At 43.8% G+C, this 72,089-nt stretch overlaps 1 protein-coding gene across 7 annotated transcripts; it reads right to left on the bottom strand.

Moving 5' to 3' along the window:
• Positions 1-29,824: 29,824 nt before the first annotated feature.
• Positions 29,825-56,578, bottom strand: LOC115480584 (mitotic-spindle organizing protein 2B-like). Of its 7 annotated transcripts, none has more exons than XM_030219371.1 (5): positions 56,564-56,578; positions 55,439-55,718; positions 50,687-50,832; positions 42,215-42,406; positions 29,825-30,390 (listed from the first exon to the last, which is right to left on the bottom strand). In XM_030219371.1, exons 2-5 carry the CDS (start codon positions 55,690-55,692, stop codon positions 30,230-30,232), a joined length of 753 nt encoding a protein of 250 aa, XP_030075231.1. In that variant the 5' UTR covers positions 55,693-55,718; positions 56,564-56,578; the 3' UTR covers positions 29,825-30,229. The 7 variants fall into 7 exon arrangements, with proteins under 7 accessions (XP_030075231.1, XP_030075230.1, XP_030075229.1 ...); XM_030219370.1 differs by having other exon boundaries at positions 56,516-56,574; XM_030219369.1 differs by lacking the exon at positions 56,564-56,578 and adding an exon at positions 56,469-56,535.
• Between the last annotated feature and the right edge of the window lie 15,511 nt (positions 56,579-72,089).

Genomic DNA, 72,089 nt, shown 5'->3' with positions numbered 1-72,089 from the left:
TACACATCCTGATTGATTTAATGGTGGATGTTTCTAAGTAGGAGAACCATCTCAAGCCAATAACACAATATAGATCAAAAGAAAAACAGAAAACATCAGGCGACCCTCAGGGGGAGGAATGCTGGCTTTGGCCTAACCCCTGGTAAGCCTTTCCTCAGCTGAGAGGTGCCCACCTCTACCACCGGCTGTCTTTCAGGTGCTGTGGAGGACTTGCAGCTCATCTGCATATCCTTACAGCCTTCTCCGGGGTGACACCCAGGTCCACCCCAATCCACTCAGGGCCTCCGCTCTAGGTGCCCAGCGCTCCCACCAGGTGCTGTGGAGGACTTGCAGCCCTTCTGCATTTCCTCACAGCTGTATCCGGGGTGACTCCAGTTCCACCCCGATCTTCCCAGGGCCTTCTCTCCAAGTGCACAGAGTTTCCAGGTGCTTTTTGGCTAGGATCAGACGACCCTCAGAGGGAGGAATGCTGGCTTCGGCCTAACCCCTGGTAAGCCTTTCCTCAGCTGAGAGGTGCCCACCTCTACCACCGGCTGCCTTTCAGGTGCTGTGGAGGACTTGCAGCTCATCTGCATATCTTTACAGCCTTCTCCGGGGTGACACCCAGGTCCACCCCGATCCACTCAGGGCCTCCGCTCTAGGTGCCCAGCGCTCCCACCAGGTGCTGTGGAGGACTTGCAGCCCTTCTGCATTTCCTCACAGCTGTATCCGGGGTGACTCCAGTTCCACCCCGATCTTCCCAGGGCCTTCTCTCCAAGTGCACAGAGTTTCCAGGTGCTTTTTGGCTAGGATCCACAGAAGCTTAGCTGAAATTGGGTGGCGGGGGGAAGAGGGGTTGGTGGTTGAGAGGCTAGGATGGGGGAGGGCAGACTTATACGGGGTCTGTGCCGGAGCCGGTGATGGGAGGCGGGACTGGTGGTTGGGAGGCGGGAAATACTGCTGCACAGACTTATATGGTCTGTGCCCTGAAAAAGACAGGTACAAATCAAGGTAAGGTATACACATGAGTTTATCGTGGGCAGACTAGATGGACCGTGCAGGTCTTTTTCTGCCGTCATCTACTATGTTACTATGTTACTATGTTAGGATCAGACGACCCTCAGGGGGAGGAATGCTGGCTTCGGCCTAACCCCTGGTAAGCCTTTCCTCAGCTGAGAGGTGCCCACCTCTACCACCGGCTGCCTTTCAGGTGCTGTGGAGGACTTGCAGCTCATCTGCATATCTTTACAGCCTTCTCCGGGGTGACACCCAGGTCCACCCCGATCCACTCAGGGCCTCCGCTCTAGGTGCCCAGCGCTCCCACCAGGTGCTGTGGAGGACTTGCAGCCCTTCTGCATTTCCTCACAGCTGTATCCGGGGTGACTCCAGTTCCACCCCGATCTTCCCAGGGCCTTCTCTCCAAGTGCACAGAGTTTCCAGGTGCTTTTTGGCTAGGATCAGGCGACCCTCAGGGGGAGGAATGCTGGCTTCGGCCTAACCCCTGGTAAGCCTTTCCTCAGCTGAGAGGTGCCCACCTCTACCACCGGCTGCCTTTCAGGTGCTGTGGAGGACTTGCAGCTCATCTGCATATCCTTACAGCCTTCTCCGGGGTGACACCCAGGTCCACCCCAATCCACTCAGGGCCTCCGCTCTAGGTGCCCAGCGCTCCCACCACTAATCTTTTTCCAGTTGCTAAAGTACCTTAATCGTTTATGGCCCCTATTCACATTCTCTTCCTAGCTCTGTCCCTTCCTAATCTTTTCCCTCACCCCCTACCTCTCTCCGCTACAGGAACTCACTTCCTATCCATTGACTTCATCACCTCACCTTCTCTCCTACCCTCTTCCTCCCTCTTGGCTTTTAATCTCCGTCTCTTTCTTCCCTCCATTTTGCCTTCCCCATTCCACCTAAATACCTCTCGCCTTCGACGCCTTCGTGGCCACACCTCTCCTACTCTCCTCCGCTCTCTTTTACTCCTTCTCTTACTCTCAGCTGGTGACATCAATCACAATCCTGGCCCTCCTCACCAACTATTATCCAAACTCTACAGATCTCACCGTGACCTCTCTAACCTCATCTCTATTCCTCTACTCCCCTCCTCTTCTCTGCCCTTCTCTTGCGCCCTATGGAATGCCCGCTCTATCTGTAACAAACTCCCCTATATCCAGGACCTCTTTATCTCGCGTCACCTCCATCTGCTCGCCATAACAGAAACCTGGCTCTGCCCTGATGACTCTGCTTCAGTCGCAGCCCTGTGCCATGGCGGTTATCTATTTTCACATACTCCTCGCCCTGCTGGCCGTGGGGGCGGTGTTGGACTACTTCTCTCTCCCTCCTCCAGATTTCAACCCCTTCTTCCACCTCAATCTCACTGTTTTTCCTCCTTTGAAGTCCACTCTATCCGCCTTTTCTCTCCTCTGCCTCTTCGAATAGCGGTCATTTATCGTCCCCCTGATAAGTCCCTTTCATCCTTTCTCAGTGACTTTGATGCCTGGCTTGCCTTCTTCCATGATCCTTCCTCCCCCTCTCTCATCCTTGGTGACTTTAATATTCCTGCTAATGATCCTTCCAACTCTTATATTTCCAAGTTACTCGCTTTAACGTCGTCCTTTAATTTCCAACTATGCTCCACCTCCCCCACTCATCAAAATGGTCACTGTCTTGATCTCGTCTTCTCCTCCAACTGTTCACCTTCTAGTTTCCTTGCCTCTGATCATCCCTCCTCTGATCACCATCTTATAACTTTCACACTTAAATCTCCTCCCTCCCAGTCCCGTCCTATCCTATTTAATTTATCTAGGAATCTTCACGATATTGACCCTTCATCTCTATCCTCCCATGTTTCAAACCTCCTCTCTACTGTGGCACCATCCACGTCTGTCAATGAGGCTGTTTCTTCTTACAACAATACTCTATCCTCTGCCTTAGACACTCTTGCACCTTTGATGACCCGCCCTGTAAGGCGTACAAAACCCCAACCTTGGCTGACTTCTAATATCCGCTACCTACGTTCCTGTACCCGCTCCGCCGAACGCCTCTGGCGGAAATCTCGGGCCCTTGCTGATTTCTTACACTTTAAGTTCATGCTGACCTCCTTCCAATCTGCTCTTTTACGTGCCAAACAGGATTATTATATCCAACTGACCAACTCTCTTGGCTCTAATCCTCGACTTCTCTTCACCACATTGAACTCTCTCCTCAAGGTGCCCCCTCCCCCAACTCCCCCTTCATTATCTCCTCAGACCCTTGCTGAATTCTTTCACAACAAGGTTCAAAAGATAAACCTTGCTTTCTCTACCTCACCAGCTCTCCCTCCACTTGTCCGTTCCCCTCTCTCTCCTTCCCCTCATTCCCTTTCCTCCTTTCCTGAAGTTACTATTGAGGAAACTACACTTCTCCTTTCTTCCTCAAAATGTACCACCTGTTCCTCTGATCCCATTCCCACCCACCTTCTTAATGCCATCTCTCCTACTCTTATTCCTTTTATCTGTCACATTCTCAACCTCTCACTTTCCACTGCGACTGTCCCTGCTGCCTTTAAATATGCTGTGGTCACACCTCTCCTTAAGAAGCCTTCACTTGACCCTACTTGTCCCTCTAATTACCGACCCATCTCCCTCCTTCCTTTTCTCTCCAAATTACTTGAGCGTGCTGTTCACCACCGCTGCCTTGATTTTCTCTCCTCACATGCTATTCTTGACCCATTACAATCTGGTTTTCGCCCTCTCCACTCAACCGAAACTGCGCTTACTAAAGTCTCCAATGACCTATTACTGGCTAAATCCAGAGGTCAATATTCCATCCTCATTCTTCTTGATCTTTCCGCTGCTTTTGACACTGTCGATCACAGCATACTTCTCGATACCCTGTCCTCACTTGGATTCCAGGGATCTGTCCTTTCCTGGTTCTCTTCCTACCTCTCCCTCTGCACCTTTAGTGTTCACTCTGGTGGATCCTCTTCTACTTCTATCCCTCTGCCTGTCGGCGTACCTCAGGGTTCTGTTCTTGGTCCCCTCCTCTTTTCTATCTACACTTCTTCCCTTGGTTCATTAATCTCATCCCATGGCTTTTCCTACCATCTCTATGCTGATGACTCCCAAATCTACCTTTCTACCCCTGATAGCTCACCTTGCATCCAAACCAAAGTTTCAGCGTGCTTGTCTGACATTGCTGCCTGGATGTCTCAACGCCACCTGAAATTAAATATGACCAAAACCGAGCTTCTCATTTTCCCCCCCAAACCCACCTCCCCGCTCCCCCCGTTTTCTATTTCTGTTGATGGCTCTCTCATTCTCCCTGTCTCCTCAGCTCGAAACCTTGGGGTCATCTTTGACTCTTCTCTCTCCTTCTCTGCTCATATCCAGCAGACCGCCAAGACCTGTCGTTTCTTTCTTTACAACATCCGTAAAATCCGTCCCTTTCTTTCCGAGCACTCTACCAAAACCCTCATCCACACCCTTGTCACCTCTCGTTTAGACTACTGCAATCTGCTTCTTGCTGGCCTCCCACTTAGTCACCTCTCCCCTCTCCAGTCGGTTCAAAACTCTGCTGCCCGTCTCATCTTCCGCCAGGGTCGCTTTACTCATACTACCCCTCTCCTCAAGACCCTTCACTGGCTCCCTATCCGTTTTCGCATCCTGTTCAAACTTCTTCTACTAACCTATAAATGTATTCACTCTGCTGCTCCCCAGTATCTCTCCACACTCGTCCTTCCCTACACCCCTTCCCGTGCACTCCGCTCCATGGATAAATCCTTCTTATCTGTTCCCTTCTCCACTACTGCCAACTCCAGACTTTGCGCCTTCTGTCTCGCTGCACCCTACGCCTGGAATAAACTTCCTGAGCCCCTACGTCTTGCCCCATCCTTGGCCACCTTTAAATCTAGACTGAAAGCCCACCTCTTTAACATTGCTTTTGACTCATAACCACTTGTAACCACTCGCCTCCACCTACCCTCCTCTCTTCCTTCCCGTTCACATTAATTGATTTGATTTGCTTACTTTATTTATTTTTTGTCTATTAGATTGTAAGCTCTTTGAGCAGGGACTGTCTTTCTTCTATGTTTGTGCAGCGCTGCGTATGCCTTGTAGCGCTATAGAAATGCTAAATAGTAGTAGTAGTAGTAGTAGTAATGATCAGATCTGAGCTGGAAGTGACAGATCCGTCAGTCAGTCATGATTTTGTAAACCTTTATCATGTCTCCTCTTACTCACCTTTTCTCCAAGCGAAAGAGTCCTAACCTCTTAAGACGTTTCTTCATGGGGAGCTGCTCCATCTGCTGAATCACTTCTCTCATCTTTCTCTGTACCTTCTCTAGTTCTGTCTGGGGGGGGGGGGGGAGCGGTTATTCACCCTCTACTGCCTTTGCTATAAGATGTGGTGACTGGAACGACCTGCTGATACTCAAGATGTGGTTGAGTCACGGATCAGTTCTGCTCTCTGTTCCTTTCAATTCCATTTACTTTCTTATCTGCTGCTGTCACACATTGACCTGAGGATTTCATATGATCACAATAATGCCAAGATCCATTCACTGAGTGGGAACTTCTGTATTGGAACTCATCAATATGTAGCTAGAATTTGGATTTTCCCCCTCTGCCTATCTCTTTCCATTGGGCTCCTGTAATTCCTCTCAGTCAGATTGGGTTTGATCCCTTTGAATAATCTGAACACTTGTATTAGCGAACATGTTAAACACCCCCAGTCCCAATGCAATTCCTTGGGGAATTCCATCTCCACTGGGAAAACTGACCATTTACACCTACTTCCTATTTCCTGTCTTTTTGCAGCTTTCAATAAGATATTGTCCCTGATCCCATGACTTTTTAATTTGTCTCAGGAGTTTCTCCTGAGGGCCTTTGTGAAATATTTTCTGAAAATATAGATAAGGGAGTCGATATTTAGCATTCCTGCCTGGTTAAGTCTCAGGAGCACTAAACAATAGAGTGCCACTGAATATTAGACTCTGTGGTGTTGGAATGTAATTGTATTTTACATGCATTGACTGTCACCTATTATTTCTCTGTGATTACTCTGTGACCTCTGATGTGAATTACTTAGTGAGGTCACACAGCTATGCAACTTCCTGTGGGGGTTAGACACAGCAGATGCAGCACATGCAGCACATGGAGCACATGGAGCTCATGATCTCTCCTAACCTGAGAGGATCTATGGTGGTGTGAGCATCCATTACCATCTAAGCACATGGAAGGAGCTGATAAGACAAATGTATAGTAATATGTATATATAAGCCTGTCTGATTATAATCAAACTACAAACTGTGAGTAAACAGATGTTTTGTTACTTCAACTTTAAAGTGACTCAGCAGTGAATTATTCAGGGGTGAATGAGAGAGAGATGAAGAAAGAAATTAACATTTCTAAAGCTGAAGCTGTGTGTACTAAAATCTGCTAATTATTTACTACAAATAATCCAACAAAAGGGTTATGGGCCCAGGGCCAGGAATTGAAAAAGAAGAGAAATATTACCAGGCAGAAAAAAAGGCCATATTTTTCTCTTAAGTTTTAAAGGAAAGATTCAGTCTGTCTCTCTCTCCCCCCACACAGCAGACAGAAGGCTAAGAAAATGGCTGAGGGAAGAAATTCACCATTTTTCTATTCTCTCAAGGTGCCTAAATTAACTGAGTTTAATTATCAGCAGTGGGAACTAAGATTCATATGTCTCCTTCGAGCAAAAGGATTAAATATATGCTTAGACCAAGACAGAACAGCTGAAAATATGGCTGAATGGGACAATGCAAACTATTATGTGAAGTGCATGCTTTTGGAAGCTCTCTCAGAGAAACAAGCCATATTAGTGGAGGGAAAAGATACACCAAAGGACATTTTATATAAACTGAGAACTATGTATGCAACTACATATGCAAAGCAGCAACCAATTTGGTTGGCAGAGTTGAATGAAACCAAATTAAGGGATAAAAGTAAATGTAATGATCACATTATGCATCTTATGTCTTCATTTCAAAAGTTAGAACTTTCTGGAATTCCCATGTGTGATGCATTGAAAAGAGCATTTCTTTTTACCTCACTATCAAAGAAGTTTGATGTTTTTAGGTCTGTAAATGAGGCCATTGAAGGGCAATCTTTTGAACAGGCAACATCAAAACTAAGGCAGGAATGCATAATAAATGATTCTGAGGAGATGTGTTCTCAAAGCAAGTCAGAGAGAAATGAAACAAATTTCTTGGCAAAGAACAGAGGAAGGCGGAGCTATGGGAAAACTCCACCCAAGGGCAAGCTGATTTGCTACTCATGTGGAAAGGAGGGACATGTATCTAAATGGTGTAAGGAAACACAAAACACTCCCTCTAGCTCACCTAAGCCAATGGAACTAAAGAATTTTCAAACCAGGAAATGTATGAAGGACAAAGATAAACACAAGGGCTTTCTAATGGCAGAAAAATCTTTGACTATGGTAAATAATAATTCAAATGAAAGTACTTGGATTTTGGATTCGGGGAGCACATGCCATTTAACCAATTGTAAGGATTTCTTTCAGGAAATGTGTCCAGAAGAAGGTATTCTTAAAACTGCAAACGCAGGGACTGCTAAGATCCAAGCAAAAGGTATTGGATTCTTAAAATGCAAAGTGTCTAATGAAGTTAAAGAAATTCCTGTAAGTGATGTCTTGTATATTCCCCAAGCAGTTTGCAATATGCTTAGTGTATCTACATTAGATAAGAAGGGATTTGTGATTCATTTTGAAAACAGTAAGTGCACAATCTCTAAAAATGATGAAGTGTATGCTGAAGCTTTTATGCATAATGATGTTTATAAACTGAGCATTTCAGGTGAAGCCTCACATATGGCGCAAGTAAGGAAGAATGATGGTAAATGTAGTCTGGAAATCTGGCACCGCCGCCTGGGACATCGTGATTCTAAGGTGATCCAGGATCTTTACAGTAAGCAACTGGCCACCGGCATTCAGATAAGTGCAGATGCTGGTAATATGGAGAAATGCATAGACTGTGTTACACAAAAAGGTGTGAGACCCTCATTTCCTGCATACACAGGAAATAGGAGTAATAAAGTACTGGACTTAATACACAGTGACTTATGTGGACCGTTTAATATCCCATCATTGGGAAATAACAGATTTGTGCTAATATTCTTGGATGATTTCTCTAGATATTGTGTGGCCTATTTGCTGAAAGAGAAAAGTCAAGTCACAGACATGCTGAAGAAATACGTAGCCATGGTGAGCAATAAATTTGAAAGAAAACCAAAGGTTCTTCAGACCGACAATGGTGGTGAGTTCACTTCACAAAGCATGCGCACATTTCTAGAACAAGAAGGCATTCAGCATATCACAACAGTAGCTTATACACCAGAGCAAAATTCTGTTGCAGAGAGAAAATTTAGGTCACTTGTGGAAATGACCAGATGTATGCTGTCAGATAGCAATCTCCCTAAAAGACTATGGGGGGAAGCCATTCTCACAGCAGTGTACCTACAAAACAGAATGCCAACTAAAGGCGCTGAGCGCACACCACATGAGACATGGCATGGTAGGAAGCCAAACCTGTCACACATAAGAACATTTGGAAGTACAGCATATGCTCATGAACCAAAGCAAAGAAGGCATAAGCTGGATTCCACAACAGAAAGGGGCATTTTAGTTGGCTATGCTCCAGGACACAAAGGATATAGAATTTTGAATCTGAAAACTGGAATTGTTGGCATAAGACATGTTACATATTTTGATGAAAACAAAAGGGTTGATAAAGGCTGGATTATCCCAGATGAGCCTTATCATCCAGAATATGAAACTAGAACCATAATAGACATGCCAGTGTATATAAATGCCATACCAAGGCAGATGTCTGAAAGCAACTCACCTGTATCTAACGAGGAACAGGCAGAGGAAGCAGACACAGAAAGAATCATTGAAGAAGACAGTACAGTTGGAGAAGGGGAATCAATTGGAGAAGGACTCTCAGATTTAGAGGATGCGGAAAGGTCAGACCAACCTGTTGTCAGACGCTCATCCAGGGAAAACAAAGGTGTTCCACCCCCAAGACTGTCTTACCTAACAAAGTCAGCAGAAGCTCAAGAGCCCTTAACATGGGATGAGATTGAGAAAATGCCAGCAGAAGAAGCTGCTGAATGGCGTAAAGCTGCACAAGAAGAAATTGATGCATTGGATAAAAATAATACTTGGATTCTTACAAAATTACCTCCTGGCAAGAAAGCTATAGGATGCAAATGGGTATTCAAGTTAAAAAGGAATGCACAAGGAAAAGTGGAAAGGTATAAAGCAAGATTAGTGGCAAAGGGATATCTTCAAAAATATGGAGAAGATTTTGATGAAGTGTTTGCACCTGTAGTGAAACACACGACAATCAGAACACTTCTGAGCATTGCAGTCTCAAAAGGCATGCAAGTCAACCACATTGATGTGAAAACAGCGTTTCTTCATGGAGATATAACTGAAGACTTGTACATGGAACAGCCAACAGGTTTCATAAATACAAAACAAAGACAGCTAGTGTGTAAATTAAACAAAGGTCTTTATGGATTAAAGCAAAGTGCAAAATGTTGGAATGATAAATTGCATGAAATATTGACAAATTTAGGATTAAGCAAGGTGAAGCAGATAAATGCTTGTACACTAGGTGCAGAAATGGACAATATGCATACATTTTAGCTTTTGTTGATGATCTGCTCATTGCAAGCAAAAGTGAGCAAGAGTACAAGGACATTGTAAAATATTTAAACCAGAATGTTGAGATAAAAGAACTTGGTAATGTGACATACTATCTTGGTATAGAAATTGAGAAACAAAATGATGGTTCTTATCTTCTAAGCCAGAAGCAGAAAATAAATGAGCTTATTGAAAGTTTAGGTATGCAAGATGCCCAAGTTGTAAGCACTCCCATGATCACTGATTTTCTGAAGGATGAAACAGTAAGAGAACCTTTACCAGATAACATCCAATATAGATCAGCCATAGGTAAGCTTTTATATCTAGCTACCACATACAGGGCTGATATAGCAAATGCAGTAGGAATTTTGAGCAGAAGGGTCAGCTCACCTACCAAATCAGATTGGACTGCAGTTAAAAGGATGGTAAGGTATTTAAAGGGTACCATTGATTGTAAATTAAAGATTTCAGCCAATAGTAATCCAAAACTAATATGTTACTGTGATTCAGATTGGGCAGGGGATCATTCTGATTATAAATCCACAAGTGGATATGTGTTTATGTATGGAAATGTACAAATTTCATGGGCCAGTCATAAACAAAGTATTGTGAGTCTGTCTTCTACAGAAGCTGAATATGTGGCCGTATCGGAAGCGTGCAGAGAACTGATGTGGATTGAAAAACTTTTGCTGGATTTTGGAATAGCTGAAAAGAGACCAATCCAGATAATGGAAGATAATCAGAGCTGCATCCGACTGTCACAGAATGACAAGGTTCAGTCACGCACCAAGCACATCGCAACGAAATACCACAACGTGCGAGAGTTGGCAAAAGAAGGGGTCATCAGTCTACACTATTGTCACACCAGTGAGATGACAGCTGACATCATGACCAAACCGTTACCCAGAGAACGTTTTGTGAATCTGCGTATAAAGCTTGGACTTTGTATGAATAAATAATTGCATGACAGTTATGCATGAGAAGGGGTTTGTTGGAATGTAATTGTATTTTACATGCATTGACTGTCACCTATTATTTCTCTGTGATTACTCTGTGACCTCTGATGTGAATTACTTAGTGAGGTCACACAGCTATGCAACTTCCTGTGGGGGTTAGACACAGCAGATGCAGCACATGCAGCACATGGAGCACATGATCTCTCCTAACCTGAGAGGTGTGAGCATCCATTACCATCTAAGCACATGGAAGGAGCTGATAAGACAAATGTATAGTAATATGTATATATAAGCCTGTCTGATTATAATCAAACTACAAACTGTGAGTAAACAGATGTTTTGTTACTTCAACTTTAAAGTGACTCAGCAGTGAATTATTCAGGGGTGAATGAGAGAGAGATGAAGAAAGAAATTAACATTTCTAAAGCTGAAGCTGTGTGTACTAAAATCTGCTAATTATTTACTACAAATAATCCAACATGTGGGTGCTCAGCGACCCCAGTATTCAGCGAGCTACTACTACTACTACTACTTAACATTTCTAGAGCGCTACTAGGGTTACGCAGCGCTGTACAATTTAACAAAGAGAGACAGTCCCTGCTCAAAGAGCTTACAATCTAATAGACAAGTGAACGGTCGGTCCGATAGGGGCAGTCAAATTGGGGCAGTCTGGATTCACTGAACGGTAAGGGTTAGGTGCCGAACGCAGCATTGAAGAGGTGGGCTTTAAGCAAAGACTTGAAGACGGGCAGGGAGGGGGCTTGGCATAAGGACTCAGGAAGGTTGTTCCAAGCATAGGGTGAGGCGAGGCAGAATGAGCGGAGCCTGGAGTTGGCGGTGGTGGAGAAGAGTACTGAGAGGAGGGATTTATCCTGTGAACGGAGGTTACGGGCGGGAACGTAAGGGGAGATGAGGGTAGAAAGATAGTGAGGGGCAGCAGACTGAGTGCATTTGTAGGTAAGAAGGAGAAGCTTGAATTGAATTTGGTATCTGATCGGAAGCCAGTGAAGTGACTTGAGGAGAACTCCGTCACTGTGTCCAGGGAAGGCTAATTTGTGTTGTTTTTGGAAGCTCAAATCATTTGGAAATGTTGGCGCTTATGCTTTAAGCGCTGGGGCACTCTCTGGTTGGAACTATCTTGGGAATGACTGGGCCAGACCTGGAAGTAATCTGGACACCAGAATAACCTCAGACTATGCCTGGAGTCACAGTGACTATTCTTGAACTAGGAGCCCTGAACAGATGCCCCTGCCCCAGTCTAACACTGCGCTAGGACTAGCCCTGTCTACCCCACACAGACACCCCCTAGAATCATCAGGGGGACACGTCTCTTTCATGGCTATTTCTTTTTCATATTTACACTTGTGAGGGTATTGGGAGTTTATTTTCTACAGTACCTGCTGTAAAAAGGCTTTAGAGCATACGGAAAAGTATTAGTTATAACTCTTCAAAGCCTGCGTGCTCTGAGCTCTCATATAATCAGTTCTGATGTATTGTAGCAGGCTAACAATGCTGGCACTAAAGGGTTAATTTTGCCCTCCTCCTCCTCCTCCTCCTCGGGGTGCAGGTGCCAGGCTCCTCCAGCAGAGGGAGCAGGCAGGCCTCCCAGTCTGTCTGAGTACATCAGGTGGACTCACAGCTGAGCCTGGGGTGAGTCAGGCTGCTTCACTGGTGCTGCCCCTCAAAAGAGCTCACAGGGCTGCAGCTGATGTGGCCATGAGAGGAAAAAGCTGCTTTGGGCACAGGCTGCTGGCAGGTAAGTGGTTTTTACACCCAGGGCAGACGCTCACTTACTGCCCTTTCAAAGTGCTGAAAAGACGTGGAGTGACTTCAGCACATTCTGCCAGTGTCTGGAGCTGTACCTAGAGGGGCAAAGACTGCTCCCAGCACATTGATGCTGGTGGGTGGGGCAGGGGGAGCCGGTGGGCAGAACTGTAGCTCTGTATGGTCCTGTTTCTGAACTCAGTGGGACCCAGAGAGACATGATCACTGGCAGCCACAGTCAACATTGCTTGGGTCCAGGTCACAGGAGCCAGATCTGTGGGTGCTCAGCACCAGAAGTGTAGCCCGGTTTTGATGTCGGGGGGGGGGGGGGGGGGAGAGGGAGAGCTCTTTTGGAAAATAGGCACCAGTGTGAGGCTGAAGGGTCGATCTACATAGGCGCTGTTTAATTCAAAATCTGTTTGGGGGGAAGCATCTACTTCCCTTTCGCTGCTGTCCCCCCCCCCCCCCCACCTATGCCTCTGCTACAGAGCAAGCTTCTTCACTGTGTCCAGGAAGGGGTAATTTCTACTGTCTTTGGCACCCCAATCATTTTGAAATGTTGACGCCTATGGTCGAGGTCGTGAGGCTCAGACTGATCCAGAATTTGCTCGGTTGCATTGATGGACATTTTCCTATTTCACTAACACAAGCAGGACCTTGTAAGAGGGACAAAACCAGAAGTGACCGACCTGGAGCTATGAACCGTGTAACTGTGTGACGGAGCTCCACGCCCCCCCCCCCCTCCCCCCCTCCCCCCCATGTCCCAGTCATTCCCTGGCTGATATGAAAGATAAATTATTACAGAAGCTAAGAAGAGTTTTCCCCCTCTGCATGACAGGAACAAGAAACCCCATCAGGAGGGTAATGCAGGGCTTCCCAAGAAATGGGTCTGGGGTTTTTAAAGCTATCCAGAATGAATATACATGAGAACATTTGCATATAGTGCATCGTCCATGAGTCCGGTAGATTTCATTGTGGCTATGCCCGGGACAGGTGTGTGAAGTGCTGGAATAAAGCTAAATCCCTTTGCACTGCCTCACCTGCCCCCTTCCCATGACCTTTGACCCTACCCATGCCGTTCCCTGCTCTTCTCCTTATCTCTCTTTCTTTCCTTTCTGCTCTCTTCACTTACTGTCATTTTCTGTTTGTAGACTTCCTAGCACTGGCTTTGTGTTACTTAGTGCTACATCAGACTCCTGCAGTAAAGAAAACTAAGCTGAAGAGGAAAGTCACACGGGACGAGCTGCTCCAGCCTCGCTTTTACCCTCTCCCTCCACTTTATAGCAAAGATGCCAAGTTTCCCACATTTTAGGCCAGTTCTCGATTTGTAAGAACCCCACCCTGATGTCAAGGGGCAGAATCAGAATAAGGTACCTACTTTATGAAATAGCGCCTCCCCATGGTGCCCTGTTATAAATGTGTCCTCAAAACGTGTTCAAGTTGTAATTTATGTGATGGGAAAGCTGTGCCTGGAGACTGAATTTTAAGCCCTTTTCCTTTGTGCTTGGTGATCATTGTTTGATATCATTCATATACACAAAAAACATCACATCAATAATGATGAAATCCCCAAGTAATATCTTATTTTAACATGTACTGCAAGTAGAGGGTATGTAGGGGTGAGGACAGGAGGTTGGAAGGACGCTGGGCCCAGGCTCCGGATGCCCATATCTGTCAACATCTCTGCTGGGGGCACGGCAGCAGGAGTGGCAGGTGACCGAATTTAGAACCTAGGACCTGCCAACGTCTTCCTGTTTGCTGGAGCTCTGAGCTGAGTCCTCCCTGACTGCCGCGGAAGCGAAGGTGAAAAAGCGCTGGACCCGTTTACCTTGCAGAATTTAATACATGAATTATAGCTCTGTACTTTTGGCACAATCACAACTGCAGGGCCTGACTAGAGGAAGACACCTGGTCACTTTCATTTCTCCATATCTAGGCTTTTCTCTAGGAGACTGGTCTTTACATATGGAAACAGCTGTAGCCTGTCCCTGTGCAGTAGCACAGCTGCCTCCTTTCACACCATCACAAGTAGGGTTACCACAGGGCTCCAGAAAAAGGAGGTCAAATTGAAAGCAATAGAAGTAAAACCCAGACTGGCTCAATCTGTCCTCCTTTTTCTCAAACCAAATATATATAAATAATAGCTTGAGGGTCCTCGACTAAATCAGGTTATTGTGTATAGGAGGAAAAAGCCTCAAGAAGCTTCTCCATCACCTCCAACTCCAGGCTCCGCTCATTCTGCCTCGCCTCACCCTATGCTTGGAATAAACTTCCTGAGCCCTTACGCCAAGCCCCCTCCCTACCCATTTTCAAATCCTTGCTCAAAGCCCACCTCTTCAATGTTGCTTTCGGCACCTAACCTTTATACCTTTCAGGAAATCTAGACTGCCCCTATTTGACTGACTGTACATTTGTCCTTTAGATTGTAAGCTCCTTTGAGCAGGGATTGTCCTTCTATGTTAAACTGTACAGCGCTGCGTAACCCTAGTAGCGCTTTAGAAATGTCAAGTAGTACTAGTAGTAGTAGTAGTAGAAGCTCAAAAGGTTGCTGAAAGCTAAAAGCAGCTTGAGCAGGACAGCTTCATCATCGGCTTTAAGACGGCATTAAAAAACCTCCTTTTACGTTCCTCCTGTTATTCAGTGTTATGGAAAGGTCCTGTGCTCTGCTCTAACAGTATCGTTATAGAACTCTATCCACAACAAAAATCTAACAGGCTACTTAGCTTCGAGTCATCCTTTCTTGCCCTCAGCTCTTCACTCCTCACTCTACGCGCTCCTCTCAATTCAACTGACAGACCGTAACCAACGGTGGGCAGCGTTTCGTCGCCTGCATCAGGGTTCTCTGGTCATATTTTGAGTGGAGAGAAAGCCTCACTGAATACTACTACTTATCATTTCTATAGCGCTACTAGACACACGCAGCGCTGTTTTAGGAAGCCATCCAAACCTTTCTTAAACCCCATAAATTATTTGCCCAAGCCATCTTTTATCTTTTTTTTGTTCCTGTAAAAGACTAACATTGACCCTCTAGAAAGTACACCTTACTTCCCCCTCCCCCCTCTGCCAATCAACCTTGCTTCACTGGGACCACGGCATGGACAGAGACATCCAATGCCCATCATGCTCGTTCACCTTGAATCAGGAGCATATCTAATTGCAAGTAAGAATGATTTTCCCCAGACGGACAAAAATCCTTTTGTGATACGTTTTTCCATCTCCACACCCCTCTTTTTCAAACTATTCCATTTCCTTAGAAGAGGATTTAAAAAACTATGCTATTCCGGTAAAAATAGGTCTTACCTCTCTTCTGTTTCACTGGCTCATTCATTAATGCTTCCAATCACAAAAATCCCCAGACACTCTTCAGGTATCCATCTCTCCCAAACCGAAATGCACAAATCACCTAAGTGATCAAAATAAAATCAAAACATAAAATATGTGAAAAGCAGGATCCTCAGAAAATTTGCTAAATCAAGTGACCACATTTTAATCGCTGGTACCCTCTTAATTATTATTATTATTATTATTGTTACATTTGTATCCCACATTATCCCACCTTTTTGCAGGCTCAATGTGGCTTACAATTCATCGTGGATACTGGAAATAGAAAAGAAAGTACATTTGGATTTACAGCAAGTTTTGGGTACATGATGGTGAAGTACATGACAATGTTAGAGTCAAAGGCATTAGGTACAAGATGGTGTGAGAGCAAAAGACATTAAAGAACATTCCTGGATATCTTGAAGAAAGTAGAGTTACGCGTGTTGTTCATTATGATATATTTTGTCGAAGAGATAAGTCTTCAGGAGTTTGCGGAAAGTGGTCACTTCGTAGACCGATTTCAGGTTACGAGGCAGTGAGTTCCAGAGCTGTGTACTTGTGTAGGAAAAGGTTGATGCATGCATAGATCTGTATTTCAAGCCTTTGCATTTGGGAGGATGAAGATTGAGGAATGTGCGGGAGGATTGTTTTGCATTTCTTAATACACTGTCCACTGATTAATGTGTACCTCAACTGTGTCCAAATTAACTGTGCTTCACAAAAATGATCTGTGCATTATAAACATCGTTATACACTTCTCTTTCTGATCACTCAGAAAAGCTGTACAATTAAGCCACTCCCAGTTTGGCATAAACGTTTCAGTGTCATTCACAGTCTAACGTCCAGAGCTACCCTCCTTCTGGGTCTTACGCTAATTACATCTCGATTCAATTTTAATTTGTCGTAACCTAGACCTCCTTTTGTATCTTTCCCTTATAATACTCCCCCCATAAAAGTATATCATTTTTTATTGTACGCTACTTAGGCCATCTTATTTTATAGCAGAATATCTAATAAGCTAAGCTATAGACCAAAACCTAAACATATACTGGCTTGCATTTTTGAGTATTCCCAAATCCCATGAAGACCCAACTTCACACCATTTCTTGGTTCTGCTGTGCTGAGGTAATTTTATCTTGTTCTTTCCCTCCCCATCCCACTAGCTTGCAGGCCTGACTTTGAGGCCTTTGTATAGCGCATTGCAGTAATCAACTATATTAACCGTTAGCTTAATGCTCTCTGGCTTTTATTTATCTATTTATGTATGTATTTTACTTATTTGGATTTATTAGCTGCCGTTATGAAGAGATTGACACAATGTAGTGAACAGACGGTTCAGTTTAACGTCTTACTTCCAAATCAGACAGTATCACCACCTTTATCTACCTCTTAGACCACGATAAATCACTTCTACTTCTCTTATGCGACTTATTGGCTGCATTTGACTTTGTTGACCATTTCCTCCTACTTCAGAGACTCCAACAGAAAGGAACATCAGAGACGGTTTATAATTGGTTTAATTTTTACATATCTAATAGTACTCTGGGAAGATATCTTTCAGCCCCCTTTATAATCAAGTCTGGTGTGCCACAAGGATCTATATTTGCTCTCTCATCTTCAATATATTTCAGGCCCCACCTCTTGACTCTTACACAATCTTTTGACCTGACAACATACAAATTCTTAGCCCTTTAGACATCCACTGTCTTAACAATGAACTCAAGGATTGCTAACTGGTTATGTAGCAATTACTTAAAGCTTAATCTAAATAAATTCAGAGTTCTTCTGACATCTGAACAAGGAAATTCATTCTTCTCAACTTCACTTTCAAGTTTCTGGCTCCCAAGTTCCCATTGTTCCTTCACTTGAGATCCTCGGAGTCACATTGTTAGGCTGTGCCCTTACTTCCAGGTTCAGATCTCCTCAGTTGTGCAATGATGTTTCTTTAAATTATGAATGACAGGCTTACTTAATCTTCGCTCAAAATTTTAGTCAATTTCCTAGTCCTCAATTACCTAGATTATTGCAATGCGCAATTCAAAGGTCTCAAAGTCAAGGGTATATGACGTCTGCAACTCATACAAAGCATGGCTATTAAACTTGTCACCGGGGTTGTAAGCTACAATCACATCACCCCTCTACTAAAAGCAGCCCACTGGCTTCCTCTCTCCCACAGGATTACTTACAAAATCATATTGCTAGTATTAAAGATCCATAACTATAGGTTGTCCACTCTTTTTCTCACACCTACTGGTACCTTAATGCCCAGCCCAAACCCTTAGGTTCTCACAACAAAATTCCCTGGTAATCCCCACTTTCAGACAAATAAGATGCAATACTACTCAATACTGCATTTATACCGTCACCGGACCCAGCTTCTGGAATGCATCACTACCCCACTTATGTCTGGAGACTTCCTTCTGGAATTTATTTATTTATTTATTGCATTTGTATCCCACATTTTTCCACCTTTTTGCAGGCTCAATGTGGCTTACATTATGCCGTAATGGCGATCGCCATTTCCGGAATGAGAAATACAAAGTGATATTGCATTAAAGTTCATATTTGCATTAAAGACTCATATTTGGAAAAACTAAATATGAAAGTGCAAAACCCTTAAGAGAGAAACTTCACTGGCTCCCACTTAAGGAATGCATTGCGTTCAAGATCTGCACGATTGTTCACAAAATCATTCACGCAGATGCCCCAATCTACATGCTAAACCTCGTGGACCTACCCCCTCAGAAACGCCACAAGATCATCCTGCAAATTTCTCAACCTGCACTTCCCCAGCTGTAAAGGACTAAAATACAAGCTGATGCATGCCACTACCTTCTCTTACATGAGCACGCAGTTATGGAATGCACTACCTACAGGACTGAAAACAATCGACAAAACAACTATTTTCCACAAATCTCTGAAGACATATTTCTTCAACAAAGCCTACAATGAGAACCGATAACCTCACTAATCCACCTCACCAACCCATTCAGTTATGAAAGCCCACCTTCTATAACTACCCTAATCACTCCCTTCCTTCTTCTCTCTTCCCTTACTTAATCTCTGCACAATACTAACCGTGGGAAAATGTGGGATACAAATGCAATAAATAAATACATGATAGAGTAAATTATAGAGTAAGGTAGATAGTTCATTTCCGGCGTGAGAAATAAAGTGGTAGTGCGTTAATGTTCATTAGTGACATAGTGACTGAAGCAGTCAAGTGGAGAGAGTTCGGTTTTATCTAGTTCTGGAAGAGTTTCGTTGTCTGGTATTTAGGATGGATCATTGTGTTATGCCTTTTTGAACAGGTTGTTTTTTAGCAATTTTCGGAAGATTGCTAGGTCGTGCATTGTTTTTATGGCATTTGGTAATGCATTCCATAGTTGCGTGCTAATGTAGGAGAAGCTGGATACATATGTTGATTTATATTTAAGTCCTTTGCAACTGGGGTAGTGGAGATTCAGGAATGTGTGTGCTGACCTTTTTGTGTTCCTGGTTGGTAAGTCTATGAGGTCTGACATATAGACTGGGGCCTCGCCGTGAATGATTTTATGGACCAGGGTACAGATGCATCACTACCCCACTTACATCTGGAGACTTCCTTCTGGAATGCATCACTACCCCACTTATATCTGGAGACGTCCTTCAAAAAATTCAAAGCTGGGCTAAAAATCTTCCTTTTTAGTGATGCCTTCACTGAATACTACTGACCAATTGCAGACAGAATTCTTTTCTCCTACTTTGTGCTTTGCTGTTACTTTCCCATAATATGACTATAGTCCTTTTTTCCACTTTTCTAACTGTTGCACCTACTAAGATTACTATTCAGCCCTCTGTCTGTCCAACCCTACCTCTCTCCCCTATCCTCTGGAATGAAACCTTGTAAATTGCTCAGATGACTCCTTGATGGGCAGAATTACAAATGCTCAATAAACCTGAAACCTAACATAAAACTTGCAATTATGTTAGTAGCATAACAATAGTAAAATGACCAACTATAAATACAATCAAAGAGGTAAATTCGGAAATGGCAAATTAAACCTAGAATTAGGACTAACAAAATACAGTTTCAGAAAGATACACATTCAACAGCACTGTAGAACAATCATATAACAGAAATATAATAAATGTAATTGAATTACAAACGATACCATAATAGACGTCAAGGAAAAACCTTCAAATAACATAGATATAATGCAATGCCAAAATAATGCAAATGAAACACCTAATAAGCACACATTAGAAACATTCAAATAACAGATATAATATGATGTCAGCATAATACCAATGAAACACTTAATAGACATTAGAACATTTTAAATAACAGAGATATAATATAATACATCGTGGTCAACATTCTTTAGTCACCTTACTTTCTAACTCCTCTTACTCTCTTACCTATCTATATGTTCCATCTTTGCTTATACCCTACACTATCAGTTAAAATGTTCTACTACGTATTGTGTTGACGTTGTAAGTAGTAACTATGCTATACTTTGTATTGTTACTTGAATATTTTTACTGCTGTAATTGTCTATTGCTCATGTTTGATTTATTCTTACTGTACACCGTGTTGAGTGAATTCCTTCAAAAAGGCAGTAAATAAATCCTAATAAATAAATACATACATACATCATACCAATGGAACACATAATAAGCAGATATTAGAACATTAGAATAACATAGATATAACACGATGTCAGCATAATACCAACGAAACACCTAATAGACAATAGAACATTCAGATTGAAGATATAATATAATACCATCATAATACCAATGGAACACCTAATAAGCAGACATTAGAACATTAGAATAACATAGATAACAGGCTAATTCTGTTCATACAATACAATGAGATATATTACTGTGTAGCTGATGGACCAAGTGCAGATATAGAGAGGTCAAGAAGGGTAGAGCAGAGTTAACTGGCTGAACTCAAGGCAAATTACGTGTACAGTTAAAGAAGATATGAGGAACTGGTCTAAGTTACCGGGTGTGTAGCCAGCTAGTGTAGGTGTGGAGGGAGTGGATAGTCAGTCATCATGTGTGTTAAAGGCTTGGGAGAAGAGCCAGGCTTTCACCTGCTTCCTGAAGTAGAGGTAGTCTCGAGTTAGACGTAGCCCCTCTGGGAGTGAGTTCCAGAGTGCGGGGGCTTTTCTTCTAGGCACCTCTGAAGACACAGGTTTTCATAACTGAAAAGGAGACATGACATGTTAGGGGTTTTTTTAATATCTAATTTTGCTTGTTTTATCTGATTTTTCAGCCTTGCTCAGTGAAATGGTAATTTTGGCCATGCCAAAACTCTCTGCTACAACAAGAATACATTCACTGTTACCTGAATCAGCAGCTATGTCTGTAGTCAATCCAAAAATACCATTACCCTCAACGGAACCTGCAACTGTGCCCACAGGAGATCTAAAAAGACTGTTACCCACAGCGGAACCTGCAACTGTGCCCATGGAAGATCTAAAAACCCTGCTACCCACAGCTAGCCCTTTGCATATGACATCCAGATCCTCCAGAGATAACGAGACTGACTGGCCCAGACCAGCAAGACCTTCTGAAGTGGAGATCTTAGCTATTGTCATGGAATCCTTGATTCTCACTTTTTTAATCAGTAAGTTAATTTGATTCATCGTTATATACTGCAATATTCATTACATGTGGCATAGCATTAGCGTGCTCCTTCTCTGCAGAGCTTACATCATACACATGTTCCTGCCTGGGTTTCCTCAGGAAGCCATCATATGTGGCTTTCCTCCCTATTCCTTCCCATCTGGTTCTCTGCAGGGAGCCATCAGGCACAGCTGCTCTCCTTACTGCCTCCTGTTACTGTGCTCCTTAACCCTCTCCTAGACCCACATCCTGCTGGTTGCGTTATCAAGATTAATACAATTAATATGAATGAGATAAATTTGCATATAGTAACATATGGGTTTCTAAAGCCTCCAGGGGAGGGCTGACATTGCCCACAGTTGGAAACTGGATACTGGTCTTTATGGACCTTCAGTCTGGCAAAACTTATGTTCTTATGATCACTGTCCTGTCAGGCTCCCTTCAGGATATTATCCTGCAGAGCTTCACTAGTCCCTCTGTTCTATCCATTCCTGACTTGTTTTCATCTGGCTGTAATTAAGAACTTGTGCAGGGCCTCCGGTATGCTCCCTGCTTTCTTCCCTGCTATGTGGAGGAGTAGCCTAACGGTTAGTGCGGTGAGTTGAGAACCAGGGAAACTAGGCTTAATTCCAACTGCAGCTCCTTGTGACCCTGGGCAAGTCACTTAACCCTTCATTGCCCCAGGCACAAATTAGTGCCTTTATCAAATATGTATTTAAAATCTGTTTATTAACTTGGGAAGTTGTACAAATGCAATATAGAATGGAACAGTAAAACAACAATTATGTTTACAGAACAACACTCCAAGCACATTTCTACACGTAAAACTTTCCCTCCAATGCTACCCCAACTGCATCTGTAAACTCCAGTGCCTCCTCTTCTATTAAGTTCCCAAATGCTGCTTGTAAACTATCAAAACGTAGAAGCAATGAAAGTAAAACAGGATCAGAAGACATGAATTGTGTTCTTAAACTCCCCAGTCAAACTGGTCTGTATTTAATATGTAAACCGCTTTGAAAGGCGGTTTATCAAACCCCATCCCATCCTCTTCGGTCAAGGCACAGGAAAGAGCAGAGGCGATTCTGAAAGACAAAATGACTGAACACAAGCTTGATGGATCAGAGCCAACATGGCATTAGCAAAGGGAAAACTTGCTTAACCGATTTGAAGGGGGTTAATAAACATGTGGATAAGGGTGAACCGGTTGGTATCAGGATTTTCAGAAGTCTTGAGAAAACGTCTCATGAGAAGGAAATTAAGAAGTACCCAGATTGGTTGAAAGACAGAAAACAGAGAGTAGGGGGTTAAATGACCAGTTATGTCACTGGAGGAAGGTGAGTAGTGAAACGCCACAGAAAACGAGCACTGGAACCTGCGTTTTAACATATTTTACTCTTGAGGGGGGGGGGGGACTTCTTTTCTTTTCTGTAAAGAACCTCAGATTGGTGGGACTGAGGGATACCTAGGAAGCTGGTGCAGAAATAATTCCAGCGCAGTCTGTAGCTAAAACTGTATTAAGTCTCCTCCAAATCCCCTTCCAGTGGCACAGAGACTAATTGTCCTAATGTCAGGCTTTAACAGTGAAAGGTAATAGTAGGTAGGCACAGGAAAATCACAGGAAAAAATGCAGCTACAGTAGTGTAGCCAGACCTCAATTTTTGGGTGGGCCTGGGGGTGGACTGGGTGGGCATGATCCACATATTTCCTCTCTGTCCATCCCCCTCCCGTAAAGATAAATACCTGGGCTGGAGGGGATCTCTGGGCCCTGCCAGCTGAAGAATCTTCTGGAGGCCCCCAAGGCTTGAGAAGTCTCATCCCTGCGCCAGTCATCCCTGGCGAGAAGCAGTGTTCAGCGGTGTTGCCTGTGTGCCTGCCTGCCTTTTAAAATAATTCGTCTCCTCAGGCTCCGCTGCATTTATTTCTTCGCCCATCGCAAAGCGCTGCCATTCGCACAGGCAGCTGCACTCCCCTTTGCCACGTCCATCCAGCCCTCTCTGATCCACTTCCTGTAGTGGATACGTAGGGCCAGATGGACGCAGCAAAGGGGAGCGCAGCTGCCTGTGCGAACAGCAGCGCTTTGCGACGGGCAAATAAGTAAATGCAGCGGAGCCTGTGGAGACGAATTATTTTAAAAGGCAGGCAGGCAACACCGCTGAACACTGCTTCCCGGACCCGGCGGAGCAGCGGGAGAAAAGGCAGCGACAGCAGCAGGATGTTGGATGGCCGGGCCTGGAGGGAAAGTGGCTGGGCCTGGGCCCGTCCAGGCCACGCCCCTGATGCAGCAGGGAGGTTGTTATGAATTGTAATAAAATTCTGCTTCATTTTGCTCCCTAAAAATGTACAAAAGAAGGGATAGTCCATAAAAACAAGGGGTAACAGCTGCACCAAAGTATTAAAACGTTTCAAACGTAGCATAGCCAGAAGGGAATTGGGAAGGGAAGGAGAGAGGCAACTAGGAACATGGATGTACACCCATTTCCTCTTCTCTCTCCTTCCCTCCCCCACTCCCTTACCAACCTGGATGTCTAAGCTCCATCAGCTGAAGATATCTGGAGTCCGCACCTCCAGTCAGAGAAACATGGAACTCAATGGCAGCACATTCAGCCAGCACTTACAGCGCGCTCACTTCTCGTGCATGAACCGAGCAATGTCTGCGGTGCCAGCAGTGAAATCTCTCCTTCCAGTAGAGCATCATGCAGTTCACTGACATGAGAGCGAGGGAGGAGAAGAAGGGGTGAAATATAGCTATATCGGCAGTAAAGAGAGAAAAAAAGGAAAATAAATGTTTGAGACAGATATTGGGGGGGGGGGGGGGGGAGGTGGTAAGTGAAGAAGACAGAAGAGAGAAGAAATAGAACATGGAAAGGAGACCCTGGAAAAGCAGTTATGAAAAAAAAGGCAAGATGATACTTTGAAATAGAGTCTGGGACTATCGTGTTTGGTAAAAGTGTCAGAACAAAATATAAAACACATTTTCTTTTCAGTTTAGTACTCAGAATATGTGAGTTATGAGCATGTGCATTTGATATCTTTGCTCAGTACAGGAAAAAATGCTTTTCTATCAGCTTTTATTTTTCAAATCTGTACAGAGAGAATTTCACATCACCAGAAAAATACTCTCTGAAATTTCTCTAATGCTTTCAAGGACATACAAGAGCCAAACATAGTAACATAGTAGATGACGGCAGAAAAAGACCTGCACGGTCCATCCAGTCTGCCGAACAAGATAAACTCATATGTGCTAGTTTTTGTGTATAGCTTACCTTGATTTGTACCTGTCTTTTTCAGGGCATAGACCGTATAAGTCCGCCCAGTACTATCCCCGCCTCCCAACCACCAGCCCCGCCTCCCACCACCGGCTCTGCCACCCAATCTCGGCTAAGCTCCTGAGGATCCATTCCTTCTGAACAGGATTCCTTTATGTTTATCCCACGCATGTTTGAATTCTGTTACCGTTTTCCTCTCCACCACCTCCCGCGGGAGGGCATTCCAAGCATCCACCACAGAGCTTAGCCGAGATTGGGTGGCAGAGCCGGTGGCAGGAGGCGGGGATAGTGCTGGGCAGACTTAATACAGTCTGTGCCAGAGCCGGTGGTGGGAGGCGGGGCTGGTGGTTGGGAGGCGAGGATAGTGCTGGGCAGACTTATACGGTCTGTGCCAGAACCAGTGGTGGGAGGCGGGGCTGGTGGTTGGGAGGCGGGGATAGTGCTGGGCAGACTTATACGGTCTGTGCCAGAGCCAGTGGTGGGAGGAGGGGCTGGAGGTTGGGAGGCGGGGATAGTGCTGGGCAGACTTATAGAGTCTGTGCCAGAGCCAGTGGTGGGAGGCGGGACTGGTGGTTGGGAGGCGGGGATAGTGCTGGGCAGACTTTTCTTTCTATTAAATTTTCATTTTACACCACTGTTTCTCTCATATCCATTTTCTTTATTCTTTAGGTTCCCTTTCTTATCAGCTGATTGTTTTTATAAGAAAGAGACACTCCATGAAGAGAGACAGTTCTGTGTGCATAATCCAGAATGAGATCAACAAATACAAGCAGGAACCAGAGACCAGGCTATAGTGACTGGGCCTGAGAAAGAGGCTCATTCCAGGCTTCTATCCCACTTTTCATCTTTTGATTCTTCTGACCCGGTTCAAAAGTGGATCTACCTTCATTCAATCCAGCCTGATCTCCCACTGTGACCCCTGTAACGCATTCTACTAATGAATGCCTGCAACTCAAAGAAACTTGTATCTTACATACTGTTGAATGTAAACAAATTTGAGAAGATCATATCAATCATGGCTACCATTTGTACATCAAACCAAATTTAAAATCGTTGTTCTGGCCTTTAAGGATCTCAGTGGCTGAGCTCCCCTCTGTCTGAGTCATTATCTGGACTCTAGTATGTCTTCCTGTCATAGCTGCAGTTTGATAGGGGACATGGAGTGCCCTGCCTCCCACTAATGCTCCAGGTGCTGGTATTTAATTGGCTCCCCTCCCCTACTGCTAATATTAAGTGGGGAAACTCCAACAATGCATCTCATAAGTACATACGTATTGCCAAACTGAGCCAGACCAAAGGTCCATCAAGCCCAGCATCCTGTTTCCAACAGTGGCCAATCCAGGTCACAAGTACCTGGCAAGATCCCAGAAAAGCTCAATACATTTTATGCTGCTTAGCCCAGAAATAAGCAGTGGATTTTCCCCAAGTCCATTTTAATAATGGTCTATGGACTTTTCCTTTAGGAAGCTGTCCAAACCTTTTTTTAAACCCCGCTAAGCTAACCACCTTTACCACATTCTCTGGCAACACATTGCAAAGTACTCTCTAACATGAAAACTCATGAGGGCACAAGAAAATGTGTCTTAAAATACTTGTGGTGCTCATCTTTTGCACAATGATGGATGTATATTTCCCATTTTCTTTATAAATCAGGGGTTCCCAACCCCATCCTCGGGACACACCTAGCCAGTCATGTTTGCAGGATACCCACAATGAATAAGCATAGCATGGAGGTAGGGCTTGCAAATCGCTCTCTGGATATCCTAAAACCTGAGTGGCTAGATGTGTCCTGAGGACTGGGTTCAGAGCCCCCATTATAAATGTATTCACAGATCTAGATGTGCTTTACCTGATATAGACTAGTTAAGTCTATTATCTTATACTTTATACATTTGTTTTATTTGGATTTAGCTCAATGCATGTTACATTCAGGTAGAGTAGTTGTTCCCCCAGAGGAATGACAAACGTATGTTTAGGTTTACTAAAAACTTGCTATACTGTGTATTCCAAAGAGGAAGATCTAAAGAGTTTACAATTTAACACACAATAAGATAGTAGAAAAGAACCAATGAGACCCAGACATCCAGTTAAACAACAGGCATCATAGGCAGAGACTCAGTAGGATCCCCCTGAAATGCTTAGCCAGCCGTTTCTAAGCCTAGTGTAAGATCCCCTAAGCATTTATTTATTTTATTGCATTTGTATCCCACATTTTCCCACCTATTTGCGGGTTCAGTGTGGCTTACAATACATTGTAATGATGGAAATACAATTTGTTACAACTCGATTATGGGTTACATTGTGAGGAGTTAAGTTAAGACAAAGTCGGAGTATCGTTAAGGGGAATAGAACGTTGGAACAGTGAAAGAACAAAGGATACTAACAGGGCAACAAGACAACAGCAAGAGAGCGTTCGGGTATAACATTTTTTATCTGTAGACTAGGTTTAAATGTGATAAAATTACGGGGGATGAGAGTACAGAAAAGAATGTATTAATGCATTGCTAACAGTGTGTGTGGACTTCATGTGTTTTGATCCTTTCGATAGATTTTTTCAAAGAGATGAGTCTTTAATAGTTTGCGGAAGTCGGTTAGTTCATAGATCGTTTTCACGTTGCATGGTAGTTTATTCCAGAATTGCTTGCTCATGTAGGAAAAGGTTGATGCGTGCAGCACTTTGTATTTTATGCCTTTGCAATTTGGGAAGTGGAGGTTGAGGAAAGTTCGGGATGATCTTTTAGCGTTTCTGGCTGGTAGGTCTATTAAGTCAGCATCTCAGGGGGAATCCTAGTGAGTCTCTGCCGGTAGTTTTTAAGCCTAGTAAAAGACCCCTTGAGACTCACTAGGATCCCCCGAGATGCTTAGGGGTCTTTTAAAACGATTAGTGCACGGTATCTGCCATAGGACCCATTTTATTCCTAAGGGCCCTGCATTAATCTTTAGTAATAGACGTCCTAAGTTAGCACCTGAGACAACGGAGGGGTAAGCGACTTACCCAAGGTCACAAGGAGAAGCTTTTGACTCGTAACCACTTGCCTCCACCTACCCTCCTCTCTTCCTTCCCGTTCACATTAATTGATTTGATTTGCTTACTTTATTTATTTTTTGTCTATTAGATTGTAAGCTCTTTGAGCAGGGACTGTCTTTCTTCTATGTTTGTGCAGCGCTGCGTACGCCTTGTAGCGCTATAGAAATGCTAAATAGTAGTAGTAGTAGTACTCTCTTGTAATCAGAGGTGATATTGTGATGTCATAATGCCTCAGGCCACCAATAAGAGCCAACCTCATCAGTGATGTCACAATGGCTTGATTGTCCTATACTTGGCTCACTTTTATTACATAGCTCTTTGAGCAGGGACTGTCTTTCTTCTATGTTTGTGCAGCGCTGCGTACGCCTTGTAGCGCTATAGAAATGCTAAATAGTAGTAGTAGTAGATTTGAACCCTGGTTTCCCTGGTTCTCAGCCTGCTGCTCTAATCATTAGGCTACTCCTCTGCTCCACTTCAGATAGGCTCATTTGATGGAAAAGTGTGAACTAATAAAAGCAATACAGATTTGACTTAATTTGAAGACGACTGACCGAAATAAAATAAAGGTGCTGTAACTTCATGTCAAGTGGAACAAGCTGATGCACTTCTAATTTTGCTAAGGAAAAAAAAAAAGAAAGACTTCTTAATACCTGCAGTGGGTCCTTGACATGGAGCCCCCTTTGGTTATCTCTACCTACTACTACTACTTAACATTTCTAGAGCGCTACTAGGGTTACGCAGCGCTGTACAAATCAACAAAGAAGGACAGTCCCTGCTCAAAGGAGCTTACAATCTAAAGGATGAAAGGAGAAATTAGACCTTACCTGCTAATTTGATTTCCTTTAGTCCCTGTATTTTCTCAGTCTCCACCTACTGGTAGGCGAGCACAACCCAAGAGTCCAATCCTGGTCCGGTCCGGAGGGATGCTAAGGAATGTCAAGTTGATGCAGTCTAGATTTCTTGAGTAGAGGTGTGGTGGTTAGGTGCCGAAGGCGACATTGAAGAGGTGGACTTTGAGCAATGATTTGAAGATGGGCAGGGAGGGGGCCTGGCGTATGGGCTCAGGGAGTTTGTTCCATGCATGGGGTGAGGCGAGGCAGAAAGGGCAGAGCCTGGAGTTGGCGGTGGCGGAGAAGGGTACTGAAAGGAGGGATTTGTCTTGAGAGCGGAGGTTACGGGTAGGAATGTAAGGGGAGATGAGGGTAGAGAGGTAAGGAGGGGCTGCAGATCGCGTGCATTTGTAGGAAAGACTTGGGAAGATGACATCTATAAGAGAATGGTAAACACGAGTAGCAGCATGGAAACGGCAATTTAAATAACATTCATTTTATTGTAGACGTGTATCAAAATTGGTTACATTTCCTGTAGAATTAGGCAAGATGTACACTGCAGATCTGAACAAGATTCTGTATGGACATTACTGTAAATAAAACATGACTTATTAACTTCAAAGATATTCTCGCAAAGAATTGACATGTTGATGGTTTTTAATAAAGTGTAGTCTGTTCACCCAGACTCTGCCTGGTTTTGTAAAATTAACGTTGGACAGTTCTGGCCCGAGGCACCAGGAAAAACTGTGCGAAGAAAAACACAGTGAAAGCTACGGAGCAATTAGCTTGTCCACACATCATTCTTCACTAGACAAAAATAAAGCAAAAAGTAACACTAACTTGGTGAAAAATAAACAGAAAACTTGTTTTACTTGATTATTACAGCAGGGCCGTCAACAGAACTAGAAAGTTTTACTGCATTTTTAAGATCGAAATCTGATGCTGGAAAGCAGCCTTGCCAGCCAATCACTGTATTTCATCCATTTATACTAAAGTTCAGAATATTTATTTATTTATTTATTTATTTATTGCATTTGTATCCCACATTTTCCCACCTTTTTGCGGGCTCAGTGTGGCTTACAATAGGATATGAATAATAGAAATACATTTGTTACAATTTGGTTATGGATTACATTGTGCAAAGGTATAAGAGACATTCAAATATCAGATTTGGAATATGACAATGGGATATCAACATAGAAGTAATTGGAAGGGGGCAATGGGAAGCTAAAGGGTAGTGTTAGACAAAGACATATGGTGTCCATAGTTCCGTGGATAGGTGCGTGATAGATTGGGGTGCGGGATGAGGGATCAAAGTGGATGTAAAATGCATTGATGAATAGTGAGTGTGGACTCTATGTGAGTTGGCTCTTTCCGTAAGTTTGTTCAATATATTTGACAGATCCTTCATTTGCTCCAAATAGAAGCGTCAACCAACTGGTTAGGCTTGACCTTACCAGGTCATCCCAAATGCATAAGGAGAGGCAAAATGGCTCCATTATGCAAGACCAACTGAGTCTGTCCTGGTTAAACTCCTATTTATGCAAAGATTCACAGTCTGTTCTGGAAAAAAAAATGAACTCGGTGATCAACTGTAGGACCTAGGTGGAATCTTCGTCATGCCTATCGCCTTGGCCGATGTCAGAATTCGCATGCAAACACTATGTCCAGCCTCAGATTTCTGTCTGCTTTGCGACCCTTTAATATTATTTACAATATCAACACATCACTTACATTCTGTACATGCCATACACTTCTACTTTTTATTAAGAGCTAGACCAGCTTAATGTCCACAGCAGCTCATGAGCCACCACCCCCTGCAGCTTTGCCAGAACTTCCCCCCTTCTGCAGTCGTGTGGCACTGGTCTGCCGAGGCATTCTTTGGCTTGAGCCCTCTCGACTGCTGTTGCGTTCTGCAGGTATCTGAGTCCCACTGACAGCGGCACTGGGCTTATTTCTTCCTAGATGGGAAAAATAAAACGCTTAGCTTTAACGTCACGCAAAAATAGATTTAGTCGTCACATAGGAGTTGCTAGTGTTCCTGGAATGAGTATAATTAGTACTGGGTAACCACCAAATTAAAAGTATTTGCAGACTAATGCATTGTTTTAAATTGTGCTCTGGATTATTTTCAAAAACCATCATTAAAGCTGTGTCTATAAAACCCTGAGTGGTGTAGAATGGGTAAACGTAAATCAATTTTTTTTTACTCTTTCCAAAAGTACAAAGACTAGGGGACATTTGTTGAGTGAAATAATATTTCTTCCTGTTCAAAGTAAAAGTATTACCATGTAACTTCCTTGAGTGTCCCCTAGTGTTTGTACTTTTGGAATGAGTAAAAAATCGATTTACTTCTACTCAGGATTGTGTAGACGTCAATTGTATCTCCTCTCATCCATCTCTTTTCCAAGCTGAAGAGCCCTAACCTCTTTAACCTTTTCCTCATATGAGAGGAGTTCCATCCCCGTTATCATTTTGGTCACTCTTCTTTGAACCTTTTCTAATTCCGCTATATCTTTTTTGAGATACGGCGACCATAATAGGACATTGCCTCCAATCCCATGACTCTCCAATTTCCTCTGGAGTCTTCCATGAGGTACTTTGTCAAACGCCTTCTGAAAATCCAGATACACAATATCAACCGGCTCACCTTTATCCATGTTTGTTCACCCCTTCAAAGAAATGTAGTAGAGTGGTGAGGCAAGATTTCCCTTCACTAAATCCATGTTGACTTTGTCTCATTAATCCATGCTTTTGAATATGATCTGTAATTTTGTTCTTTATAATAGTCTCTACCATTTTTCACAGCACCGACGTCAGGCTCTCTGGTCTATAATTTCCCGGATCCCCTCTGGAACCTTTTTTAAAAATCGGCATTACATTGGCCAGTACCATGCTTGATTTTAAAGATAAATTACATATTACTAACAATAGTTCTGCAAGTTAATTTTTCAATTCTATCAGTACTCTGGGATGAATACCATTCAGTCCAGGAGATCTGCTACTCTTCAATTTGTCAAATTGAGCCATTATATCCTCCACGTTCATAGAGATTTCATTAGGTTTCTCTGACTCGTCAGCTTTGAATACCATTTCTGGCACCACTATCTGTCCCAAACCTTCCTCGGTGAAGACTGAAGCAAAGAATTAATTTAATCTTTTTGCTATGGCTTTGTCTTCCCTGATTGCCCCTTTTACCCTTCGGTCATCTAGCTGTCTGATTCTTTTGCTGGCTCCTTGCTTTTAATATACCTAAAAACATTTTTTTACTCCAACACAATCCTTTTTTCAAAGTCCCTCTTTGCCTTCCTTTTCAAAGCGCTTTGCATTTGACTTGACATTCCTTATTCTGTTTCTTATTATTTTCAGTCAGTTCCTTCTGTTTTCTGAAGGATTTTCTTTTAGCTCTAATAGCTTCTTCCTTCACCTCACTTTTTAACCATGCCGGCTGTCATTTGGTCTTCTTTCCTCCTTTTTTAATACACGGAATATATTTGGCCTTGGCTTCCAGGATGGTATTTTTGAACATGACCTTCACAGTTGTTCCTCTAAATTTTTTTCTTTACCGTTCCTCTCATTTTATGAGTCTCTTTTTTTTTACATTTAAATGCTAATGTGTTGGATTTCCTGTGCGTACTTACTCCAAAGCTGATATCAAATCTGATCATATTATGACCACTGTTATCAAGCGGCCCCTGCACCATTACCTCCCGCACCAGATCATGCGCTCCACTAAGGACTAGGTCTAGAATTTTTCCTTCTCTCATCGGCTCCTGTACCAGCTCCTCCATAAAGCAGTCCTTGATTTCGTCAAGGAATTTTACCTCCCTAACTTCCCCCGATGTTACATTTATCCAGTCAATATCAGGGTAATTGAAATCACCCATTATTATTGAGTTGCCCAATTAGTTTGCGTCCCTAATTTCTGATAACATTTCTACTTCCATCCTGGCCAGGTGGACGGTAGTACACTCCTATCACTATCCTTTTCCCCTTTACACATGGAATTTCATCCATAGGAATTCCATGATGTGTGTTGTTTCCTGCAGACTTTTGCCCTCCTTAACATGCAATGCTACCCCTCCAGCAATTCGATCCACCCTATCACTACAATATAATTTGTACCCTGGTATGACAGTGTCTCACTGGTTATCCTCCTTCCACCAGGTCTCAGAGATGCCTATTATATCTAATTTTTCATTTAGTGCAATATATTCTAACTCTCCCATCTTATTTCTTGGGCTTCTGGCATTCGCAAACAGACATTTCAAACTATGTTTGTTGTTCCTATTTAGGTCTTGCTCAACAGTTCACAGTGTTAATTTGCAGTCTTTTGTCTGCTTCTTATCTAAAGTCACCTTGCTATCGGGATAAATTATCTTCCCTGTTTTAGTGATATCTATGAAAGATACCTTGCTCCGGATCCATGCGTTTTTGAACGACTGTCAGCCTTCCCCCAGGTTCTAGTTTAAAAGGTGACCTATCTCCATTTTCAATGCCGATGTCAGCAGCCTGGTCCCACTCTGGTTAAGGTGGATCCCATCCTTCCGGAATAGGCTCACCCTTCGCCAGAATGTTCCCAGTTCCTTACAAACCTAAAACCCTTCTCCCTGCACCATCGCCTCATCCACGCATTGAGACTCCAGAGCTCTGTCTGTCTCTTGGGCCCTGCGAATGGAATGGGTAGCACTTTGGAAAATGCTACTCTAGAGGTTCTGGATTTAAGCTTTCTACCAAGAGCCTAAATTTGGCTTCCAGAACCTCTCTCCCATATTTTTCTATGTACCAAGACAGCCGGCTCCTCCCCAGCACTATCTAAAATCCTATCTAGTTGATGCGTGAGGTCATCCCAACTCCACCCAAGCTGGTGCACACTGTGCAGGTACGTTTTGCATGCATGCAGTTATGTAAATTTATTATTTTTAAGAATTTTGTTTCCATATAAATTCAGGTTTTACACAGGAAAATTGCCTCCATGACATTTGTTTTTCAGAAACATAATTTGTCCTCCAGTACAAGGTTTCCTATTATAGAAATGGACAAATGTGCAAATTATGTAATACTGCCGTTACTCCTACAACTAAAGAGTCCATTGTACAAGTGCTAAGTCCTTGGCGAAGAAAACCTAAAACATTTGATTAAACAAAATATACATAAGAGTCAGAGTTCAAAGCATCAAGCCACTTTGCAAGGCCAATACCCCAAATATCTGGGTAAATAACCTGCCTTTGAAGAGGAAATAAAGTCACAGGTTTTTTTTCCCCAAATACAGGCAAACACAGCAATACTTATGCAGTAATATTAAACCCAGATGTAACCACAGGATTTTTAATGATGGTTTTAGGTAGTTCAGTTTCTTTTCCAATAATCTGTCTGTGATTTAAGGAAGAGGAACACCAGCAGTATCAGATGGGAATTTTAAGAAAAATCAGCTACAATATGGTGTTTTAGCAGCAGGTACTAAGTTAGGAAACTATGACAGTGCAAGGCGGGGAATAATCTACAGCCAAGCAAGCCAACAGCAGCCCTACTATCCTCATAGCTCAAGCCCAGATCAGCCCCAGAAGCACAGCAAGGACTAGAACAGGAAGTTAAATGGTCTGCAATAACATCTTCCTGTACCAGGCCTGGCTCAAGCGTTGCAAACTCATGTCCAGAAAGACCAGCTCCCTTCCCTGAGAATCACAGGTGTTCCCTAGAGAGAGAGAGAGAGAGAGAGAGAGAGAGAGAGAGAGAGAGAGATCTAACTTCAGGAGGTATAACAGGCAATCAAAAGACTTGAGCCAGGTAAGTCACCAGGTCCAGATGGTTTATCCTTTAAATTCTACTTAAAAAAACAAAACAAAAACTTACACCGGCTTGGTAGCTCCCCTGCTGACCCTAGTTTTCAACAAAGTGCTACAAGTGGAATGAGGTCCCTTTATGATGGAAGCAGAGATCACTATCTTGCTCAAACCGGGAAAGGACCCGAAGTTAGGCAGTTCATATTGACCCAAATCCCTTCTCAATCTAGATGTGAAATTGTTAGCCAGTATTTTAGCTACATAGCTAAGGACATTGTTCATGAGGATCAATGTGGTTTTATCCCTGGCGGGAACGCGAGTGATAACATTATATGGACACAGCACTTAAACTGGTCGACACAACAGAAGAACATCCCTATGGTACTCCTGCCTATCCACACCGAAAAGACGTTCGACAGAGTAAAGTGGGCTTATATGACAGAGGTCTACAAAATCCTGAGTAGTGAAGAACGAGTAGAAATGAATCGATTTTTTTACTTGTTCCAAAAGTAAGACTAGGCAAAATGAAAATATTTTTTCACACAATGAATAGTTCTGAAACTTGCTGCCGGAGGATGTGGTAACAGCAGTTAGCATACCTGGGTTTATAGTTCAACATTTTTATTAGTGACAAAACATATTGCACCATTTGTACAGAATTTTTCAGTACATATTCAACGAATTATATGCATCTTTAAAACTATAACTTGAGAATGCTGTCTGTCAACCTTCTTTTCATATTTTCTCCCCTCCCCGCCCCTCAGTCATCACAACACTTGTTTTATTGGGATTGCCATTTGTCCAGATATCTGCTAATGTGAGAAGCTCTGCCCCAATCTTCACATGTTTTCCTTTACCATCATACAGTTGTAAACAAACATCTTCAATAAGAAGTTTTTAATGATTCCTCTCCGGTAGCTTAGCTCCCTTTTTAACAAGCATACCTGGGTTTAAAACAGGTTTGGGCAAGTTCCTGAAGGAAAAGTCCATAGTCTGCTATTGAGATAGACATGGGGAAACCACTGCTTGCCCCAGGATTGGTAGCGTGGAATGTTGCTACTATTTGAGATTCTGAATGGAATGTTGCTACTCTTTGGGGTTCTACATGGAATGTTGCTACTGTTTGAGATTCTGAATGGAATGTTGCCACTCTTTGTGATTCTATATGTAATGTTGCTACTATTTGAGATTCTGAATAGAATGTTGCTATTCTTTGGGGTTCTACATGGAATGTTTCTACCATTTGAGATTCTGAATGGAATGTTGCTACTCTTTGGGGTTCTACATGGAATGTTTCTACTATCTGAGATTCTGAATGGAATGTTGCCACCATTTCAGATTCAGAAAGGAATGTTGCCACTCTTTGGGGTTCTACATGGAATGTTGCTATTATTCGAGATTCTGAATGGAATGTTGCCACTCTTTGGGGTTCTACATGGAATATTGTTACTAATTGGGTTTCTTCCAGGTACTTGTGACCTGGATTGGCCACTGTTGGAAGTAGGATACTGGGCTGGATGGACCACTGGTCTGACCCAGTGTGGCTATTCTTATGTTCTTAAGTTTTACATTGCAAAGGGTTTTGTACCCAACTTTTGCAGATGGGTATCAGCTCTCTATTTTAACCCTACTGCCAGAATTAGGGTGAATGTACTTGGGCTCTTTTCCATTAGCTAGAGGGATGCAGCAAGGTTGTTCGTTGTCCCCTCTGCTATTTTTACTCTCAGAGCCCTTAGCAGCCCTTATTAGGTCAAATCCCAATATCAGAGGTGTTTAAGATCTCCTTATTTGTGGATGATATTCTGCTGACTCAGGTAGACCCCGAGTTCTTTCTTCCACTAAGAACAGCCATACTGGGTCAGACCAAAGATCCATCTAGCCCAGTTTCCAATGGTAGCCAATCCAAGTCACAGGTACCTGGCAGAAACCCAAATAGTATCGTTTATTTATTTGCCCCTACTGCCTCTTTCATGCCTAAGTCAAAAAGGGTAAAAAATATATTAAAAAAAATAAAAAAGAGAAACCATTGAAAGGAACGCAATCCCTGGGCAAGCAGTGGCTAAACTATGGACCTTTCCTCCAGGAACTTGTCCAAACCTTTTTAAAGCCCATATATGCTAACCGCTATTACTACATTCTCTAGTAAGAAGTTCCAAAGTTGAATGAAAAAAATATTTCCTCCTAAGTACTTCCATGTAACTTCATTGAGTGTCCCCTAGTCTTTGTAATTTTTGGAAAAAAAAAATCGGATTCATTTCTACTCGTTCTACACCACTCAGGATTTTGTAGACCTCAATAATATCTCCCCTCAGCCAACTCTTTTCCAAGCTGAACAGCCCTAATCTCTTTAGCCTTTCCTCATACGGGAGGAGTTCCATCCCCTTTATCATTTTGGTCCCTTTTCTATGAACCTTTTCTAATTCCGCTATATCTTTTTTGAGATACGGCAACCAGAACTGAACACAATACTTAGGGTGAGGTCACACCATGGAGCCATACATACAGAGGCATTACAGTATTCTTGGCCTTATTTACCATCCCTTTCCTAATAATTTCTAGCATCCTGTTTGTTTTGGCCACCGCCGCACACTGGGCAGATTTCAGCGTATTGTCTATAACACCTCAATCTTTTTCTTAGAAATTATTAGGCCAGGTTGGGACGGGATGTTATAGAAACCTATTTAATTTAATTTTAATTATATGCACATATTTGATGGCATTGAGGTACGGCAGAACATCATTTCATTTTTAGATATTTTTGAATATATAAAGCGTTTTTTGACATTGGATGTCTTTCTCGCAGCTATATGTCAGGCATTACATATGGCAGAATTTAATGACACGCTGCTGTTTGAGGTATTGTTCAAAATATGTCTTTCCTTTCCCTTCCTTATAATTTTGGCTTCTTTATTTACTCAGGATGGACTATTGACCATATTTCACAATCCTTTTAGGTAACTCTTATTATCTGAGTTTTTACTGATATTCATGTTTCCTCGCAATTTCAAGCACAGTCTACAAGTGCAGGAATTAATTACTCACTACAGTTCCACTTGATTATGTGCTACGTATTCACACAATTCACTCATCGTTTGTCACTTTCACTCTTACACCAAAATTATGGAAGAATTATATCTTTATTTCTTAAGCTCTGTCAATAGTGCAATTCACTCCTATTTATACCAAGAGACAATCACTTTTCACTTCTTATTCAATTGATTCTATTATTTCACGTGCATTCACATCTACCCACATTCACCCCTGAAGGTTTTCTAATTGTTTTTAAATATTATTGTTTATTGTGATTTTGATTGTACTTTTTTATTGTATGGTTTTATTTTGTAAGTCAACTCCCGATGAAGGCTAAAAAGCTGAAACACGGCCTGTGTTGAGTGAGTCTGTCTGAGACTATGTCTTTCTAATTAACTTCAACCAAATCTGAATATACAGCCATCAATAATGAAATCGTTTTTTCACCACTTTGGATCATCTTGGTGCTTTATCACTTCTATTCCTGAATCTCTTACATCTTCTTCCGTAAAGATCCGAGCAAATAATTCATTCAGTCTTTCGCTATGGCCTTGTCTTCCCCTGAGTACTGTCAGCTATCGTTGTCTAGGGTTGGTCCCGGGGTCCACTTCACAGAGGCAGTGGGTTCCCAAAGAATACGCAATCCAGCAATCCTGACAAGTACCTCTTTTGCTCCTTCATGATCTAAGAGTCCCAAGTGAATACGGCAGCCTCTCAGGTTTTAACATGAACACCACTAAATCTGAGCTTCTTAATCTCTCTTTAGAGCCTGCATTTCCTTTTTTTGTTGGGTGATGGGGTTTATTAAATACTTAGAAGTCAAAATTAGCCCGAATTTTGATGACTTATATAAACTCAAATATGGTAACATTTTACAAAAACTCTCCTTGCGTATTAATAGGTGGCATGGGCAATTACATACATGGTTGGGACAAACAGCAATTAGTAAAATGATGATGCTTCCTCATTTCTATCTCTCTGCCAGACCCTCCTCATTTCTTTAGTCAAGGTTGCTTTGGCCTAACTGCAATGTAGAGTATTCTCCTACATTTGAAGAAAACACCCCTACCTTCCAGATTTCAAAAGAGTGTGCTAATGAGGAGAAGGACTGGAGGAGGTCTGGGAGTACCTAGTTTCAGGAGATATAATTCAGGCACTCCTGGAGTAGAAGGAGAGTAATCCAAAGCCTTGGGTATGAATAGAGCAATTCCTGCTAGGTCAGACCCCAAGACAACACTGGTTATGGGCTGTTGGGAAGGTATAAGGAAGAATGCAAATTCTGTTAGGAAATTCTTTACAACTCTGGTCTCAACCTGCAAGTTTCCCTACTACAGAAAAAAAAAGGATTTTCACACTTAGCTTTATTTTCAGCACGTGAGCTGTTTGCCTCCAGCTGGGGTGACCAGGGGTTGGAAACAGAAGTGGATTAGACATCTGCATATAATTGAGTCAAATGGGGTGTTAAGATCATTTCAAGATTTACAGGCTGACCATGGTATTGAACGTAAGGATTTTTATCTTTACTTACAGATATACCACCTATGTCAGAGTTCACATTTTAAAACATGACTGACTGGGCCATTGAGCCCCTATGAAGAACAAAATAACAAAGATACTACTGATAAATCCAACTGGAAGTCAGCCTTCCGAAGCTACAAAAAGGCAGCTGACTCAAAATGCCAAACTATACAGCAGTCTATTAGGTCAAGAAAAAGCTTTTCTCCTTAGTTAAAAAACTAGCTTCCACTAATGATGATCATTCACAAAAAACATGTCCCACCGCCCAAGACTTAGCTGATCATTTCAGCAATAAGATCCTCCAAATTAGGTCCGAACTATCTAAAGCTACACCAACAGGGGAAAATAATCCAACCTTTAGCTCAACATTAATCGCCAGAGATCCTACAACCCAAGGACTCAAAATTGACCAAAACTGGGAATCTTTTCAACCGCTAACAGCTGAGGATGTAACATCAATGCTATTGCTCCCGATTGTGGCCGTGACCCCTCTTTTGACTCACCTTACTTCTGCTGGTCAGCTCATGGGCTGGCTTCTATCTGCATTGTTGTGTTTGTCCTGTGTGTTCCAAACCTCATTCCGGTGTTCAGTGTGTATTTCCTGTTTCTGTCCTGTAGGGTTTCCACTTCCTCTGTGTTTCAAGCCTCACTTTGGGTTCTGTGTATTTCCCGTCTCTGTCCTGTTTATAAGGAAGTGGTTGCCTTTCATTCAGGGCCTTTGCAATGCCAAAGGTCCCCAAGTTAGTCCGTGTGCGGTGTGCACTTTTGCCTTGTTATAGTCTGTGTGCTCATGGGCACTTCTGTTTAGATTTCTTGCCTTGTTCTTGTCTGGGTGCCTGTGGGCACTTCTGTGTCTTGTTTTCTTATTTTGGTGCCTGTGTGCACTTCTGCCTTAGTTCTGTTGTTTGTCTGTGTGGGTCAGCTTTGTATCCTGCTTGTCTCTGCCCTGTTTGTCTTCAGCTCCAGTTAGCTTCTGTTCCCCTCCTGTTTGTATCTGCCCTGTCTGTCTTTAGCTCCAGTTCCCTTCCTGCTTGTCTCTGCCCTGTTTGCTGCCAAGTTTGTTTCTAAATCCTGAATCTTGCTTGAGTATCCTGAATCCAGTTCCAGTCCAGTCAAGCTTGTTCCTGAATCCAGTTCCAGTCAAGCCGAGCTTGTTCCAGTATCCGGTTACTGTCCAGTCAAGCCAAGCTTGTTCCAGAATCCAGTTCCAGTCTGGCCAGGCCTAATCCGTTCCAGAATCCGGTTCCAGTCCGGCCAAGCCTAGTCCGTTCCAGAATCTGGTTCCAGTCCAGCCAAGCCAAGTCCATTCCAATCTCCTGTTGTTCCAGTCTGTCTGTTCCAGCCCTGCCTGCCTACAGCTCCAGTCCTGTTAGTCCAGTCTTGGTTGGGGAATTTTGCCTCCTGCTGCCGCTCGTCGACAGTAGGCCAAGGGCTCACGTTGTTCCAGAGTCCATGACTGTTTGTTCAAAGCCTGGGATCGTGACACCATGGTCTGACATTTTCCCCCTCTCTCCCCTGTTCCCTCACTCAAGGTCTGGCATCTCTGAGTTCCCCTCTCCTCCAAGGGTCTAGCACCTCTCTCTCTCTGCCATCTTCCATCTGTTCCCCATGGGTCCAGCCTTCCCCTTCCCCCCTGTGAATCCAGCAGTTCTCATACATCCTCCCTCATTGCCACCGATCATCAAATCTGAGTTATTTGCCAGTGCCAACAGCAGTAACACCCTGCCTGGGCCAACCTGAATCCTTCTTTCTGCAAGGTCCCACCCGCACGTAAAGAGGAAGTTACATCAGAAGGGAAGGACGTTGCAGTGGGAAGGATCCAGGTTGGCCCAGGCAGCATGTTACTGCTGCTGGCACTGACGAATAACTCAGGTTTGGTAGACTGGGGGTGCTGGACACAGTGGGGGGGGGGGGGGGGGGGGGGGAGGGGAGAGAGGTTCTGGATCTGTGGCAGGGTGGGAAGGGAGAGGCATGCTACATTATAAACAGGAAAAAAAAATCTGCTCTGTGTGATGGCCCCATGATACAGCAATTGAAGCTACTGCTCTACAGGTAGCTTATAAACGAATCATCTGCCCAGCATGGAGAATAACAGTCTCCCATGGTGTATATGTGGACCTAAGGAGCAGAATGTGCAACTCAGGGGGACTGTTTGTGCGTCTGCCCAGCGAAGATGATGCCTGTCCACCTGAATGCATTGCTCTTCCTTGTAACAGCCAGCTTCCTTGCTGTAATCTGCACTGAACCAGTGTTGCGGAATATAAGCGTATATACTGTATTGTATTTTACTGAATGCTTATAACGTGGACATGCCCCTGACCTGCAATTTGCTTTACCTTGACACTGTCTAAGGAAGGAACCTCAGCAGGCCATCTGTGAGCGCAAAGGAGGAATGCGTTCAGCCTAACTCTTCTGCTGCTTTTCCTTCAATTTTATATCATACCCTGGCACTAATCAAAGGGATAAAAAGCCTTAATTCTAGCCTGATAGATGAAGTTTATTTTTACTAAGCTACAGTAGGAACCAGTGCATGCTTACCACACAACGAGCTCAGGTATCTGATCTGAGCACAAACTGTGTGCTAAAAAGTATTTTTTGTTTCTCTGGGAGGGGGCACATTTGGGGATGGAAAGCGGGCAATTCTGCACTAATCAGTTAGCGTACCTAATTACCATGCACTACTTGATTAGAACGCGAGTCCTTACCGCCTACAAAGTAGGGGGTCAGTAAGTGCTCACGTGCCACTGGCAAAATTCGGCCATGGTCTTAGCGCGAGAAAGACCTGCGTAAGGGCACTTTTTACCGTAGTTTAGTAAAAAGGACCTCTTAGTCTACCACAGCAGAGACGTGAACCTCTCACTTTCATCAACTGAATTTTAGTCTCGGGGAAGAGACTTAAAAAGAGAGAGAGAGAGGTTTGTACAGACAGGTTCAGTTTATCTGCTGATGGTGGTACTTTGATTTTGCAACTATTAAATCAGATAACTTACAAAGTATGGATAATACACCCAGGCATCTAATTTAACAAACTATGAATCCTTACCTGTTAGCAGCACAAATTGAAAAATAAAGGTTAAAACCTAATCAAATTTTTATTTTATAGTATTCAAATGTTTAAGTGAGTAACAATCCATGCTCAAACATGTTGTCTTAATTTTGTAGCAGGACCAAAAAAAAAAAAAAGCCCAGAATGGGAGAAAAAGCTGAAAACAGAACCCAAAGACTGCAATTTAACTACTAGGGGGAGGGCTCAACAGTTTTTCTTTGAAAAGGCTTTTAATTATTTCTTTTGTAAAACTAGAGAATTTTGAAATAAAGCTATTAAGTTCTAGTCAGCTGTAAAATGTCACCTGTCATATAAATGCGTTTACTGTTCTCTGAAATCGTTTGCATCCTGATTCCTAGTGTAATGGAAGCCTGCACCAACCCCAGTAGATAAACTAATAAACGCAACCTGCAAAAGGAGAGAACAGGCAGCAAGAAAACTGGAAGGAACCAGGGGGACCTTGAGAGAGAGGTGAGCAAACATCAGCAGAACTGCAGACTACAATCTTAGAGGCCTTTAGTCTTGGAGGTCGAAGGGCAGAAGAGGAAAAGGAGAGTGGTGCAGGGATTTTACTGTCCTTTGTTGAGACAAATGAGACCTCTAGTTCAAAAGAGAGACACAGAAAAACATTAAAAATACCATAATTCTAACATGAAGCAAACTTTAAGGGTGAATTCTAGCAAATACTCAAAATGTATAAACCCTACAAAAGGTCATGTCTGAAAAGAATGGCTTATATGGATTTCATCCGATATTAAGACACACCAGCGTTTGAAAGCTTGCAATAATTCTTTCTCCTTGCAGTGCAATGAAATGAAATGTTTAACATCCAAAATTAATAAACGTTTCAACAAATCCTACATTTTAAATTGAGGCTTCAAATCACATATAGCGTATCTTCCTAGACTGACAGCTCTCGAACTAACAGGAAATATAATTGTACACCTAACAACTTTGCTCTCTAGCTTTAATACACACTGCTCCGGCTTATTTTGCAGCATTGTTACTACTTTATACCTGCTTGGGGTAATTTGAGTGGACACAGTTGGGGTCTCTTATTCAGCTGACTAGCATTAAAAGAAAATTCTCTGCATTCCCTCTCCCTCTTTGGTCTTTGCCACAGCTGATATGTGAACCTCGGACTTTTTTTTTTTTTTTTGCAGCACAAGATTCCGTTATATGCCAATGATGTGCTGATTTGTCCAATCAGCCCCCCCCCCCCCCAATTATCTCCTTGAAGGATACACAGCAGTCTTGGGGTATTGTATTAACACTGCAATGTCTGAGGTCTTTTTGCCAGCTGGGCTGCAAAGTTTTCCAGTTGGCCAGTGCTGGATTTACTCAGTTAGGGGTTCTGGAGGGAACTGTGTCCCCATTATTAACAAAATTAAGAGAGAGCCCTTAGCTGAGTGGACAGGACTGTGGCTGTCTTAAATGAACATGTTGCCATTTCCCTGTGCAGGTGTTTTGGGAACAGGAAAGCTCCCAGGATTGGTTTGGAGATGCTGTATTGATTTGTAAGGAGGCGGAAGGTACTTAAGCTCTATTACTGAACCCCATGAATGTAAAGTGTATGGTATGGAGCCCTTTCAGTCTGATACTATGGACTTGGAAGTGTTCCTTGCCAGAAATACGCAGGCGAGTGAGTCTGGCTCACGTGCTGCAGGTGTGGAGAACAGCCAGGCGGGAATTTGGGAATAGAAGCTGAAAAGATTTCTCCAATTGCCCTGCTGATCTCTTGGCATGTAAAGTCTTGGATGCAGTGACGTGATGGGGGCGGCACGGGCTGAGTCTTCTGGGGAGCATCTGGGTTAGGAGTCTGCTCTGGAGCACAGTATCCTGGGTACTTATTTGCACTCGTGGGAGGTGTTGCTTAAGGATGCTCAGACCGAGGACATGCTGTGTTTTATTTAAGTCTGATTGCGGTTCTTTGCAAGGGGCCGATGTGTGCGTGACACAGCAGAACGAGGATCTGCAGATTGGAGACTGGAGGAGGGTCATCAGATATCAATGTGCTGCTGCTTCAAATGCTCAGCATTTTCTCCTTTGCTAGTGGGGGTGGGAGAAGGCAATAAAGGGAATTTTCAGGTACTCTACTGCAAGGGCTGTGTTTGGTGGGTGGGTGGGTGGGCGGGCTGCTGGTGAGCAACCTTCTGAGTGCAAAACCTAGTTAATACATGCAGCCATCGTGGAAGACCAGGCCATTCTTTGCAGCTTGGAAACAATGCTGTTGCCATCTTGGTGAGCTTGACCTTTGCCAGAAGCCTTATTGGAACAGTTGCGGTTGGTGATTGTCTCCTGAAGAGCAAGGGTGACAATGGGTTGGTGGGAATGTCCATGGGATATTGCTCGGGGGATCATTTGGATCAGTGTAAATGTATACAATACTGGTTGTTGAATATAAAAAAAAGAATCAAAAAATACTTTGCAGTCATATCATTTCAGACTATACTGTGGTCACTTCTGAACGGACAAGCAAACTAGCTTGAAAATTGTATGAAGGTTTCCAAAGGGGTAGAGCAACCAGTGACAACTTTGCCTGGGTAAAACTACAGCACTACTTGGCCAAGGAGTCAGTACTGAACCCAAACCAAGTCAGGAATTTAATGTTCCATTTCTCCTCCCCAATGGACCTCCAGTCTGGCTCCTGGTTTAGTGACAGAATGCAGAAACTGGGCCTTACCTACTCATTTTCTTTCCTTAAGTCCCTCCAGATCAGTCCAGACGGATGGCTTTGTCTCCTCCTACCAGCAGATGGAGACCTGAGAACTACTGACTAAAGACATCCTGTGCAGTCCCAATCCAGTAAGTACTTTCATAACAAAGCAGAAAGTTACTACCATATTTTCACATATATAACCTGTGGGTTATAAACAATTTTACATTTTGTTGGCAAGAGGTGCAGGGTATACACAAATTTATTTACAAAATCAGTGCTTTTCCATAGGAGTAGTATACAATTTTACGTTTTATTGTAATAAATGCAGGGTATACATGATTTAACTTACAAAATTAGCTTTTTTCTGTAGCATATATACACAAAAATATGATAAGAGCATCCCTTCATAATTTGGGAACCACAAACAAACATTAAAACCTAGAAACATGCAACAAAGACATATATATGTCATCATAACAATTCAGAAAAAAATTGATCTGATTGCAATACAATACATACAACCCCACAAACATTAACAACCCAGGATACATCCTCCCTGTCTCAGACAGCCTGAAAATTCTTGGAGTTACAATCGACCGTAACCTATCACTAGAGACCCAGGCGAAATCCACCATAAAGAAAATGCTTCTCTCAACGTGGAAACTCAAACGCATAAAACCATTCTTCCCGAGGGAAATATTTCGTAACCTGGTACAGTCCATGGTACTAACTAAGCCACGCAGATTACTGTAATGGAATCTATGCGGGATGCAAGGATCAAATCATAAAGAAACTTCAGACCGCCCAAAATACAGCAGCCAGGCTTATATTTGGAAAAACACGTTTTGACAGCGCCAAACCACTCAGAGAAAAACTACACCGGCTACCAATCAAAGAACATATCACTTTCAAAATCTGCACGACTGTTCATAAAATTATCTACGGCGAGGCACTGGGAGACATGACAGACCTCATCGACCTGCCAACCAGAAACACCACAAAATCTGCACGATCATATCTAAACCTCCACTACCCAAGCAGCAAAGGACTCAAATACAAATCCACCTATGCAACCAGCTTTTCCTACCTAAGCGCACAACTATGGAACTCATTGCCAAAAGCAGTAAAAACTATGCTCGACCACCTACATTTTCAGAAAGCACTAAAGACAGACCTGTTCAGAAGAGCATACCCCAATGACCCAACATAAAAATACCTGGACACTTGCAACACAATGTAACCAAAGACTGTAACAAACATTACCTGACTCTTCTTCCCCTTTTCCTCTATAAGTTCCCACAACTGTACCTACCATACATGTACTCCATTCTACTACAATATCACTTTGTATTCATTCACACCATGTGTTTGTTCAGACCGTAATCGGTAACGCCATTAATGGTTATATGTAAGCCACATTGAGCCTGCAAAAGGTGTGAAAATGTGGGATACAAATGTAACAAATAATAATAATAATTATCTAGTCTGGAGGTTCCAAATTCATTCTCTTCCTCAAATTCTTTGACTGAAGCCACCAAACTAGATTGCGTCTGGCCTCTCCTTGTAAGGGCAGAACTAAATTCCAATTCTGACCATGGGAAGACCAGCAAGACAGGAGAGCTGCCTGAAAAGGTTGCTTATAAGTTCTGGTCCACGGCACTAGATCCAGTGTGGTTGCCATTGACCCCAAAACTTGGAGGTAAGGCCAGGTAGCCGGTTTAAAAACTTAAGAAGATTCTTGATCTGACCTTGTAACTTGAGTATCTTCTGTTTGGCCAAAAACACCTTCCCTCAATGGTGGTGAACCATACTGGGTCAGACCAATGGTCCATCTAGTCCAGTATCCCCTGCTTCCATCAGTGGCCAATTCAGGTAACAAGTACCTGATGGAATCCCAAATAGTAGCAAGATTCATGCTACTGAAATCAAGGACACGCAGTTGCTTCCCCATGTCTCTCGCAATAGTAGACTATGGACTTTACCTCCAGAACTTGTTCAAACCTTTTTTACACCCAAATACACTAACCGCTGATACCACATCCTCTGGCAACAAGTTCCAGATCTTTACTATTCGTTGAGTGAAAAAATATTTCCTCTTGTTTGTTTTAAAAGTGGTATGATGTAACTTCCTTGAGTGTCCCCTAGTCTTTGTACTTTTTGAAAGAGTAAAAAATCAATTTACCCATTCAACACCACCCAGTATTTTGTAGGTCTTCTCTTTTCCAAACTGAAGAGTCCAAACCTCTTAAGCCTTTCCTCATATGAGAGGAGTTTCATCCCCTTAATCATTTTGGTTGCCCTTTTTTGAACCTTTTCTAATTCTACTATATCTTTTTTAAGGGGGGGAAGGGAATGGGACTTGATATACTGCCTTTCTGTGTTTTTTTTTGCAACTACATTCAAAGCAGTTTACTTAATATATACAGGTACTTATTTTGTACCAGGGGCAATGGAGGGTTAAGTGACTTGCCCAGAGTCACAAGGAGCTGCAATGGGAATTGATCCCAGTTCCCCAGGATCAAAGTCTGCTACACTAACCACTAGGCTACTCCTCCACTCCACCAACTTAATGTAACCTGGGTTTCAGCGTCCTTGGGCACCCCTCAACCTGGGCCACAAGACCAAACCAAACCATAACACTCTTTTTCAATTTCACACAGTTCAGTCTTACATGAGCTTGGGTTTAGGCCGTGGCTGGACTTACTCCAGTAGGCCATATTGTATTGAGCTGGGTTGTACCTGAATACTCTTGATCAGGTTGCTAGGTCTATGGAAGGGGCTGGGATCTCCTACTTCCCACCTGGAGCACTCCTCCACATCACGCAGTTAATGCTTTACTGGCTGAAAACCTTCCTCTCCGGTCAGCCTTAGATTCTTGAACCCATCCAGGACACCCCCCTCTCCTCAAAGGTCCCGGCAGGGGTAGAGGCAATCAAAATCATTGGTATTGCTTTCCACAATACTAACATTTAACAACTCCTAACTGCTCCCCTACTGCCATTCAACAACCAGAAACATTTTCCTCTGCAATTTACCACCTCCTTGGGCTGGATCCTTTACCACCCACAACCTCAGAACTCCTCCCCTCAGTAACTCTGGAGAGTTCTCAGATCTTTAGAAATCCTGATTACATTGGGGGATTACATTAAGATACGGCGACTAGAATTGCACAAGGTGCCTTAATACTACAGTCTCCATGAGGGTACCAGATTGCTCTTGGCCAAGATGACTACCCAACATAACTTCTATAGAAGACCCACTACTCGAACGTAGCCTGGCAACTCTTCTGAAATGATTTTTCCCTGATTAACCAGTTGTCTAGATAAGGGTGTAATGGAATTACTTCTCACTTAGAGCTGACCAAAGTGAAAGGATCAGTGCAAATCTGGTGCTGCTCCCGGATGGGAATAAGTACGTCTTGCTGAGGTCCAAAGAGGTCAGGAACTTCCCCCAACAAATCATCACAATCACGGATTTCAGAATCTCAATGCAAAAACTTGAAACCTTTAGAGCTTGATTTACCCCTCTGAGGTCCAGAATGGGTCAGAAAGTTCTCTCCTTTTTGGGAACCACAAAGTAATGCAATAACAACCCAACCTCTGCTCCTCCTGTCTAAGGTAACAGACATTGCCTTTGCTGTGACAGAATGGCATGGAGACCCCCTCTGTCCACCCTCCCCTGAGACAACTCTCTGTCTCTCCTCCAATCCTACCCAACTACCTGTAGGCCCTCCTCAGGCCTACTTAGGAAGTTCTTGTGGTCTAATGGCCTCTTTGGGGGCAGGAACGAACTCTACTCATTTCTGCCACTGTTCTGATGCAATGGCTGCCACAGGAGGTCCTGGCAGCCATTTTGTGTTTGGAACCAGCGCTGCCACTGAAAGTCTCAGCAGCCGTTGTGTCAGAGCAGCGGCAAGAGGCAGGAACAAGTAGGATTCGTTCCTGACCCTGAAGAAGCCACTAGATCACCAGGGCGTACTAGGGTATGTCTGGGGAGGGACTACAGGTGGTCGGGCAGAGAGTGAGTTTTGAGTTTCAGATGAAAATGCATAGGCATTTTTGGCCGAAACACAAATCCAGATTTTGGTCTGGTTTTGGTGCCGAATCTCAAACTGAAACTTGGTCGGCCTCTACTTCTATTCTACATCTGCGAAAGGAACTTTCTTGAGAAAGAAACCTTCCATGCTAAGAAGCAGTGACTGTCTGTTGTGTATCTCCTAAGGTCACAAAAGTGACCTCGAGCCAACTGAGAACGTGCCATCCTCGAGAGGCTTAAAATCTTGGGCCCAATATTCAAAATGATTTAAACGGCCAGGAGACACTCTTAGCTGTTTAAATTGCTTGGTCGGGGCTAAGCTGCCTAAACTGTTTTTTTTTGGGGGGGGGGGGGGGGGTCTTGTTTGTATTTTTTAATTTATGCAGGTTCCGGCAGATATTCATCCGGGACTCGCGTTAAGTGTCTTATGCAGGTCCCGGCTGAATATTGGCTGGGAGACGTATTTGCTCCAATGGCCAGGACATCCATAATTGGCATTGGACATTCAGTGCCAGTGCCCAGATATGGCCTGAAACTGAATATCCCAAGCTAGTTTAGTAGCTGGTAATAGCAATTAAAAAAAATCGCTGACCACCACTGGCTCATCTATCAAATTCTTAACCAACCACTCTTGGATTCCTGTCCCTTCAACCACTAACCCTTCCTTTAACAAGTCGGCTCTGTGCAAAAGTAATATAAACCCTTTTTTGCGGGGGGGGGGGGGGGGGGGGGGGGTAGAACCAGAGCCTGAGACAGAAAATGAACTACCTGTGTCCCAAATGCAGCACTGTTTGTTTTCTAAAGCATCTGCCCAGCTAAGGACTTGAGGTCTCGGACTCTCAAAGTGGTCCTCAGTCAGCTGCAGCATGGTTGAAGTCGTAGCAAAAACTGGGTCATTATCAGACCCAGACACAGTCTTACCGAGGGCTCCTCGGGTCTTTTGCAACTCTCGCAGTTCCAATTGTACGATACAGAAAAACTGCACGTCACGCTCCCTCTGACCACTCGGCAGGAGCCACACTGCACACAGCTCTCGCTGGAAATTTTGGGGGTGCAGCTTGAGCCACTCAACAAGACCCCAGCTCCGGTGCTTGCGAACGAGACTGAGGAGACTTACGCCCCAACTCCTGTCACCCCTACCCCAAACTCTGGCTCCTGTGTTTGGTAAGGAAAACTACTACTGAAAGGTGTGAGCAAATCCAAATAAAAAAATTGTTGAGAGTGGCTCCCAGGGCTCTCATGGGACCTTTCCCTCAAATAGGCGAGACGCACCGAAGGGCAGGCAACCCAGCAGGGAAATTAAAGTGGCATGGCGGGGTAGGGGGGAGGGATCTGGATGTGACACCCCAATCCAAGATGCTCTGAAACTCTACAAAAGCAGGGTTGTTATTTTTTCTTTTTGAAATAAATGTAAATCTTATAGCAATATAATTTAATCTGGAAACAGCCACATTTGACCTGTCCTACTTTACCAACCTAGACTTCACAGGATGCCCACCTGCCATCTCCTGGAGACTGAGAAATACTGACTGGATTGGGACTATATAATATACTTATAGTGTGATGTCATTAGTCAGTAGCTCTCAGTCTCCATCTGCTGGTAGAAGAAGACAAACCCAACTGTCTAGACTGGTCTGATGAGACGATAAAGGAAGCATGAGTTAACTTAAGCCACCTATTCAACAAGATTTGTCAGCAGTAGCATATTACTGAGGTAATACCCTCAGTCTTGGGAGATAGAGGCCCAACAGTTGTATGCATAAAGAATATTCACAGCTAGTACCATACAGATAATGTGGGATTCTGAGTGGCGTACCTTACAACACCCTGGAGAAAGGAAAACAGTCCTAGGAAGTGAAAAAAGCAGCACAGTACTGGCAAAGGAGGAAAGAACAAGGTAAGTGTGGGCCAGTAACAGAGAACATGGTTAACAAAAGTTCACAACAAGCCTAGAAGATCTGGAAAGGTGCAGTGTTGTTTTTATGTTACCTTTTTGACTTTACCTCTGTAGGATTTAAAAAATCAAACCTATTCTTGTGTATTACATGACTAAAATATTTGTTCTACAGTATCTGAACTATCCCCTTTTTTTGAGATGTTAACCAATGTATAATAATTATAGATTCATTATTTACTAAGGTATTAAAATTCAGAGAATAACTTTGAAATATCATCAGTATTCTAACCTCTTGCATCTGACAGGGTAACAGGTGGGGCAGCAGTACTGGTCTCAGAAGCGGTGTCTGCTAATCTGTGTCCAGCACACATAGACTTGAGCATCTGGAAGACAGCCAGAGGTGCAACGTTCATCTTCAGTAGATCCACTAAGATTCTGTGAAAGACAGCAAAAAAACAACAGAACATCTGGAAAACAACACCACACAAGAGAAGACCTTCAATTTCTGACTGTATAAAATGAGCTCTCTGCATCCAAACTATCATGGCAGATATGTAAACAAGTGGTGAAAGCATGCAGAGCATGGCTCATGGAATTCTCGCTTTCCTATGTGTGCGCATCTACTTTGCATGCTTATCTGTTTTGTGTATGCATGTTTGCATGTGTTGGCATATTTATTTGTTGCATTTGTACCCCACATTTTCCCACCTATTTGCAGGCTCAATGTGCCTTACATAGTATTTATTTATTTATTTATTTATTAATTGCATTTGTACCCCGCACTTTCCCACTCAAAGCAGGTTCAATGCGGCTAACATAGTAATTGGGATTACAAAGTATTGGTGGAGAGAAATAAGTTGAGTATTATCGGAGTAATAAAAGAAATAGGAATGTAGGAATGCAGGGATGAGGAGAGTAGGAGAAGTATGAGCAAGGGTAAGTGAGCAATTGGAGGGTAGATGAGGCGGAGGGGAATGGGCAAGAGTGAAGGGAGTAGGAGAAGTATGAGCAAGGGTAAGTGAGCAGTTGGAGGGTAGATGAGGCAAAGGGGGAATGGGCAAGAGTGAAGGGAGTAGGAGAAGTATGAGTAAGGGTAAGTGAGCAGTTGGAGGGTAGATGAGGCGGAGGGGAATGGGCAAGAGTGAAGGGAGTAGGAGAAGTATGAGCAAGGGTAAGTGAGCAGTTGGAGGGTAGATGAGGCAAAGGGGGAATGGGCAAGAGTGAAGGGAGTAGGAGAAGTATGAGCAAGGGTAAGTGAGCAGTTGGAGGGTAGATGAGGCGGAGGGGAATGGGCAAGAGTGAAGGGAGTAGGAGAAGTATGAGCAAGGGTAAGTGAGCAGTTGGAGGGTAGATGAGGCAAAGGGGGAATGGGCAAGAGTGAAGGGAGTAGGAGAAGTATGAGCAAGGGTAAGTGAGCAGTTGGAGGGTAGATGAGGCGGAGGGGAATGGGCAAGAGTGAAGGGAGTAGGAGAGGTGTGAGTAAGGGTAAGTGAGCAATTGGAGGGTAGATGAGGCGGAGGGGAATGGGCAAGAGTGAAGGAAGTAAGAGACGTATGAGCAAGGGTAAGTGAGCAGTTGGAGGGTAGATGAGGCGGAGGGGAATGGGCAAGAGTGAAGGGAGTAGGAGAGGTGTGAGTAAGGGTAAGTGAGCAGTTGGAGGGTAGATGAGGCGGAGGGGAATGGGCAAGAGTGAAGGGAGTAGGAGAAGTATGAGCAAGGGTAAGTGAGCAGTTGGAGGGTAGATGAGGCGGAGGGGAATGGGCAAGAGTGAAGGGAGTAGGAGAGGTGTGAGTAAGGGTAAGTGAGCAATTGGAGGGTAGATGAGGCGGAGGGGAATGGGCAAGAGTGAAGGGAGTAAGAGACGTATGAGCAAGGGTAAGTGAGCAGTTGGAGGGTAGATGAGGCGGAGGGGAATGGGCAAGAGTGAAGGGAGTAGGAGAAGTATGAGCAAGGGGAAGTGAGCAGTTGGAGGATAGATGAGGCGGAGGGGAATGGGCAAGAGTGAAGGGAGTAGGAGAGGTGTGAGTAAGGGTAGGTGAGCATTGGGGGAAGGGTCGATGAGGCGAAAGGGGATAGAATAGGGGATAAGCAGGGGAAAATGGGGCGGGAGATATAGTCTAGGTCGTTGACAAAGGCGTTTGCCCAGTCAGTGGATAACAAATACAAAGTTGTATAGTGATCGTATGAGGTATAAGTGGAGGGTCGGAATGGATGAAGATTGCATGATGTCCTGTTCAATCAGAGTCATGCTGTGTTGGTAGGTGAAGAGGGTTACGTGGGGTCGTTGGGGTAGACTTTTGTCACCCCCACCCTCTAGTTTAAATGTCTAGAAACATTCTGTCTGAATTTCTCCCCAAGGATCCTTTTTCCCATCATTACAGTACAGCCTGTTATTTTTCCACGTATTACCCCATGCGCCTATGTGCCTAAAACCTTCTTCTTTACACCAAGACTCAAGCCACTTATTGAATTCCTCTGTTTTGCGTAGTCTTTCCTCTCCCCTCCCCAACGTAGGAATTACTTCAGAAAAAGCCACAGTCCGAACCAAAGATTTCAGTCCCTCCCCAAGCTTCTGGAACGCTCTCTGTGCTGTAAACTTGCTATTATTGGCCGGGTCATTTGTCCCCAGGTGAATTACAACATCAGAGTTTGAAGCCTCGCTCTCTTCTTGGATCACTTTCAGTGTTTGGTCTGTACATCTTGTAGCTGAAGATCCTGGAAGATATTTCACTACGTTGGAACCCCTGAACTGTGCTCCTAAGTTAATGCCTCTGATAATGGAGTCTCCGAGCAGTAATAATTTTCTGCTTTTCACAATTCTGTCATTAGTTGGGGGATGTTTCTGGGGTTTTGCTGTTTTCATTGCCTCTGATTCTACCACAGTACTTCTTTTTTCGCTATCATAATGATGCAACGCTGCAAAAGAATTTGACAGGGGCAAAGCTTGGAAGGGCGAGTGTTTCTGTGTCACAGATCTTAGTCTACCAGAGCCTACTGTGACCCATCTATTCCTCTGATGTTTCATTCTGTGAGGCAGTGGTGGTGGTGGTAAATTAGCTGGGAAACGAGTCATCCTGGACGCTTCTTTCATTATAGTTAATTCCTTCTTGGGTTTGTTGATCTCTCCTTTCAAGGCTGATATTTGGAGACAGACAGGACAAGCTCTAAGGTTCCAGATAGTTTGCCTTAGGACTAAACCAGAACATATATTGCACTGAATGAAGGTCATAATGATGTGATTCACAAGTGTGAAAAGTTGAACTATGAGAGGGAATAACAAGAATTAGGATTGACCAATTAAGTGTAATGAAGATAGTTGTCCCTTGATTGCCCTATATAAAGGGAGTTTACCTAGGGGTGGGTGGGACTAGGACACAGGTAACCTCAGTTACCAATCAAACCAAGTCTAAAAATTGATCAGTCCCAAGTGACTACTTGGTGAATTATTCAGAGAGAGAAAAGGAAAAGGGAAATGGGACTTGTTATACCGTCTTTCTGAGGTTTTTGCAACTACATTCAAAGCAGTTTACATTTATTCAGGTACTTATTTTGTACCAGGGGCAATGGAGGGTTAAATGACTTGCCCAGAGTCAGAAGGAGCTGCAGTGGGAATTGAACTCAGTTCCCCAGGATCCTTGTGGAGTGGAGGAGTAGCCTAGTGGTTAGTGCAGTACCAGATCTTCAAGTACCAGATAGGCAGCCCGAGATCAAGAAAATCTGGCAGAAGGATTTAGAACCACTGAGTGCCAAAGGCTTTATTAAGAGTTTCCAAGCACACATGGATAAATTGCCTACATTAGCTACAGAAGGAAGCTGTCTTTGGCAGCTACAGTGAGCATTAGCAGTAAATTTGAGAGACTGAGATCACATACCTCAGCTTAGGAGCGAGATTCATTACTACCATGATATGCGCAAAACTAAGTTGGCGACATTACGCCTGACTGAACCACGTTATCTAGTAACCACTGGATCCTAGATGATCCTTCATCACAATATTCCCATTTGTAAGCACCAGGTCCGTTACTACCACCTCCTAAGAGTGATCTTTTACCAATTATTGTCTCTCCCTGCCGATGTAAGCCACATTGAGCCTGCAAAAAGGTTGGAAAATGTGGGATACAAATGCAACAAATAAATAAATAATTTAAGGATCTTTCTACCTACAAATGACACCTCAGTCAAGATATCATAACAAAAATGATAAAGGGGATGGGACGGCTTCTCTATGAGGAAAGGCTAAAGCAACTAGGGCTCTTCAGTTTGGAGAAAAGACGGCTAAGGGGAGATATGATAGAGGTCTATAAAATAATGAGTGGAGTGGAATGGGTAGATGTGAAGCGTCTGTTCCCACTTTCCAAAAATACTAGGACTAGGGGGCATGCGAAGAAGCTAAGACAATATTTCTTCACTCAACAAGTAATTAAACTCTGGAATTCGTTGACAATGTAGTAAAGGCGGTTAGCTTAGTGGGGTTTAAAAAAGGTTTGGATGGCAGCACAAAATGTATTGTACTGTTTTGTGATCATGCCAGGTATTTGTGACCTGGGTTGGCCACTGTTGGAAACAGGATACTGGGCTTGATGGACTTTCGGTCTGTCCCAGTATGGCAATACTTACATACTTCTGGAATGCCAGTAGAATAACTTGCCTTTTTGTTTAAATTTAGGGGCAGTGAGGGGGGGGGGGGATTTGATGCATGGTCTGGATGTACACTCTGTGCCCGTGACTTTTTTTTGTGTGTGTGACAGAGACATTTGACTGTGGTTTTTTTTGCTTGTGTTAGCTGTGTGGTAGAACTGAGGTGCTGAGCTGGATGTACTGTGTGTGTTTGTAGGAACAATAATGATCACATGGTGTAAGTCAGATTATTACTATTACATGTAATCCACCAGACAACGAGAGAGCATGAGGACAGTGAATATGTGAAAGGCAAGCAGGATTACTTTGAAGCGGAAGCTCAAGCCCAGCCTGCTGGTGTATTTTGGCAGTGATACTGTGCGATCTCAGAGTCTGGAGCGGACTCAGCAGCTTCTCCACTCACTTGAACACCTCCTGATCCATGCTGATGCCAGCGGCCTGCGCCAGTTCGTACAGCTCGGCTTCCTCCGCATTCAGCACCTTCTTCTTCTTCAGTGCGTATTTGTGCAGGGAGCCGCTCACCGCTGCTACCAAGGCTGCCTGCTCCGGCCCAGGGCCGCTGCCACCGCCTCCTCCTACTGCTGGCACTGTCAGTGTCATCCCGGAGCCTGCGCCCAGTCCCAGAGCCTGCTGCTGATGCTGCTGGGGCCCTGCCATCACCGGGGCAATGATCGGGAACGGAACTGTGAAGAGAGCGAATCTCACACATTAGACTGAACTCCCCCTCCCCACCTCTACGCTCACCCCTTCCCCTTGCATGCTGAGCCCACCTCTATGCTCCCCCTTGCATGCTGAGCCCACCCTCATCATGCGAGCCCATCTCTACATTCCTCCTCCCCCTTGCATGCTGAGCTCACCCCTGCCCCCACCATGCGAGCCCACCACTACGCTCTCCCTCCCCCTTGCATGTTGAAACCACCCCACCATGCGAGCGCACCTCTACGCTCCCCCTCCTTCTTGCATGCTGAGCCCACCTCTATGCTCCCCCTTGCATGCTGAGCCCACCCTCATCATGCGAGCCCATCTCTACATTCCTCCTCCCCCTTGCATGCTGAGCTCACCCCTGCCCCCACCATGCGAGCCCACCTCTACGCTCCCCCTCCTTCTTGCATGCTGAGCCCACCCCCGCCCCTACCATGCAAGCGCACCTCTATGCTCACCCCTCCCCCATGAGCCCACCTCTGTGTTCCCCCTCCCCCTTGAATGCTGAAACCACCCCCACCATGCAAGCGCACCTCTACGCTCCCCCTCCTCCTTGCATGCCGAGCCCACCCCCACCTCTACACTCCCCTCCCCCTTGTATGCAGAGCCCACCCCCACACCTACCTCTACCATGCAAGCCCACCTCTACATTGCCCCCTTGCATGTCGAATCATCTCTACGTTCCCCCTCCCCCCTTGCGTGCTGAGCCCCCCCACATCCCCCCCCCTTACATTTTGACCTGATGCACTTTTCCCCTCCCCCTCCCTCGCCCCGGTACCGTCTCAGGTGTCAGATCACTGGTGGCGGAACGGAAGCAGCAATTTACATAAACACCGGAAGTTCCTTCCTTCTCCTCCGTCCGATCGTCCCGCCCTCTCTGACGCAGGAGGGTTGATTGACAACAGGAGACGGCATGACGTGAAAGTTGAAACCACCTAGGTTAATCTAGGTTTCCCCTTCCCCGAGCAGCCGTCATCCCTGTACACTCAAAGCAAACAAACTTCATCCACGTTCCATTTTTCTTCATCCTACTTCTATTTTCAAACATGGAAAGCATAATAACTTTTCATAGACAGAGCAGTCATTTGGAGGGGCTGCTTTTAGGGACCCCCTAGCATGTGTTATATTCATGCAGAAGGGTCACTAAACGGACTATGGGATCACTAAGGTGCTTTTGCTTTTTGTTGTCTTGGACTGAGCTGCAATTTTCAAAGCTGGAAAAGTACATTTTGAAGCTATTGTTTACTTTTGCAAGGCCCCTTCTGGTGATACTACTACTATTAAACATTTCTATAGCGCTACTAGACTTACGCAGCGCTGTACAAATGAACATGAAAAGACAGTCCCTGCTCAACAGAGCTTACAATCTAAATTGGACAGACGAACAGACAGCTAGGGGTGGGGAAATTGCAGTGGTAGGGGTGATAAGTGAGGGTGTTGAGTAAGAGAGTCATGGTTAGGAGTAGCAAAGAGGTGGGCTTTAAGCCTAGACTTGAAGACAGCCAGAGAGAGACTGAGCCTGACGTTCTGGCTCAGGGAGTCTATTCCAGGCATAGGGAGCAGCGAGATAGAAGGAACGGAGCCGGGAGTTAGCAGTGGGGGAGAAGGGGGACGACAGGAGACATTTACCCAGCGAACGGAGTTCACGGGGAGGAGTGTAGGGAGAGATGAGAGCGGAAAGGTACTGAGGAGCTGCAGAGTGGATGCACTTGTAGGTCAAAAGGAGAAGTTTGAACCGTATGCGGAAGCGGATAAGGAGCCAGTGAAGCGACTTGAGGAGAGGGCTAACGTGAGTATAGTGATTCTGGCGGAATATAAGACGCGCAGCAGAGTTTTGGACAGATTGAAGAGGAGATAGATGGCTGAGCGGGAGACCAGCGAGAAGCAAATTGCAGTAGTCTAGGCGAGAGGTGATAAAGGTGTGGGTAAGGGTTTTGGTAGCGTCCTCGGAGAGGAAAGGGCAAATTTTGTTAATATTATAGAGAAAGAAACGACAGGTTTTGGCAATCTGCTGAATATGAGCAGAGAAGGAGAGAGCGGAGTCAAAGATGACTCCAAGGTTGCGCGCAGACGGGACAGGGAGGATGAGAGTGTTATCTACCGAAATAGAGAATGGGGGGAGAGGAGAGGCAGGTTTAGGGGGAAAGAGGAGAAGCTCAGTTTTGGTCATGTTTAGTTTCAGGTGGCGGCGAGACATCCAGGCAGCGATGTCAGACAGGCAGGCCAATACTTTGGTCTGGATTTCAGCTCAGATATCCAGTGCGGAGAGGTAGATCTGGGTATCATCAGCGTAAAGGTGGTATTGAAAGCCATGGGATGAGATCAGAGCACCAAGGGAAGAGGTATAGATGGAGAAGAGGAGGGGAGAGGAGAGGAGAGGAGAGGAGAGGAGAGGTGATAATGCTTGAAGAACTATCTAGACTTATGGCTATTATGTGTGGCATCTTTAAATGGCTGCTTGGGACATTAAACCATGGGATTTGGGAATTTAAATGGACTGGGAAGCATTCCAGGACTTTCCTTCAACAGTTGCAATTCACTGGCGGGGGGAGGGGGGCTGGGTCTTCCTGATTTATTCCCATGGGTGTCTCTAGCATTAATAAACAGGGTCATTAATGTCACTCGTGCCGCCAGATTGGTTTTTAGAAAGAGTAAATATAGTGAGGTTACTCCTCTATTTAATAAATGACATTGGTTGAATTGAAATTCAAGTTCACTTCAAATGTGTTTATGGATTAAATTCAGGAATAATTGGAGATTTACTCCTATTCTCAAAAGATAGACCTGGCTTGGCAAGTTCAAAAATATTATTGCTTGGCTTTCCTTCAATTAGAGGGATGTCTCAAAAATCATTATGGGATGGTTCTTTCTTTCTTTTTTTTTTTTATTTCAAGGTATTAGAATATGGAATGCTTTACCGGTTGAGGTTTGTTTAATTACACCTTATCTCTTATTCAGGAAACCACTACAAACTTATTTTCATTTTCTAAATAAGTTTATATGTTTAAACAAATTTGAATAGTATTTGGTTCTCTATTGTAATTCCTTTTTACTAAGAATATACTTTTGTAATCCACTTTGAATTGATGAAATAGAAGCGGAATATAAGTCATACAACAGAACTTGTGCTGGATAATGACAATACTATTTAAACATAAATGCCTGGTTGGGTATATATTTATTTATTTATTTTTATTAACCATCTTTATGAAGATTTTGCTAATCTCAACACTGATAAATGTTTCAGACATATTCAGCAACTCGCTCCCTTGATGTTATTATTGTTCAGAAAGAAGAGATAAGAGTTTTGGCACAGTATAAGTCATCACAAGAACAAAATATAAGAAAACCGATGGACTGCATTAGGGACTTAGAGCCCATTTAGTTATGTTTCAACAAATTAGATCTGCATGAAACAAAATATTTATTTTTATTTTGACTTATAAAACTAGTTGCCACTGAAACATGCTTGGAACAGAGAAATCCATTTGTGTATCTAAAATGTAAACTTCTACAAAAGAAATGAAGCAAAGATATGATTCCATGTGCCCCAATGAAAGGAGAGTTTAATTTTACTTCCATTTAATTTCAGACTTCCCAAGGCAGATTACAACAGTTAAGGCAAACCCACCAGGAAACAGGATATCTTCACTGAAATATCACAAATTAGCACAAAATACAGAGTTTATTACTGCTGTTTGTACCAGTTACAATAATTTTAAATGCTGTTTTAGTGATTTTCATTTTTATTTCATATAGCACTGTGCTGAAATCCACAATACAGCATTGCAAGTAACAATGCAAGTTCTGGAGCACTGAGAAATACATTTTGAATATTTTTTTATTTATTTAGATCATTTATACCCCGCTTTTTACCACATAACGCGGCCTCTAAGCAGCTTACAATGAACTACAAATTATCCCAAAATTCCTTCTCATCTATTTTACCACCTGACAGATAACTATATTTCTTATCTTGGGCTAATGTCCTATGTATTTCCTGCCAATGTTAGATGAATTGCAGAACAAAACGATCTGACCAAAGAATTGGATCCCAAACAGAATCTTTCAGAATCAATAAATTTGTAGGCAAACCCCTCCGAAGGGACACCACCTTGTTAGTGGTGGAGGGGCTTCCATGTTTCAATGACTCAGAGGGCTATGCTGAAGGGTTACCCATATCAGACAAGCCTCTGAGGAGAAACCAGACAAAGAGTGTCCCAAACTGGGAGAGTGGTGAGATGATGACCTGGAGTTCGTATGCCCAACGGCCCAGCTGCCCTCTGAGGTTCTGTCTTCTTTATGTAAATTTCCTCTCTGCAATTGCATTTTCCTTAACTGAGAGGAAGGGAACAACCGGTGGTCAGCCGCTGATGGCCCTGTGCAGCAAGTGCGGGACCGCTGTGTGTAGAACTGCCCACAGATGAAAGGGTTGGCGAGTCCTTTGATTAGCGCCAGCGAAGGAGCGTCGATGCTCTTGGACCTGGAAAAACAACTCCATCGCTCCCGAATTATTCAACCACCATGTCCAAAGGAGTGGAGGAGTGAGTTAGAGGCTTATGTTGAAACAGAGGACGTTTATAGCAGAACCCGAATCGGTGGAACCACTCCTAAACACCTCAAGAGAAATCATCTTGGAGTTTTTGGCTTCCGTGGAGGTCACATTGAATACCATCTGGAAGGCGCTTCGGGACCTAACGGAGGTAGTAAATAACTTTGTTTCAGATATGATCTTATTGGAGAGTTGCATGGACAATTTGACTGAAACCTCTGAGAGTGAAAAAAGTGATATGACAGATAAAGTTTTGCACAAGCAAGAAGTGGTTATGATCTTAATCCTCCCCCCCTTCACAGACCCCGTGAAAACTCCCCCAATTCCCCCCCCCCCAATCCCCTCCTAGCAGAGAGAATGCAAAACCAAGAAGTTTACTAAAACAATATAAATCTCAAAAGTTTGCTATTGTTTTCAAAAGCGATTGCTACGGTTTGGTTCTGACCAATATGGTAGCAAGCTCCGCCCACTGCCTTCAGCACAAATAATGGTGGTATAGGATCATGCCGTCTCCAGTCATTAAAACTCCTTGGGGGAAAGTGTCGGCTAGTCAGTGTCTGCTTTGCCTCTCTCAGCAGCTCCAGATGTTGGAATCCCGGTCCAGCTTCTACCTTGTTGCATCCCATCTTAGGGTGTCAGGATGGGAACCATCCGTGAAACCCCTGGAAAGAACTCCTGATTCGTCCCATCTAGTCCAGTGCTGCACTTTGTGAGAGGAAACTCTGTCCAGTAACGGGCAGTAAAATAGTAACATAGTAGATGATGACAGAAAAAGACCTGCACAGTCCATCCAGTCTGTCCAACAAGATAAACTCATATGTACTAATACTACTACTAAACATTTCTAAAGCGCTACTAGGGTTACGCAGCGCTGTACAATTTACATAGAGGGACAGTCCCTGCTCAAAGAGCTTACAATCTAAAAGACAAGTGAACGGTCAAATTGGGGCAGTCTGGATTTACTGACGATAAGAGTTAGGTGCCGAACGCAGCAATGTGCTACGTTTTGTGTATACCTTACCTTGATTTGTATCTGCCATTGTCAGGGCTAAGACCGTATAAGTCTGCTCAGCACTAGCCCCGCCTCCCAACCACCAGCCCCGCCTCCCCCCACTGGCTCTACTACTACTACTACTACTCAACATTTCCAAAGCGCTACCAGACTCACGCAGCGCTATACTGCCACCCAATCTCGGCTAAGCTTCTGAGGATCCCTTCCTTCTGAACAGGATTCTTTTATGTTTATCCCACGCATGTTTGAATTCCGTTACCGTTTTCATCTCCACCACCTCCCGCTGGAGGGCATTCCAAGCATCCACCACTCTCTCCGTGAAAAAATACTTCTTGACATTTTTCCTGAGTCTGCCCCCCTTCAATCTCCTTTCATGTCCTCTCGTTCTACCTCCTTCCCCTCTCTGGAAAAGGTTCGCTTGCGGATTTATACCTTTCAAGTATTTGAACGTCTGTATCATATCACCCCTGTTTCTCCTTTTCTCCAGAGTATACATGTTCAGGTCCGCAAGTCTCTCCTCATACGTCTTGTAACGTAAATCCAATACCAATCTCGTAGCTTTTCTCTGCACCACTTCTATTTTTTTTTACATCCTTCGCAAGATGCAGCCTCCAAAACTGAACACAATACTCCAGTACACGCCTGTGAAATGTCTCCTGGACTCCTGAAGTACAGTGACATAGCCACAGGTGGGCCTGGGTGGGCTGGGACCCACCCAATTAAGGCTCAGGCCCACCCAACAGTAGCACACGTTTAGCGGTAGCTGGTGGGAATCCCAAGCTCCGCCAGCTGAAGACTTCCCCCTGATGGTAATGAAAACTCTATTCTCCATTATACTGGCACCTGTGCATGCTCAGTTTTCAGCGCATGCCTGCTGCAGACTACTAAGGTGGAAAGAAGCGTTTTCCCACCAGCTGAGCTTTTTTTTGGTGGTGGGTGAAGGGAAGAACACTTGATGCCCACCCACTTCTTGCCTAGGCCCACCCAAAATCTGTTGTCTGGCTACGCCTCTGCTGCAGTGTGCCAAAGTTTATCCACAGAGACAAGGACCTGCACATGCACCGACCCTTCCCACACTGTAAATCTATATATGCAACTGCACGGAAGGTTACACACAGACAAGGACCTGCACACGTAGTGGATCTTCCCACACTTTAAATTTGCACACGCAACTACCTTATCACCTATCTTCCTTCTTCCCTCTCCCTTCCTTAAGCGATACACAGTACTAACTGTATCTGATATCCAACTATGACAATACTATCAAATCTATGTAAGCCACATTGAGCCTGCAAATAGGTGGGGGAATGTGGGATACAAATGCAAGAAATAATAATAATAATAACTTTACTGTGGTTTATACACACATTAAGGACCTGCACATGTACTGTAGTTGGCAGTCTACCGGCCATGGTGAGGTTCTTGCGGGAGTTAAACATGTTTGTCCTCCTTTTAGGGCTACTGTTTTCCAATGGGACCATCATTTGGTCCTCAATGTCCTGGGTGGATCCCCCCCTCATGGGCCTGTGAAGCATCCTACTTTGAAGATGGGTTTGTAGTGGTGATTTGTTTGACCAGATGGGTTTCCAAGTTGCAGGCTTTAGGATTCCTCCCTGTCTTTCTCAGAGCACTCAGTTTCAGGCAGGACTAATCCATCCCTAGTGCCCAAAGTTGTCTGTCCTATTCATTTCTATCAGGAAGTGCTTCTGCCAGCCTTCAAGCATAGCAGTGGTTCTGACTCCTCCCACAAGGTCTATAAGCTGGATGTATGGAGGTATAAGGCAATTTGAAGGTGACTAATCCCTTGCGCAAGCCTGACAAGCTCTTTTGCCTTGTGTCAGGGCCTCGCAAGGGGGAGGTGGCCTCCAAGGCCTCCATAGCACCCTGGATTAAACTGGCCATTAAAGCAGCCTACATAGTGAGGCACAAGGATGTTCACTTGCCCCTGGCCTAAGCAGCGCCCTGGATGGAGTCTCGGGCCATTCCATCTAGGGTTACCATATTTGCTGAGACAAAAAAAAAAAAAAAAAGAGGACACAAAATAAAATGCAGCCCCTCTCCCAGCCCCAACCTACCCCACTCCTGCAATGCCCCTGCACTGCACAGTCACCTTGACTCCCCCCCCCCCCCCCCGCAGTGAAAATATTGGTAAAGTAACAGAAGTGCATTTTCTTCCATACTCTGCTAAATACAAAATGAAAAGATGTACATTTCCAAAAAAGCAAACATCCATGAGTATCAATATCCCCTTCTCTCCATATTACTACTACTATTTAACATTTCTATTGCGCTACAAGGCATACGCAGCGCTGTACACCAAACATAAAAAAGACAGTCCCTGCTCAGAGAGCTTACACTCTAGAAAGACAAGTAAACAGACAAAACAATTAAGGGTAAGGGAATAAATAGGTGAGGATAAAAGACAGGGCAAGTGAGTAGAGGTTAGGAGTCAAAAGCAGTGGTAAAGAGGTGGGCTTTAAGTTTGGACTTGAAAACGGCCAAAGAGGGGGCTAGACGTACAGGCTCGGGAAGTCTATTCCAGGCGTTAGGTACAGCAAGACAAAAGGAACAGAGTCTAGAATTAGCAGTAGAGGAGAAGGGGACGGATAAGAGAGATTTATCTACAGAACAGAGAACCCGAGGGGGGGCGTAGGGAGAGACGAGAGTGGAGAGGTAATGGGGAGCAGCAGAGTGAATACACTTATAAGTCAATAAGAGAAGCTTGAAATGAATACGGAATCGGATGGGGAGCCAGTGAAGTGACTTAAGGAGAGGGCTAATGTGGGCATAGCGACTTTGGCGGAAAATGAGTTGTGCAGCAGAGTTTTGGACTGATTGAAGAGGAGAGAGATGGCTAAGAGGGAGGCCGTTGAGAAGCAGGTTACAATAATAAAGACGAGATGTGACAAGAGTGTGGATAAGGGTTCTGGTAGAGTGCTCAGAGATGAAGGGACGGATTTTGCTAATGTTACTACTACTACTACTACTATTTAGCATTTCTATAGCGCTACAAAGCGTACACAGCGCTGCACAAACATAGAAGAAAGACAGTCCCTGCTCAAAGAGCTTACAATCTAGTTGTAAAGAAACAAGAGGTTTTTGCAATCTGCTGAATGTGAGCAGAGAAGGAGAGTGAGGAGTCAAAGACCTCCGACAGTCCCCTGAAAAAGAGGACATGTTCGGGGGAATCTGGATGTATGGTAACTAATTCCATCAGACGTTATCTGCCAAACGATGACCCATTTGTTCTGCTTCTGCATTAATATACAGGAAGTGAGACTATTTCAACTGAAGGAAAGCTCTGAACAAGGGGCCATACGATGAAGTTAAAAGGGAATAGGCTTAGGAGTAATCTAAGAGGACCTTACGAGGCTGGGAGACTGGCGGCATCTAAATGGCAGATGACGTTTAATGTGAGCACGTACAAAGTGATGCATGTGGGAAAGAGGAACCTGAATTATAGCTACGTCATGCAAGGTTCACGTTAGGAGTCACCAACCAAGAAAGGGATCTAGGTGTTGTCGTTGATGATATGATGAAACCTTCTGCTCAGTGTGCTGCTGCGGCTAAGAAAGCATATAGAATGCTAGGTATTATTAGGAAAGGAATGGAAAACAAAAATGAGGGCGTTATAATGCCTTTGTATCGCTCCATGGTGTGACCGCACCTCAAATATTGTGTTCAATTCTGGTCACCGCATCTCAAAAAAAGATATAGTGGAATTAGAAAAGGTCCCGAGAAAGGGCAACGAAAATGCTAAAGGGGATGGGATGACTTCCCTATGAGGAAAGGCTAAAGTGGCTGGGGCTCTTCAGCTTGGAGAAAAGGCGACTGAGGAGATATATGATAGAGGTCTATAAAATAATGAGTGGAGTAGAACGGGTAGATGTGAATCATTTGTTTACTCTTTCCAAAAATACTAGGACTAGGGGGCATGCGATGAAGCTACAATGTAGTAAATTTAAAACGAATCAGAGAAAAATTTCTTCACTCAACATGTAATTAAACTCTGGAATTCATTGCCAGAGAATGTGGTAAAGGTGGTTAACTTAGTGGGGTTTAAAAAAAGGTTTGGATGGCTTCTTAAGGAAAAGTCCATAGACTATTATTAAAATGGACTTGGGGAAACTCCACTGCTTATTTCTGGGATAAGCAGCATAAAATGTTTTGTACTTTTTTTGGTATCTTGCCAGGTATTTGTGACCTGGATTGGCCACTGTTGGTAACAGGATGCTGGGCTTGATGGACCTTTGGTCTGTCCCAGTATGGCAATACTTATGTACTTATGTAAGAAAGTATTATTTCACAGAAAGGGTGGTGGAAGCATGGAATGGCCTCCCAGTGGAGGTTGTGGAGTTGAGGACTGTGTCAGAATTTAAAAAGGCATGGGATTAGCACATGGGATCGCTTAGGAAAAGCAAGAGTTAGGGGTTACTGAGGATGGGCCATTTGGCCTTTATCTGCCGTCATGTTTCTATTCCTTCATAAAGCTTTACAAGATAGACGTCTTGGCCAAAAAGGATGCAGTCTCTGGCAGGGTAGTCATTCAAGGAGCTTTGTCTTCCCCCTACTGTTATGGGAGTGCTCTTGTACATCTCACTTTTTTTTTTGTTACATTTGTACCCTGCGCTTTCCCACTCATGGCAGGCTCAATGCGGCTTACATGGGGCAATGGAGGGTTAAGTGACTTGCCCAGAGTCACAAGGAACTGCCTGTGCCGGGAATCAAACTCAGTTCCTCAGGACCAAAGTCCACCATCCTAACCACTAGGCCACTGGGACAATGAAGAAGGTAAAAAAATTTTCATATTTGTTAATTTAATTTCCTCAAGGCCTACTAGACCAGCCCTCTAGTGCTAAACACAAGTTTGAAGGAAGGACAGGGAGAGATGCCAGACTATAGGCAGGGGGAGTGGAGGAGATATTGAACAATGGGTGGGGAAAGGGAGAGATGCTGGACTATGGAGGGGAACGAAGGGAGAGGGAGAGATGCTGGACCATGGTGGAGGAAGGGGGAGGAAGAGGGAGATATGTAAGGCTGTTACCCTCTATGCTAGGGTCCCCAAACTACTGTTCTACAGCCTCAGTGGCATTTAGAAGCAAAACAAAATACAGATCTTTCCAAATTTATACCATGGATGCACCAGTAGAAAATCTTACTCATTGGCCCTCAATATCACTCACCGTGGTAGTGAATCTCACTCTTTGGGATGGGTCACGGCATCTCTGTACCTGTACAGCACCCTTGTCCTCTGCTCCACCCCCGCTCCCTCCATGAATAATAATTGCTAAAGATACTGGTAGGGCCATTGCTCCAGTGGCCTATCCCTTTCCACAGCCTATGAGGTGGGTAGACGAGACTCAAGATTAAGCTAAAACGCAGGGGCTGTTGTGGTTTACCATTCTGACCTGTCCTCATAACGGCTGCAGTTCAGCTGGCTGTGGTGCTGAAGGGTCTAGAGTAGCCATCCCTAACCCAGTCCCCATCGGGATTTCAGGATATCCACAATGAATATTCATCAGTTAGTGTTGCTGAGCTGTAATAGAGAGTTCTATAGACAGCAGGATTGATAAGAGGGAATGGGGATTTGATATACTGCCTTTCTGTGCTTACAATCAAAGCGGTTTACATATTATATAGAGATATGTATTGTGTACCTGGAGCAATAGAGGGTTAATCAATTTGCCCAGAATCGCAAGGAGCTGCAGTGGGAGTCATACCCAGCTCCCCAGGCCACTGCACTAACCATTAGGCTATTCCTCAACTCAAGGCACACAAGTGAGCGATTGTGCTGGGACTCTGAGCTTACACAGCCCCTTCCCATGCACAAGGTCTCTTGGTTCCAAAACTCAAAATAGTTAAGAACTCTTGGGAAGATGGGAATGACCGTGTGCCTTATCAATCCCACAGTCTATGGTGAGCAATGCTGCTTTTTCTGCTGACAAGCAGGATTGAGACAGGCACATCCGTGGGTGACTCCCAAGGCCAGCTTGGCTCAGGGTCTTAGATCAAAAAGCAGACCAAGAACCAAAATAGAAAAAGAAGTTCAAGTTTTATTTGCTGCAACTCAAAGAGATCTAAAATTAACAGTTACCCAACATGGCCGTGTTAAAGCCTCCTAAGGGCTGCATCAGGGGTTTACAATAAAACAAATTAATAAAAAATAAAAACACACATAAGGACTTATACAAATCATATGAAACCAATGAGAATAAAATCATTCAGCACAATCATTGATTCGCCATCATTTTGACTGAAAGATAAAAGAACTCTTATGATCCTATTTTAACTTTCCACGATAGAGAATCTCTCACATCAAATCTTCAATGGCACATACAGTTAGGTCTAATTTCTCATGTCCACGCAAAGTGGGTTTGAGTCTCTTCTCATTATCCAGTTAGCTTTATGTTTGTCTCAGTTTTCACTCTCTGGGTGCTTGTTCTCTGCAGTCCCTGCTCTCTCTTCACTAGGACCGAGATGTCTCTCTCCTGCTCCCTGGGTCTCTTTTCTTTGCGATTCATCTGAGTTCTTTCTGAACCTAATTTAAAGGAACAGAAGCGGCAGCAGCAACACTGAGGATACGAGATAGAGAGCAGGACTGTGGAGGAGAGGAAGAGTGTTTCCTTATTTCCCAGAAGTGCGAGTTTGGAAGTCAATGTCCTCTCAGAGATGGATCACAGGGCTTCACTTTCTGCCACTTGTGCTTAAGAAGTGGGGAAACGAAAGCTCCTGGAGCTCGTGCCTCTGATGGAAGATGAGAAAAAAGCAATGTGAGATATGAAGTCACACAACAAATGAAAACAGCGCTATATTATGGCCAGGGCTAAAGCCTTAAGCAAAGATGCATTTGTAGCTCTCGTTTACCTCCCCTTGGGATGTTTTCCTGCCATAATGGAACAAAGCAAAAAATGTCCAGGGCTAAAAGTTAGATGTTTTGGTCTAGACCTGTTTCAATCACACCTAAGTGCCATAAATGACCATATGACCACTGAAGGGATTAAGGCATAACCCCCTCCCCCAAAGAAACAGTACATACCAGCCCCTATGACTGCCTCAGATGTTATGGCCAGCAAGCAGGTCCCTGGAGTAGCCTAGTGGTTGGTGCAGTGGACTGTAGAGAAGGGGACCCAGGCCTGTAACTCACTCGAACTGTTACACTTGTGGTGGAAAACGTGAGCCATATAAAACTCATCGAAAACCTATAAGTAACACCTGCAGGCATAAGGGCTATTGTAGTGGTGTACAGTTGGGTACAGTGGGATTTTGGTGCTCACTAGATAATATAAGGGGGTATTGGTGAGATGTGTACCTGGGACCTTTTCTATGAAGTGCACTGCACCCCCTAAGGTGCCCCATTGCTCTGTTGATGTGTCTGTGTGGCCAGTCTACTAAGAATGCTGACCCCCCCCCCCCCTCCTATATATCCCAACAGCTTGTTGACATTTAGCAAATGGCTATTTTCAAAACAAAAAGACATTTTTCGGGTTTGAAAATCACTGTTTGCCACTTGATTTTTGGACATTGTAGCAAAATGTCCAAAATTAGATTTAGACGTCATATCAAAAATGCCCCTTAGTCCTTGTGCTCATTCACAATGCTCCCCCCCCCCCCCCCCCCCCCCCCGCAGCTGTTCTGGAGAAGCGTGCTATCTGCTCCGTTCATAGAAAGGAATAGTGGCATTCAAGACCGGTTTAAGGCATTAGCCAGGTGAGGAACTGGCTCAGGGTGTCAGACGCCTGCCTCATGGCTTACCTTTTGCAGTGGTGAGAACATGCTTCTTTGCTCTTGCAAAACTTGTCTTGGGGCCCCACAAATCCTTAGTGGCATTTTCCTGAGTAAATCTCACAGCTCCTCCCCTCAAAATTGCCCTATTATGTTCTGTCTGCGAGGAGGTAGCTGGGATTGAGTGCATATGTGGGGCACAAAGTTTGAGGAGGTGGGGGTAGTTTGGGCCATATAGGGATAATTGTGGGGGACTAATTTTTGGGGAGTGGCAATTTGTGTGATGGTGGGGCAGATGGAGAGGGGAGCTTTTTGAAGTTGGGGCAGTTTGTGAGGTGTTGGATGAGTTTTGGCGGTGCATAGTTTGTAGAGGTAGATATTTTTGAGTTGGTGCAGTTTGTGGGGTGCTGGGGTAACTGCACGGGGGGGGGGGGGGGACAGTTGGGGAGTAGGTTTCACAATCTGCACGTGTTTTAACAACTTTGAATAGTTTTGTCTCATCTTCAAATTCAATCACCTCACTTGTCGTTCTGATTTCCAGATCATTTATAAATATGTTAAATAGCACTGGTCCCAGTACTGATCCCTGGGGCACTCCACTGTTCACCCTCCTCCACCGAGAGAAATTACCATTTAACCCTACCTTCTGTTTTCTATCCATAAACCAATTCCTAATCCACAATAGAATATTGCCTCATATCCCATGATTCTAATTTTCTTAGAAGCCTCTCTGTCAAAAGCTTTCTGAAAATCTAGATACACTACATCAATGTTTCCCAAGTCTGGTCCTGGAGTATCCCTTGCTAGTCAGGTTTTCAGGATATCCACAATGAATATCCATGAAAGATATTTGCATATAATGGAGGCAGTGTATGCAAATCAAGTTCAAGCATATTCATTTTGGATATCCTGAAAACCTAACTGGCAAGGGGTACTCCAGGACTGAACTTGCAAAATACTTAATTATATCAACCAGCTCACTTTTATCCACATATTTATTAGGCCTTCAAAGAAATGAAGCAGACTGGTGAGAAAAGATTTCCCCTTGGCTGAACCCAAGCTGACTCTGTCCCATTAAACCATGTTTGTCAATGTGTTCAGTGATTTTACTCTTTATAATAGCTTGCACTATTTTGCCTGGCACTGGCGTCAGGCTGACTGGTCTATAATTTCTTGCATCACCCCTAGATCCATTTTTTAAAAATAGGCGATACACTGGCCACTCTCCAATCTTCAGGTCGTATAGACAATTTTAATGTCAGGTTACAGATCACTAACAGCAGATATGCAATTTCATATTTGAGTTCTTTCAGTACCCTGGGGGTATATACCATCTGGTCCAGGTGATTTACTACTCTTCGTCGATTTGGGTCACTACATCTTCCAGGTTGGTTCACTGAGATTTCTTTCAGTTCCTCTACATCATCACCCTTGAAAAATATCTCGTACAGGCAGATCTTTTATATCCTCTTCAGTAAACACCGAGGCAAAGAATTCATTCAGCCTCTTTGCTATGGCCCTGTCCTCCCTAAGTGCCCCTTTTAATCCTTGATGATCTAACAGTCCCACGGATTCCCTCACAGGCTTTCTGCTTCTGATATACCTGAAAAAGTTATTAGTAGGAGTTTTTGCCTCTGAGGCAAGTTTCTCTTTGTATTCTCTGTAGCTTTATCAGTGCTTTCCATCTAACTTGTCAGTTCTTATGTTGCTTCTTGTTTTCTTTGGATCTTTTCACTTCTCCCTTTAACCCTGCTAGCTGTCTGCTTTTCTTTCCACTGTTGTTAATACGTGGAATACATCTGGTGTGGGCCTCTAACATGGTATTTTTAAACAACGTTCATGCCCGATTTAAAGTGCTAAGCTTTGCAGCTGAGTTTTTCAGCTCTTTTCTTTAACCATGTTCCTCATTTTATCATAGTTACCCTTTTGGAAATTAAATGCTGCTACAGTAGATTTTCTTAGTGACTGCACTCCAGTTATTAAGTTAAATTTGATCATGTTTTGATCACTATTTCCCAACAAACCCATCACCGTTACCTCTTGTATTAAGTCCTGCATTCCACTAAGGACTAGTCAGTCCTCTGTATCTAAAATAGCTCACCTTCTTGTCGGTTCTGCAGGCATTCATTACGTCTAGGAATTTTACCTCCCTAGTACTCCCTGATGTAGCATTTAACCAGTCAATATTGGGGTAAATCACCCATTATTATACTACTGCCAAATTTGCTAGCTTTTCTAATTTCTGTAAACATATCTTCATCTGTCTGATTGTTCCGGCCCTATGCATATAGTCTTCCCTTCACACATGGAATTTCTATCCATCCATAGTTGCTGTTTGTTTCATGCAGAATTTTTATTTTGTTTGACTCAATTCTCTCTAACATACAATGTAACTCCCCCCCCCCCTCCAATTTGATCCACCCTATCATTGTGATATAATTTATACCCTGGCAACACACAGTGTCCCATTGATGGTGCTCCTTCTATCAGGTTTCTGAGACACCTATATCTACCTCTCATTTAATGAATTTACTCTAACTCTCCTATCTCATTTTTTAGGCTTCAAATTGTGCTTTTTCCTTGCCTCTACAAGATGCTTAGAAGCTAACAGGGATCATTTGCAATCTTTGCTCTGTTCTACCCTTAAACACTCCTGGCTTTCTTTCACCTTTGTGAAACCTCTCTACTGGGATTCCCCAAACACAAGTCTCTCTACAGGTGCTGAATTCTGTGCTAATAAGTAAAAAATAAATATGTACGTTTCACTCTAGGTTTCAGGGCTAGAGAAGATGGAACTCCTTTGCACAGAACTGCATTGGGCCATGTTTTGGAAAGCTCAATTCTCTGGAACCCCCAATTCTGATTTGGTTAGTTTTTGAATCCAGGGTGTCTTTTTACTGTTTCATGCCATTCTGTTAATGTTTGTATGCCACAAAAGCTGGAACTCTTTCTCCCACAGAAATGCACTTGGTCGTTTTTTGGGGTGCGATAATATTTCTTGGAGCCCTACTTCAATTTGACCCATTTACAAATTTGTGTATTTGAACTGGGTTTTCCCTCATGCTG

The sequence above is a fragment of the Microcaecilia unicolor genome, chromosome 11, assembly GCF_901765095.1.
Source record: "Microcaecilia unicolor chromosome 11, aMicUni1.1, whole genome shotgun sequence".
NCBI classification, from domain to species: Eukaryota; Metazoa; Chordata; class Amphibia; order Gymnophiona; family Siphonopidae; genus Microcaecilia; species Microcaecilia unicolor.
This window is presented reverse-complemented; position numbering and strand designations above follow the sequence as displayed.

Excerpts from the sequence above, each read along its gene's own strand:
- LOC115480584 (XM_030219367.1), bottom strand. The coding sequence starts at position 56,401 with ATGCAAGGGGGCAATGTAGAGGTGGGCTTGCATGGTAGAG. Across the intron at positions 50,833-55,438 it reads ATGGATCAGGAGGTGTTCAA|AATCTTAGTGGATCTACTGA; the intron begins GTGAGTGGAGAA and ends TGTCTTTCACAG. Across the intron at positions 42,407-50,686 it reads TACCCTGTCAGATGCAAGAG|AGGTCTCATTTGTCTCAACA; the intron begins GTTAGAATACTG and ends CTTTTGAACTAG.